General features: G+C 48.3%; 3 protein-coding genes across 9 annotated transcripts; 1 reads left to right on the top strand and 2 right to left on the bottom strand.

Moving 5' to 3' along the window:
- The first annotated feature begins 1532 nt into the window (after positions 1-1532).
- DUSP14 (dual specificity phosphatase 14) lies at positions 1533-12387 on the top strand. Of its 2 annotated transcripts, XM_079325330.1 has the most exons (3): positions 1534-1704; positions 10064-10158; positions 11458-12387. In XM_079325330.1, exon 3 carries the CDS (start codon positions 11576-11578, stop codon positions 12170-12172), a length of 597 nt encoding a protein of 198 aa, XP_079181456.1. In that variant the 5' UTR covers positions 1534-1704; positions 10064-10158; positions 11458-11575; the 3' UTR covers positions 12173-12387. The 2 variants fall into 2 exon arrangements, with proteins under 2 accessions (XP_079181457.1, XP_079181456.1); XM_079325331.1 differs by lacking the exon at positions 10064-10158 and having other exon boundaries at positions 1533-1704.
- Positions 12388-14333: 1946 nt separating this feature from the next.
- SYNRG (synergin gamma) lies at positions 14334-50150 on the bottom strand. 6 transcript variants are annotated; one of them, XM_079325287.1, is made up of 23 exons: positions 49991-50148; positions 46837-46877; positions 45399-45517; positions 44249-44376; positions 43140-43245; positions 42764-42875; positions 41346-41636; positions 40407-40634; positions 38906-38983; positions 38025-38221; positions 37109-37381; positions 35686-35813; positions 33604-33722; positions 33345-33407; positions 31004-31948; positions 23932-24525; positions 23424-23587; positions 22751-22804; positions 21965-22061; positions 21666-21814; positions 19135-19245; positions 18568-18603; positions 14334-17699 (listed from the first exon to the last, which is right to left on the bottom strand). In XM_079325287.1, exons 1-23 carry the CDS (start codon positions 50059-50061, stop codon positions 17568-17570), a joined length of 4236 nt encoding a protein of 1411 aa, XP_079181413.1. In that variant the 5' UTR covers positions 50062-50148; the 3' UTR covers positions 14334-17567. The 6 variants fall into 6 exon arrangements, with proteins under 6 accessions (XP_079181413.1, XP_079181415.1, XP_079181416.1 ...); XM_079325289.1 differs by lacking the exon at positions 40407-40634 and having other exon boundaries at positions 49991-50149; XM_079325290.1 differs by lacking the exon at positions 41346-41636 and having other exon boundaries at positions 49991-50147.
- A 1371-nt stretch (positions 50151-51521) lies between these two features.
- Positions 51522-57335, bottom strand: DDX52 (DExD-box helicase 52). Its single transcript, XM_079325302.1, has 15 exons — positions 57220-57335; positions 56881-57097; positions 56441-56571; positions 56073-56258; positions 55661-55804; positions 54826-54937; positions 54533-54605; positions 54254-54457; positions 53814-53904; positions 53509-53631; positions 53137-53287; positions 52819-52894; positions 52582-52653; positions 52379-52471; positions 51522-52121 (listed from the first exon to the last, which is right to left on the bottom strand). The coding sequence occupies exons 1-15, from the start codon at positions 57304-57306 to the stop codon at positions 52034-52036; spliced, it is 1848 nt and encodes a 615-aa protein (XP_079181428.1). The 5' UTR covers positions 57307-57335; the 3' UTR covers positions 51522-52033.
- Positions 57336-60948: the final 3613 nt, after the last annotated feature.

Genomic DNA, 60948 nt, shown 5'->3' with positions numbered 1-60948 from the left:
CGAGGGCTCAGCTGTCTCTCAGCTTCTCACAGACTTGTGATCACCCGGGGATTGTCTCTGCCCCTGAGATGGTGCAGCTCCAAGGGAGGCAGCAGAACTGATGCAACACGGAGGCAAAGCAAACCTTGAGCTCAGAGAGCCAAAACCCTCACATTTTCATTTTTTTGGCCTTTTGAGGTTTTCTTAATTTGTCTATTTTTGTTCCTCGCCCACCTCCGTGCTGAGTGTGACGCGAGCCCTCGCTGGAGAGGCAGGGTTTTAAGGGAGAGCTCTGGCTGTTATAAAGCAGCGAGGTTCTTGGAAAAACAGCCTCTGGAGCAATAAACAGATTTGGAGCTGAGGGCTGTGAGGGACGGCTCCATCTGGGCTGCTGAGTCATGAAACCTGCCCGAGCGAGATATCAGCCGAGGGCTCGGGCTGGGGGAAGCTTCCTATGAGGGATTTGGGCTATTTCAGTCGGAGCGTGCGACAACAAAACCAGAAAGCGAACAAAAGCGGGCTGGGGCGGCTCCAGCAGCCGCGGGGTTAAGGCAGAGGCTGCCCTCCTCCTCCTCCTCCTCCTCCTCCTCCTCTGCCACTGCCAGCCTTGTCCCGTCCCTGCCATGATGGTGAGGTGGTGGGAGCAGAGCCTTCACTTTAATCCCACAGTTTGCCAAAAATCTCTCTTCCCTTTTCTTTGTGGATACCCTAACCCCCGGCATCCCTCCTTGTGCATCCCCAACCCATGGCATCCCTCACAGGGACCTGAGCCCACCCTGCTCCGGGTGAGGGTCCAGCCCGGCCCCCAGGATGCTGCCACAAGAAGCCCTGGGCGCCTCGGGATGAAGGAGAGCTGTGTTTTGGGATGTCCTGAGTCACAAAAACCAGGTTCCTCTCTGTCTCAGGGCTGGCCCCCTCCCCAATGAGCACCCACCGAGCTGAGGGACTCTGGCACGGCCCCATCCCCAGAGGAACCCCATCTTGTCCCCTCACACACTGGCAGGGATCACAGCATGTCCCAATCCTCACAAGGGATGTCCTGGGCCCTGCCACATCCCCACACACTGTCCCATCCTCACCGGGACCCTGCCACATCCCTGTGCCCTCTGCCTGCCACGTCCCTTCCACACATCCCATCCCACAGACCCGTCATGTCCCCACTGCAATCCCACTGTCTTCCATCCCACAGGGCCCCCATCATGTCCCCACCAAAACCCTCACTTGTTTCCATCCCCACAGGGACCCCCGCACAGAGTCACACCCACCAGAGCTGATGTGCCCCACACGACTCCCCACTTTTCCCTTTCCTTGTGTTTTCCCCACAGGGACGCTCAGTTGTCCTCATCCCCTCAGGGATCCCGCCATGTTCCCACACACGGTCCCGTCCCCTCAGCGACCCCGCCATGTCCCCACCGGCAGCTCTCTTTTCCCCATCCCACAGGGCCTCTCGTTATCCCCTCAGAGGGTCCCGTCCCCACAGGCACGGCGGGCCCGGCGGCGGCGGCTCCTTTAAGCGGGGCCGGTCTCCCGGAGCCCCCGCCCGGGGGCCGGGCCGGGCCGGGCCGCCCCCCGTAGCCTGGTAACGGCGGCTCTGCGGGCGGGGGCGGCCCCGGCAGCCGCGGTCAGGTGGCACCGCCGAGACGGAGCCGGCCGAGCACGATAAAAGTCCCGGCCCGCCGCCGCCACGGCCGCGAGGGAGCGCGGAGCCGCCGTCCGGGAGCTATGGTAGGGACGGGCCGGGGGAACCGGGGCGCTCGGGTGCGGGGCCCCGCCGTTCCCCGCTGTGCTCGCTGGCTCCGGTCGCGTACGGTGCCCTGCGGAGGGGCCCCGGCGGGCGGGACGGGGCGCGGGGAGGGTCGGATCCCAGCCGGGCTCGGGGCAGCGGGGCCGTGCCGTGGGACAGGGCAGCGGGACGGGGCAGCGGCGGCGCTGCCGGGAGGAGCGGGACGCGGTGGCCGCGGCTCAAAGCCCGGCTGAGCCCGGCGGGAGAGCGGGGGGCACCTCCGAGCTGCACCGGAGCAGCCACGGGCGCAGCGCCGGGGGTTCCTCGACGTGGAACCAGCCGCGCCACGGGGGCTGTGTTATAACAGGGCTCCATCCCCGAATCCTGCCGTCGGTACCTATCCCTGAATCCTGCCCTTACACCCCCAGCTCAGCATCTATCCCTGGATCCTGTCCTGGCACCCTCAGCTCAGCATCTATCCCTCGATCCTGCCCTGGCACCCCCAGCTCAGCATCTATCCCTGGATCCTGCCCTTACACCCCCAGCTCAGCATCTATCCCTGGATCCTGCCCTTACACCCCCAGCTCAGCATCTATCCCTGGATCCTGCCCTTACACCCCCAGCTCAGCATCTATCCCTGGATCCTGCCCTGGCACCCTCAGCTCAGCATCTATCCCTCGATCCTGCCCTGGCACCCTCAGCTCAGCATCTATCCCTCGATCCTGCCCTGGCACCCTCAGCTCAGCATCTATCCCTGGATCCTGCCCTGGCACCCCCAGTTTAGCACCCATCCCTGGCTCCTGCCCTGGCACCCATCCCTGGCTCCTGCCCTCCACGCCCCCAGCTCAGCTCACCCATCCCTGGCTCCTGCCCTGGCACCCCCAGCTCCCAGGGCACCCCTGGTGTGTCTGGGTGTCCCCAAGCCCCGGCGGGTTCCTGCAGCTGCCCGGCCTCACATCCATCCCAGCGGCGTGCACAGCCCTTGACTCAGCTCCGGAGCAGCTGCTTTGGGCAACACCGGTAATCAATGAGTGGCATTTGGCTGTAGGGAGATGGGGCAGGATTATAACCTGTTTGACTGGGCAGCAAATGAGCCTTTTATTCTGGAGGTTCGAGTGTTGGCAGATGCCCTAATATCATGTTGCAAGTTCAGTTTATCCCTAATGCCCCTGCCTCAGGAATGGTGGAGGATTAGCAGTGACAAAACACTGTTTTCCCTTATGATACACGGGATCAGCTGCCCCTGCTCTGGCAGGGAGTGCATTCCTCCCCCAGGCCTCCCTGTAAACCTTGGTGTTTGCTGTGTTCCCTGTGGCTGGGACAGGCTCTGTGGCACTGTGCTTCCCAAGGAATGAGAAGGAAGGATCCCTAATTTTGAGGACACGTGCCATTCCCCGCTGGCAGAGAGATCTGCTGCCACGACTTGGCTGACGTGACCCTGGTGAACGTCAGGGGAGCAGTAATGCAGCAGGTTTTAATCAATTTATGCCTGGAAGGTGTGAACGTGCAGCTCTGCCTGTCCTTCCTGCCCCCGAGGTCCTGGACAGGGACACAGACATCCTGGTTTTCTGCAGGAACAAAGGTGAAATCCCGGGGATTTCATCCCAGCCCTCGCTGTGCTGCGGGGTCTGCTCTGGGCTCTGGCACTGCTTCCTCGTTGGTCAGGGCAAGATGGAAATTTGCATGGCTTAATTCAATACCTGATCCCAGCTGGAATCTCAGAGCTGGAAAACCAGAGAGCTCACGCTGCTCTAGAGCTAGAAACGTGCAGGGAGTGAGGGGAAATCTTCTGTCTGAGCCAGGCTCCATGGGAGGGAGGAAAGGGATGCAGAGCCACCACAAAAATGTCTCAGGTCTCTGCTCAGGGAGCCAGAACCAGCTGTGTCCCAGGGAACCAGCCACCTGCACGCCTGGGCATGCAGGAAGAGCCTGGGAATGAGGAGTGGGGAAGAGGCACCTGGGCAGGGCAGCAGGGCCTGGGAGCAGCACACAGACCCCACCAGAGCTGTCTGCTAAAGGCTCTTCACCAGAGAAAAGCCTTCCAGGCTTCCTGCCACCACTGCAGGACTTTCCTTCCAGGGAGGGATAACACCTTAAACCAGGCATGGGAGCTTCTCCCAGCCCCTCCTGTTCAGGTACACACACTCAGCACACACACACACATTTATCACTTCCAAAAGGACCCTCTGAGCAACCATGAAGCAAAGGGAAACATCTAGCAGAGAGGGCTCTGGCATTTGGAAATTGCTGAGGAATCTCTGAGCAGGAGCCCCAGCTCCCTGGATGCTTGGGAATTAAGCCAGGAACTGGGAGGCAAAGGCACTGCCCACCCTTCCTGGGGCACCTGTAGTGCAGGCAGTGTGTGGGCTCAGCTCAAACAGCTTTAAAAATAGTATAAAACAATAATAATCAGGCAGGTTTGGGGTTCCCAGCAGGAAGGATCAACAGGTGCTGCCACAGTCACCCCAAGGCCAGGTAGGTCAGGGTTCCCAGGCTAATGAGAATGAATTCTCATTTATTTTCACCATCCCACCCTGCAGTGTGGAGGGGTCTGCAGGTCCCTCCCTTTGGGTGCAGGAGTCTTTCATGGAGGAAATGTGAATTTGCACAGCATCCCTGAAAAAGAGAATTCCCCCCAGGCTGGAGCAGGCAGTGACCTCCTGGGAGCTGAGGGGTGCTGGCCCCACACTGCTCCATATGTAAACTCCATTTACCCCTAATTGATTAAATTGGCCTCTTGCTGTTACCTGACACAGCCCCATGGATGTGCTCAGAGCTGACCTCATTCCTCCCAGCTGCTGTGGGCACATCCTGCTGCTCCCACCCTTGTCCAGCCAGCCCCTGCTCCCCTTGGGAAGCGTGGGCAGCCCCTGCCTGCTGGCAGTTCCTGCAGAGGGGAATGTGGCACCACCAGGGTGCCAGTTTGGGTCCCCCTGAGAAGCCAGGCAGCTGAGAGCATGCAGCAGTTGGCATTGCCCCTGGAAAAGGCCTGGCTGAGGCCAGCATGGAGGTGCTGTTTATTTCCAGGACACGTTGCAGCGAATTTGCAGCTGCCTTCAATTTTATGGGCTGTGGGGTGGGCTGGGGCAGAGCCCCAGGAGCAGCAGGCACAGCCCTGGGCCCAGCAGGGTCACACACGAGCAAACACACCAGGTCCCTGTGTTTTGTTCTGCTAACAGGGAAGAGATTGTGTCCCTCCTGTCAGCTGTGACTGCGCAGGGCACGGCTCCGGGAAAAACAAGGCTCCATCTTGCAGCACCCCGGGAGCCAGAGCCAGGCATGGGGCTGCTCCCTGAATGTGCCCCCCTGCTCTCCACCCATGTCCTCTGGTCACACTTGGACCCAGGGAGCAGGGGATGGAGCTTTCCTAAACTCCACCTGCAATCCAGATGCCAGCAGCTGGAACAATCTGTAGTGCTCCAGAAGAGGCAGTGTCTGCACTCGGGGCTGGAAAACAGCCCTCAGTGCTCAGCCGAGTGGGGAACTGATGCTGCACACAACTGTCAGACCCTGTTTGTGCCTCCTCAGGCCTTATTTCTGGTTTTTAAAGCATCTCCTGCTCCTCCCGGGAGTTTTTGAGCAGGGTGCAGGTGGCCACGCCGCGAGAGCCCCGTGTCCCTGCTGTGCTCTCCCAGGGAGCAGCACACACAGCCCGTGCCTCTGAAAGCACAGACGTGGCCTTTGAAAGAAGGATGGTTTGTTTTTCCTGCCTCAAATCCTCTTGCTGCTTTGCTGAGGGAGGCTTGTCCTCAGAGCAGAGGAAGGTTTATAAATACCAGTGTGCTCCAGGTTGTGCCCATCTCGCGCCGTCCCTGCGGCCGGGAGCTCTCCCTGTGCCAGAGCTTTGGCTGGCAGGGTCCTGCTGCAGCTGGACAGGGAGCAGGGCCTGCTCCCACTGTGGAGGGGGTGGCAGGGATCACAGCATGGCCATGGACAGCTCAGCTGTCACAGGAGTTGGTGACAGTGGGAATGAAAAGGCAGCAGAGCTGCTGCCCTGCCTGGCAGCCTGGGACCCTGCCCACAGGGCCAAGTGGCATCTTCAGATGGCAAAAACCTCACTGCCCATTTTTCCTGCTGGGAGAATGGCAATCAGGGAGTGAGCCTTTGGCTGGCAGAGCACTCAGACACTGCTCAGCTGGGCACCTGGGCTGGCTTAGAGTCACCATCCCTAAGCCTGGTGCCAGCCCGAGGCTCGGTGCTGCCCTGTGGGAGCAGAGCCTGGCTGTGGAGCAAGGGTGGCTCATCCTCAGCAGAGGCAGGAGGCAGCAGGTGAGCCTTGCCAAGCCCTGGCCTCACCCAGGGCACCCCAGTGGTGCCAGCAGGAGGGACAGGCTGTGCCACAGCAGTGCCAGCTGTCACCCCTCTGAAGGCAGCAGGCTGGGACAGGCTCCTGGGGGATCGCCAGCCCTGCAGCCCGGGGAGCTGCCTGGATTCCAGGCACACTCACTCTGTGTTTGTGGACTAAAACTGCTTGTTTTGGGGTCGTTGAGCTTCCCAAGAGAGGCCAGGATTGTTTGTAGGGTGTCTTGTTGTGCGTTTTGGGCACGATTCCCCTTTTTGTGGCTCCTCTGGGAAGTTGCTGGTGTGTTCTGGCAAGCGTGGGGACCCGGCTGTGCTGGGAGCTGCACAAGCAGCCAGGCCTGCTCTGAGCTCCGGGCAGACAGATTATTATCTTGATTTAACATCTGACAGCTCCCATCCTGCTGGAGAGGCCAGCACAGGCTGCCAGCAGAATCAATCAGGGGTTGGTCACAGCATCCTCTGTCTCAGCCCAGATCACCCTGCCTGCTGCCCTTCCTTCTTTCCCATTCCAAACCCAAAGCACTCGACCTTTCCATCTGAGGATGTGCTGATGGCTCTGACCTGTGCCAGAGGAGCCTGTAATGGCTCCAGGAGCACAACCAGAGGCAGGAGAGCAGAGCAAAGGGCTGCAGGAGGGCTGGGAAGAGGAGCCAGCAGCTCCCACACATCCTCTCCCCTCCCTGCTCTGCCTTGGGCTCCCTTGGACTCAGCACAAGCAAGCCCTGACCCGAGAATGGCTGCAGTTTGTGCTCTCTGCTGAAATTTATTTGAAATGCCACTCTCCAGGACCATTTCTGAAGCAATTTGCTGTTCAGCCTGGCTGGGAAGAGCCCTGAGCAGGCTCGTTCATTCAGTGCCTGTGATATTGACTCTTCTCTTTACTGCAGGATTAGAGAGCATTTGTCATCTCCAAAATGAATAACTTTTCCTCTCCTGGGAGGGGGGAGAAGCCTTGCCTCACTACTGACATTTTGCACACCCAGCCCACAAACCTGCTTGAAATCCCAGATGATGGTCTGGGAATTAAAGCAGGGGCTTCTGCAGAGCAGGGCCCACCCTGCACTAAACCCACACTCCAGAGGGAGAGGGGCCTGGGGGAGCTCCCACCTGTCCAGGTGCCAGCCCCATGGCTGTGTTACTGCCACACAACCAAGCAGAAACTCAAGTCCCTCAGGGACAAGCTACAGCCTCTGCTCTCAAGACAGAGAGCAGAGTTAAAAAGCAAACAAACAAACAAAAAAAAACTCTCCCAAATCAGAGCAAACCACCCAACAGCACCAGAATAAGAAGGCAGAAGCTCAGACTTGCCAGCTCATTGTCTAGAGCCCGACCAGTTCTCCCTCCTGTCCTGGAGATCACAGTATTTAACTCACAAACTCACCCTGTTTGTCATTTGAGCTTCCAGAGGTGTTTTCAAGTCTCTCTCAGGAGGTCCAGGAGCCAGCAATGCTTTCCCGTGGGAATTTCAGCCTTTGTTAACAGGACTATGTTCCCAGGAATGAAAGCAAGAGAAACAAACTCCAGCTGCTGCAAGATTTGGAAGAGCAGAGCCACAAGCATTGCCAGCAGCAACCTCTCCAAGGGGCTGCACCACCAAAACACCAACCAGGGCATCGGGATTGCTGCACTGCTTTGGAAATCCTCTTACCTGGAGAGGAGCTGCTCTGAGGCCAGGAGATCCTGCCCAGGTGGGGCAGAGGCAGCAGCTCCTCCTGGGACTGGAAGCACAAAGCTCAGCCTGGAGTACAGCAGAAGGACCCACCTGAGAGCTGTGGAGAGCTGCTGGCTGCAGGATGAGATCCAGGCTGGATGGGGGCTGGAGAAGTGTCCCCTCACCATAAACCTGAGCATGGTGCTGGCCAGGAGCACTGGGAAAAGACCTGGAGGCTTTGCAGAGCAGAGTGTTCTCCAGGCTGTAATTAGCCACTGGCTTCCCCCACCCCTGATTATGCAGAGGAGGGAAATGGCAGAACCCACCAGTCTGTCAGGGAGGGAGGAGGCTGCTCCAGTCCTGCCCCTGCTGCACCAGGGACCCCCTGGCACCCCAGGGCCCCCATGGGGCACTGTCTGGGCTCTGCACATGGGCAGGACCAAGGCACAGTCTGGAAAGGGATTTGCTGTGGGTCAGGGCTGATACAAGATTAATTCATTCATTGACTGCAGTCAGAAGAAGGAGGATGTGATGGCAGGAACACCTGGTTGCTACCAGCCCCACTGCCAGCCAGTCTCCTGAAGGACCAGCTGCACCCTCTGGGAATGGCAGCCCTTTGCAGGAAACCCCATCCAGTGACATCCTTTGGAAGGGATTTCCAGTGCTGCTTTAGGGACAGTTCTGAGTCCAGCCTCTCTGCAGGACAGTCAGGACAGGCTCCAGCACCCGGGGGCTTTGGGCTGCTGTGACTCCCCAGCCTCTCCATCGCTCAGAACCCCCAACCAAGGAGCAGTGGGAGCAGAGGTGGGGTTTTATTTCAGGTGAGGTGGTCACTCTGGCAGTGAAGGGGCAGCCAGTGCCCCTCCCTGTGCCCTGCCAGGAGCCTCTCCTGCCTTCCCAGCCCAGCCACGCCAGGCTGTGTGTGCTTTGTTCCATCTTCAGCGATTTTCTTCTTCTTTTTTTTTTTTTTTTCCTGCACTCAGCAACGGCTGGGAAGAGGCTTTTCATTCCTGTTCTCTCTCTGTGCCCCAGCACAATGAGGGGAATGGCTGCGTGAGGAGCAGCAGTGTTGGATTGCAGCGGGGTGTGCCGGGATAACGCGGGTGTGCTGGGGAGGCAGGGGGACTTTCAGGGGAGCCCACAGGGCACTTTGGGCTGGGAGCAGCCCTGGGGACAGCTGAAGGCTCCTGGGGAAGCTCCTGAGGTGCTGGAGCTGCTGCCAGCCCAGGCAGACGAGGCCCCTTCCATTCCAGCTCCCTGACGGCAGCAGCTGCTCAGCCTGCTGTGTGTGGGCAGCAGCGTGGCTCTGTCACATGCCTGAGACAGCACGGGTGGCATCCCAGCCAGCTCCTGCTGTGAGGGCAGGGCACAGGCAGGGGACAGGCAGGGGACACCAGACACAGGAGGGGATGTGGAACCCACCCCGCTGCCATGGTGGCTGTCCCCCAGTGCTTGGCCATCAGCAGCCCCCAGGCACTGCTCTGTGGGCACAGCAGCCTTATCTCACACTTCAGTAATGAGCTTCTCTCCAAAATATTCCGTCCCTCTGGCTGGGAGCTGCTCTGGGTTGGGCAGGAGCTGTGCAGCCATTCTGGGGATGTTGTGTGTGCCTGGGATGGAACAAGCTGGGCAGAGCAGCTGTGGCTGCCCCTGGATCTCTGGAAGTGTCCAAGGCCAGGCTGGACGTTGGGGTTTGGAGCAGCCTGGGACAGTGGGAGGTGTCGATGGGATGGGATGGGATGGGATGGGATGGGATGGGATGGGATGGGATGGGATGGGATGGGATGGGATGGGATGGGATGGGATGGGATGGGATGGGATGGATCAGCAGGTGTTTGCCCTGGAGTTTGCAGAGCAAGCCCAGCCTGTCACATGCAAATCCCTGGATAAGTTCCTGCCTGCAAACAGGAACCACTTTATGGAAAGCAGCAGAGCCCTTCCCACTCTGCCTCAGGGGCTCTCTGGCTGCCCCAGGAGCAGCTGCAGGCTCTGCCTTGCTCAGAGCTGCTTTGCAGCTGCTCTGGCTCTGCCAGGGTCCTCAGGTGCTTCACCTTCACTCTGGGAGCTTGTGAGAAAAGAAGGGGATGTTGGCCCAGCCTCAGTTTTTGGGAGCAGGGTGCTGTGAATGGGGAACAGGGGACCCCAGTGGGACCCCAGTGCTGGATGCTAAAGGAGACATTACAGCAAATTCATTACTTTATGACTTAATTTTTTTTTTTTAGCCATGACTTCCGTGCCAGGCTCAGATTCTTCTGTGGTTTTGAGTGCTGTGTTGGCAGGAATTGGTGACGTTGCAGCAAGTGCCACCCTGAGTCCTCAGCCGTGCTCCTCCCTCCCAGTTCTTGGACACCCACCTAAAGAGATCCCAGCCAGATCCCAGTAAAATCCCTGCTGTTTTCTCTCCCCAGCTCAGTGTTGGACACACTCCATGAGCCCTCCCAGCCTCAGCAGCCCAGAGCTCCGGTGTCGCTCCGTGATTTAGAGCAGGACTTTGTTACCAAGCGTAAGTGCCCAAATCCTTGGCATTGTCAGTAAAAGCTGTTTGAGAGCAGGGATTTCCCCTGCTCAAAGAACTTTATTCCTTTGATAAAAACACACCTTTCCTTGCTGCTCCAGCTGGGTGACTGCTGTGGGGGGAAGCTGAGCATTTGTAGCTGCAGCAAAAACCTTGTTGGGGCAGGAACTTTTGCAGCTTTGGGTCCCCAGCTTCAGGAGCTGCTCAAGTAGCTGCCAGCAGGGCAGAGCCACGGAGGAGGTCACGTTGTGCTCATTAAGTTTCTGTACCACAGAGCCAAAAATCCACTGGCAGCACCACCAGCCACTGCTGGGACCTGCTGGTGCTTCCCAGAGCATGGGATGAGGGCAGACAGCTGAGGGCTGGGGAGCCACAGCCCTTTAAGGACCCTCTTAACATAATGAAGAATTCCTGGAGGGACAGATCCCTCTCCCCAAGGCCCTGAGCATCCCCCAAGTCCCCTCAGCTCTGCCAGTGCCACCAGGGTGGGCTCAGAGGTACCTGGGCAGGGACTCCCCAGGCTGCACATCCATGGCCCTTCTCCAAACAGAGAACACACAGACTGGCAAAGGGCTCATCCCTTGCCTGCAGCTTCTGCCCTGGCTGTGGAGGTGCCCCAAAGGAGCAGGGCAGTCAGAGCAGGGACCCTCCCAGCCCGTGTGGCTCCTGCAGGCAACCCAGGACTCTGCCAAGCATTAGTCAGGCAGTAAAGCAGGACAGGAGCCTCCCCTGTCCCAGCCTCTGCTCTTGGGTTTTACTCTCAGCTTCTGACAGAACCAGGTCACTCTTTCCACACTTCCCCTGCCTCCATGAGAGCCAATGCCTGATGGGGATGGACGTGACTCACCGCCTTTCCTAACGAGTGACTTTCCTCTGTTTATGTGCTTTGGTGGGGCCTTTCCCACACCTGAAAAGGGAGAAGGGTGGCACTGGGGAGAGGGCAGCGTGCTGGAAATTGCTGGCATCTGCTGTTCCTCACCATCCCTTTGAACTGTGGCCAGCTGTGTTTCAGCATGGGGAAGGTGTAGCTCATCCTCCACGTGCTGGTCCGGGTGAGATGCTATCCAGGCCCACAGGTAAACCCTTGGCGAGTAATTGGAGCTAATTAAGCTGGAAGTGTTTTTTTTTTTGTTTTGTTCCTATCTGTCCAGGCAGCGCCTGGGGGACAGTGGTAATGAGCACTGTGAAAGCAGCCCCACATTGCCCAGGGAGCTGTGCCAGGCCACAGCAGGGCGAGCTGGGCCGGCTGTTCCCGGCTCAGCGCTGACGCTCGCTCCTGTTTTGCAGTGACTCAGCAGCAGGAGCCGTGGCTGTCCTGCCACCACCGGGCCACACAATCCCTCCCTTGGCCGAAGATCCCCTTGGCTCTCTTCCCATAATGGAAGCCTGAGCGCCAAGATCCTCCATGACCTCCAGAAGCCACAACTCCCTGCCGAGAACTCTGATGGCTCCGCGCGTGCTGCCCGAAGGCGCCCTGGGGGGCATCGCCCAGATCACGCCCTCGCTCTACCTGAGCCGGGGCAGCGTCGCCTCCAACCGCCACCTGCTGCTGTCCCGCGGCGTCACCTGCGTCATCAACGCCACCATCGAGATCCCCAACTTCAACTGGCCGCAGTTCGAGTACGTCAAAGTGCCTTTGGCCGACATGCCCAACGCGCCCATCTCGCTGTACTTCGACAGCGTGGCCGACAAGATCCAGAGCGTGGCGCGCAAGCACGGCGCCACGCTGGTGCACTGCGCCGCCGGCGTCAGCAGGTCGGCCACGCTCTGCATCGCCTTCCTCATGAAGCACCACAAGGTGTCCCTGCTGGAGGCCTACAGCTGGGTGAAGGCGCGGCGCCCCGTCATCCGGCCCAACGTGGGCTTCTGGCGGCAGCTGATAGACTACGAGAGGAAGCTCTTTGGCAAGAGCACGGTTAAAATGGTACAGACGCCCTACGGCATCGTCCCGGACGTTTACGAGAGAGAGAGGAGACCCCTGATGCCTTACTGGGGGATTTGATGGGGCTGCAGACGGGACGGGAGCGGGCTGGAGACCTTCCCTCCTCCTTCTCCAGCCAACTTTGGTTCTTCACCACTCAGCAGAACCTCAGTTCTCACCTCACCAACCTGCAAGGCCAACGATTCCCTTCAAAGCATTTTTCTCTATGGGGATTTCCCATCTGCATCTCTGATTTAGCAAAACCAGGTCTCATTATAAGTTTATTCCTTCCATAAGCCTCCGTCTTTTTTTTTCTTTTTTTTTTTTTTTAGTCAGTTTATTAGGATTCTCTGAGGAAGGGCCTAAGAGGCATGGGGCAGAGTTGATGACCCAAGTGTGCTTTGTGCTGCAGCAGTAGCCTGGATATTTTGTTAGAGCTTGTTTGCTTCCTTGCAGAGCCCTGCAGTGGCTGAGGAGCAGCACTGGTGAGGATCTGCTCCACAGCAGCAGGTTCCCCAGGCACCAGGGGAGGAACACAGGGGCTGTGGTGCTGGTGCTGGTGTTTTCTTTAACATCCATAGTGACTCTCAGTATGTAGTGTTTGAGACCTTTAGTCAGCTCTTAATCATATTGAAAGTTAGGGGGAAAAAAAGGGAAAAAACCAACCAAACAAACAAAAAAATTGAATCAGTCCATGTCGGCCACAAGGAAAATAAATATGGAGCAACTCAATTAAATAATACAAGATCCTTTTTCACTCATTCCATGCCAGGGCAATAATCCTGGAATAACTTCAACTGCTGGAAAATGCTGGTGTGTTTTGTGGGTGGAAAGTTGGCAGATCTTGTCCAGATGTGGCTCAAGACAGAAGCAAGGGGGCAGCCAGGGGGGCTCAGGAGTGTGAGCGTGGCCCCTGAGCTGAGCTGGGCTGTGTGTGCAGCATTCCAGCAGCCAGCCCAGCCCCTGGGGAGAGGCTGCCTCTCTTCCTCAGCTCCACACCTGCCTTAGCCCATCCCTGCCTCTCCATCCCCTCCTCGAGGTTATGCTGCATTCCAGGGCTGCTCCTCTGTGTCCCCAGGGTGGGGACAGAGCCTGGCCCCAGAGCCATCCCTGCCCTGGGAGAAGCCTCCAGGCTCCCTGGAGTGTGGCTGGAGCCTGGAGCTCTGCTCCTGAGCAGGCACCAGAGTTTCTGTTGCCTCTGGAGGAGGAGCAGGCAGGTTGCTGTGATTGCTGATTTCAATGAGATTCTATACTTGTAAAAAAAAAAAAAAAAAAATCAATAAAGATTAAACCAGAACATGTGTTGGTTTCCTGTTCCAAACAGAGCTCCAGCTGCAGCCTGAGGCCCAGCAGTGCCTTTAAACAATTCTGGCTGAAGGATGTTTTCTGCTTCTCCAGATGAGATTTGCCCCACTGAAATCAAGGTGAGGTTTGCTCCCAGCTCAGGTTCCAGTGGCAGGCAGACACTGCAGACTCATCTCCCCAATTTATCAGGAGTTAAACTAAAGCCAGGGAGATGGTAAGTGAGGAACTAGAGAGTGAAAAATCAAGCTTAATCACTGGTCTGGACACGTTCCAACACATGACATTTTAAAGGGGAAAAAATGCTAAAAACTGAAATCTGCTCACAAAATTAAACTTTACCTAAAAATGGGCAAAGCAGGGTCTAACAGCATTTTTGGCATAAAAAATGGAAGGTTGAAAATTCTGCATTTTGAATTATTCTATAGACTTTACACACACTGCTGGAGGACTGAGGGGAGAGGGAGGTGCTGATGTTCAGCCAAGAAGGGCTGACTTTAAACACAAGGCAAAGTTACACCCATAAAAGGTGAAATTGCCTAATAAAGCCCATGAGGAAACAAAGAATTCACCTGAAATCCCCATTCCAGGTTATGGGACAGTGTTAGTGCTTGTGGGGATTTCACTGCAAAGGCTCCTCTTGTATTCACTACAGCAAAAGACTTTACACAATTGTAAAAATCCAGCTTTTATTCCATTCTCAAATCTACAGGAGGCAAAGAAGAGAGAGCCCTGGTGCAGCTTGGATTGCTCTGAGCACACCCACTGGCTTTGAGGGGAACACACCTTCTCCTGCTCCCCACAGGCTCTTCCAAATGGCATCTTAATTGTCTGAAAAACATTTTATATCTTCCAATATTTGGCAAGACACCTTCCCCATGCCAGCCACAGAGCAGGTTTCACTACATTATGATATAAATATTTCAGCTTCCCAGGCTGGTCAGATATGAAACGAGCTTTTTATTGAACACCAGGTTGGAATCTCAACACAGGATTTATAAATCATTGCAGGAATTAAGGGAGTAAACAAGGTACTAAAGTCAATTAATAACACTTACTCTCATTGGATTTAAAAATATCAGCAGCAACTCCAGCACAGCACAAACCCAAACAGCTCCAAATAATAATCACAAAACCACTTCTGGAAGAAAAACAACATTTGCCCAGAAGGCAGGAGAAGAATCACAATAGAAAGAGAAGTTTTCTGATTGCTCTTCTTCATAAAATGATGACATTCCTATTTTAACACAGAGAGCTGGAATTAAATACAGGTGCAGAATTAAAAGTAAATCCAAAGCAGCAGTTTGTACAATAGCAGCTTTTATTGGAAAGGCAGGTTTTGTTTCAAGTTTGTGATTCCCAGTGTAGCTGACAGGACTGAGAACATTCCATGGGGTTTCCATGAGCTCCTGCCCAGCCTGGGCTGAATTTCACCCTCACTCCCACACCCTGCAGGATTCCAGAGCTGCTCCCACCAAACCCAGGCAGGAGAAGCTGCCAGGGAGGAAAAGTCCCCGGGGTGGGAGTGCAGGAGGTGACAATTGCCAGGGCAGAGGTGGCTGTGCAGGGACTCAGAGCCCCACAGGAGGAGGGAGGGGCAGGAAGAGGCTGCAGCAGCCCCAGCACCAGGGAGAAGCTGCCACGACATGGAAGCACCAGGAACACAAGGGGGTTAAGCCATAAATACATTAAATAACTGAGCAAATAATTCCTCAGAACTCCAAATATACACAAAGAGACAGAAACCCCACCTCTCACACCAAGGCAGCCCCTTTTACCTATCTACACACAGATTAAAAAAGCAAAGAAAATCTCATTTCTCTTTTCCAGTGAGAGAATCCATGCAGGAAAAGGTCTGACACTGTCCAGGGGCCTGCAGCAGGGGAAGGTGGGCTGTGACAATCCTGTCACCTTGGATACAGCTTGGAAGGACACTGGGCTCTGGCTGGCAACAACTGAGAGATGCTGAATGCTCCAGTGAGTCACTGGAATGACTGGGACCTGCAGCTGATCCTCCTTTCTGGAGGGATCTCCATGCAAACCCTGCCTGTGCCCCCATGGCTGCTGGAGCAGAGCCAGGGATGGTCCCTGCAGCTCTCCCTGCTGTGCCACCCTTCAGCCAGCTCTGCTGCACTTGGAATTGTAAATGTCCAAAAATGGCCAAAAGCCTCGTGGGCTGCAGCTCAGAGAGGGGCTGAGCTGGTAACAGCTACAGAAAAACCAGCCCTGCAAGATGCTCCTGTGACAATACAGCTGCTGCTTTAAATTTCACACCATGACCTCTTAATTGTGGCATTTTCTTTTGATTAGGGGGGAAAAAATTCCTCTCCAGCAAAGTGTTGGGGAGCTGTGGTGGAAAGGCAGGCTGCCAGCAAAGCCCCTTTTCCCAGCACAGCATTCCCAGCCACTGGAGAGGAGCTGCAGGGGCTCCCTGGCCCCAAACTCCTGTGGCAGCTGGAGAGGGGCTGGAAAACAGGGCTCAGCCTGGAAAACAAGGGCTGTGGGCACAGGCTGTGCTGCTGGGGCTCTTTCCCACCTAATAAATGAATGGCAGAGAAGCAAGGAGTTGCTTCCCTGGTTTTTTTGGTAATTCCTGGGCAGGATGTGGGAAGCACAGCAGAGGAAATCTGCCTCTGGATCAGCTGGAGGCACAGGGTGCTTTATTTCATGAATGAGCTAATTTGAGGGAGCAAGGAGATTTATTGTAATTGGTGTGAGGAAGGAGCCAGACACCTCTGAGCCAAGATTCTTTCATTTGGGCTAATTAATAGCTCTGTCTAACTAAGCCTGTTTGTTTTTTAAATACAAAGCATCATTTTCCTCATTGTCATTTCTGTTTCAGCAAATAACCACAGGTCAGTGTCAGGCACTTGTAATGGGGGCAGGATTAACTTGGAGAAGCTTTGAGATCTCTGGAGGAAAGGGACAGATCTGAGCCACAGAATTAAGGAGGAAGTTGTGCCCTGTGGATTTACACCTCACCTAATTCCCTGCAGACCTAGACAGGATTGTGGGATGTCTCTTGTAACACCATGAAGCTCCCACAGGTTTAAAATCCACTGACTGCTCTGTCCCCTGGATATTGGATCTGAAGGAGGAACCAGGTACTTGAGATGCACAGGTAACATTTAGTGACACAAACCTGTCCAGAGAGGCACCTGCAAAAGCCAGGGACCAGCAGGGACACCATGCTCTAAACAGCTTGCTGAGACCACCAAATTCCAGGGTTAAATCCCTTTGGGTGTTAAATCCCACTCCCTGCTGCAGGAGGCACCTCGTGCTGCCAGCTCTGAGTCACAGGAACACGTTGCTACAGGTAGCAGCAGAGTCACACCAGCCATCCCATCCCATCAGGAGCAGCATCTCCACAGCCAAAAAAGGGAAAGAATCTACAGAGCAGCAGATGTGCTGCATCAGCAGAGTGCAGCTCTCAGCAGTGCTGCAGCCACACAGCTCCCAAAAGGTCAGGAGAGACAAAACCCTACCTGGAGCTCAGCACAGATCCAGGGAAGTTTAGCTGTACTTACAACAGTGAGGTTTAAACTCCAGCTGCCTGCACTACAGAATCCACACAGCACAGGGAAAATTACAACAGTTTTCCAGTCCTCACCTTCCAGCAGTAACCAGCTCTGCATCCAGCACAACTTCCAGCACAGAGCAGTGGAAGCACAAACACCCAGCAGCTCCTTCTGAGTCAGGAATTCATTCTGCCTGGATGCTGCTGTGACTCATGTGCTGTGATATCACAGCAGCAAATACTCAAAGAACATCAAGGTCCATGTCCCAGAAACGTTAAGGAAAAGATTTGCTTGCAAATACAGACTTCAAGTATTTAAGTGGGTTTTTTTTCTATGCAAATCAGCCCAGCATTCCAGGTTCTCTGGGAAGCTCCATGCTGGCCTCTCCCAGGTTTGTGCACATGGTTACCAAGCTGCTTTTCCACAGGATAACGTTTTCATCTTCAGAAAGACTAAAATGCCACTTTTTTTTCCCATATTTTCCAGTTACTTCTGAAACCTTGGCCATTACAAGTGAATTCTTCACCGTCTGCAACAGTGAAATCCTTGGACTTTTTGTCCAAAAATCAACCCCAGCCATTTCCAGCCCTGAGCTGCAGCCTGTGCAGCACAGCAGCCACCCCAGGCCCTGCAGGGAGCCCCAGCTGCAGCTGCTCTCAGAGCAGGTCAGGCAGGATCAGCCCTGGGGGTTTGGGCTCCACGCAGTTGATCCAGAAGTTGGCACAGCTGGCGTGGTACTGGTGCCCCCCGTAGGCCAGCTTGAAGTTATCTGTCTCTGAGTTAAAGGCCTGCAAGGAGAATGGAAACAAGTGTGACAATCTGATCCCTTCCAGGGCCTGAACACAGAGTGGAAACAGCACAGGGCACTGCACCCCACCAGCTCTGACTGCTGAAGGTGCACAAAACCTCCAGCACCACACCTGAGCCAAGCTGCACCTGCAGGGAGGGAGGAGCCCTGGCCTGACCCTGCACTAACTCACCTTGTTCCTGCCTCTTCTGCTTCCCTACCCAAGGAAAAGCTTGTGCTGCTTGCCAGCAGACAGCTCCTGCATTTATTCCCCTGGCTCCAGCCTGGCTGTGGGTTAGGCAGGTGCAATTCTTGCTATCAGTGTTATTTCAGGTTGAATTTGAGCCACTTCCTCCAGTTAATTGAAGCTGCTTTACAATAGGAGCCTGTGAGTGTGTGAAGCCATGAACAGGCTGAAAGCACCTCAGTTTGTTGCTAGGAGATACTTTCCAATGCCTCACAGCTCCCTCTTTAAAAAAATATCCCAGCCCTGCTCTCCACACCCTGGATTTCCTGCAGAGATTTCTAAAAATGCCACTGCCTGCTACACAAAGCCAAAAGTCAATATTTCTAGCACAAAGCCCCTGAAATCCCCCCCTCTCCTGCTACAAATCCAGGAACTCAGGGATTTTCTAGCACACAACAGAAGGAGCACAAAAGCAGAGAGCTGGGCACGAGGGACAGGCATGCAGACAGACAGGGAGGCTCTGGAGCATGTTAGTTGGTCAGATCAAGGGTTAACTGCCACAAAACACCACTGGAGAAGAGGATTAATGATTGAGAATGACAGCTGAGAGCCCATCAGCAGCTCAGCCTTCCACACTCAAGAAGAATGAGTCTAGAAAGAATGTTTTTTTACAGGTTCATACTTTCTTGGGAAGTTCTTCCACAGGTTTCTCTTCTTTCTGAAATAATGTTGAAACCAGAGAGTCAGGAAAAGTGCCTCTGTTTTTAACTGGTTGGCACAGCTCTGCACATGTCCTGGGAGCCCCTCCCAGCTCTGCTAATGGCAGCAGTCCCCTCTGCTGAGCCATTTTGTGAAGAAAAACCATTAAAAGATTTTTATTTGTTAAAAAATATGTATACTTTTGAAAATCTTAGTACCCCAGTTTCTTGCTCATTACCAACAATTAAACTCAGCCCTTTCTCCACAGCTGTGTCACACCAAAGCCCAAGCAACACTGGGCACTCCATTATAAGATTTTACTGAGACCCATCTACAGGTGAGAGTTTCTAAATGATAACCATGAAGGTTTTTTCAGTACACCCATCCCTGGAAGTGCCCAGGGCCAGACTGGACAGCCTGGGGCAGTAGAGGAGTCCCTGCCCATGGCACTGGATGAACTCTGAGCTCCCTCCCAGCCCAGGCCAGGCTGGGGCTCTGTGAATGGAAGGCCAGACTGGAAATTGCAAAGGAGTTGAAGCAGCACACTTACTTTGCTCCTGGAATCCACATTTAGGAGACACACCCCACAGGCAAGGTCCTGGGCATTTTTAATGCCTGGGCGTAGCATGCAGGAAGAGAAATCCAGGGAGTTCTCATCTGGCTGAAGAAAGGACACAGGGACATTTGGACATGTGCAGTGCCTGACAGAATTTCAGACACCAAGATAAAAATGACTGAGCAGCAAGAGGCAGGGGTGGCAATCATCAAAGCTGTCAGGATGGACCTGCCACCTCCATCAGCACTAATTTAAAACACTCCAGTTCTTAAAAAAAGGCCTCGACTACAAAGGAAGGAATTCTTGAGTTGCACATTCCCACTGCCAAAGGGGAAGGAGCACTGGGGGAAGGCAAACAGAGGATCTGCAGCTGTTTGTGCAGCTGTGGGGAGGTGGCTGCAGCAGAGCTCCTTGTCCTGGCCTCCAAAACAGCAAAAAAATGCAGCTGGTTTTCTCTTTTGGGTTTCTTTTTGAACCTACAGTATGGCAGAGCAGTACAAAATGGGATATTAAGGTTTACCAAACCATGGGATTCAGGCCACCAAACAGAAGCTCAGATTAAAGAGAGGCAAAGGGTGGGAGAAGAAACCTGTAAATAATAAATTAATGTGGTCACTTTTCCAGTACTTAACCTCACATTTCAGCCACAGGATAAATGGTCAATTAAAACACTGCAAAAGGGTGATACAAAACTGTTCAGATTTTACATGAAAATAGTAATGCAGATAAAAGCAAAGATTAGAAATGCAGGAAGCTTAAAAAACAGTGTGATGCCAGGCCATGTGTGTCTTAATCCACACTCTGGGTATGCTGCTCACACTGCCCTGCTGAATGGCTGGAGAATAATTGGAACCCTGAAAAAAAAACAACACCCTTTAATCTCTAAACAGATCAATCAAATTAATAAAGGCACTCTAATATTTGTTTACCAACTGCATGAGTGAAGCAAATGAGAAGGTCATCCTGCAATTTGCTGTGAAAAACCACAAGGCTGTGCATAAAATTACCTTGCAACAAAATCCTTTAAAAGATAAAATTAACCTTTCCAAGCACAAGCCTGGGAGCTGGAATCCTTCCCTGCAGTTAATTGGCACTTCTGCATCATTTAGGATCCCTGAGTGTAACAGCAGAGGTGTGGGCTCCACCCTGGGGAAGAGCAGCAAGAAAATGGGAGATGTGGGGAATTGAGTCCCTGGTTTTGGGAAGTTCAGCTGGTGAGAAGTCACTGTTTGCAGCTCCTGGTGTGCTGAAACTTCAGCTGGAGCCACCAGCCAGGAGCTGCTGTGGCTTTGGACTTTCAGGTAATCCCTGTAATCTTCCAAGGAAAAGCCCTTTAGCAACTGTGTTTTAATCCACCTGTTTAAATTAGGAAAAGATCCTGGTAGCTCTTGGGATTGTTCCTGCCAACAATGCCAGGGCTCAGCCAGGTGATTCCAGGTCTGTCACCTCCCTCTGCCAGGCAGGAAAATGCTGAGGATACAAATTTCCCAGGGTGGCAGGCTCTGTGCAGCACAGGACATCACCAAAACACCTGGGGAGGTTTAAAATGTGCAAAAGGTGTGTAAAAAAGGGACAGATCATTTCTACTACCTGCCCTGCAGGGAATGACTGTGAGCTGGAAATGGGTGTTTCAAGCAGAAACCAAGAATTCCAAGCCTTGCTCATAAATGAGTGTTTGTTGGGAAGGAAAAGCCTTTTGTGGGCACAGCTGCAGTGCAGGGAGGAAGCCACAAATGAAAGAGCTCAGTGGAAACTCCCCAAGGTAATGCTGGGCTGATCCTGGAGGCTCCCTGGATGTGCAGAGCCAAAGGGACCCACTGTGCCAGCCAACACAGAGCACCCCAGATGGGGGATCCCCCACAGGCAGGAGTTCTGCCCTGGCTAAAAAGTCATTTTGCACATGGGATCTCCTGCAACACAATCCCCACAGGGTATTTAATGGCAGGGTGGTTTTGCTGCCTTCTATTTGTGTGCTCCTCTCCCTCCCAGCTCCTCTGCAGACCCTTCCCAAGGGATGCAGGGCCATCCCTGCCTGTCCCCCTCTCTCCAGCTCCTACCAGGCTGGGAGCTGGTCCTGGCAGTGCAGAGCAGGAAAAGCTGTTTAGTCTGTGGCAGGAACCAAAACAAACTCAGGCATTTCCAAGTGCAGAACAGTTTAGTTGTTCCTGTACTGTGTGTTATGGAATTGTGAGATTTAAAGCCAAGGGCTTTTTAAAAAACAAGCCATGTCCATGTCATTCTGGCTTGGTAAAATGGCTTATTTGGACTTTATTAAATTTGCCTTACTGGAGGTGTCCACAGACACCCAGGATATCACCTAAATAGTCAAGGTACTAAGACAACATCATGTTTGTCCATAAATAACAGTTTTCTTAGAGGGTTTTAAACTGGCTTTCACAAATAAGTTCATTTCCATTTTCCAAGAGAATAAACACAAACTGTTGAGTCAGCAGACCCTGCAAAGCCTCTTTAAATAAAATGATGACATTTGTTTTAGTAACCAGGCAGATTTTTCTGGGTCCTACCGTGAGAGCAGCCAGGGACATGAAGCTGATCAGGTTGTTCCACACTTTATCAATATCCTTCAGCAGCTGCTGCAGCTTCTCACTGCAAACTGCAGTTGCTTTGATGCCCAGCTCCACCCTCTTTGTTACTCTGTAGACTTCAACAACCCCTGTGGATGGAAAACAGGAGAGGATTGAGTTGAATTTCTTTGGCAGAAGAGTTCTTCATTATCCACATGCAGGCAAAGATTAAAAATAATGCCAATGTGGGGAAGAGTGATTCTATATTCCTGTTTTTAGGATGGAAAATTCAAACTTACCCTGTAAATATTCCATGCCTTGAGCAGACTGGATAACTTCAGTGCAAACAGATGAACTGCTGATTCCATTTAAGGTGTCATTTGCTTTCTTTATGACCTGGTGGAAATGAATTTCATAAAATGATGAGGTTTCTATCTTTAAATAATCACTACAAACAAGACTGCCCCCAGCAGAAACTGTTATTCAGCAAAGGAGGCAAATTAAACAAGAAATGATTGCCACACTCCATTAGATGTTTTTATACACTCCTGTTTAAGTAGATCAAGGGAAAGTATGAACATTTAAAACCTTAATGTATTCCCCCCAATATTTTCATTGCCAAAATAAGAGTTTTAAGAGCAGGCATGCCTTGCTGTCTAATTCAGAGCATTCACAATTTGGGCTCTCTAATTCACCAATGCAAAGAAGAAATGTTAAAGGAGCACAGATCTGGTGTGAAATATCTGACAGCAGCACATGAATGGTCCCTGGGCACAGCACATCAGCAGCTCTGGCCCTGAGGAAGCCCTGAGGAGCCAGGCACTGGTACCAGTGCCCTGAACACACAGCACTGGGCACCCAAACACAGCACCACCCCACTAAGCAGAGAGCTGGAATATTTAGGGAAAAGCCAAACTAATCCCCAGAGACAGGGAGATTAGTGTAGGGTGCTTAGCTGAGGAGGTGGCAGCTTTTGGTTTAAAAGCTGTAATTCCCAGGGCTGATTCCCACACTTTCTCTGCCTGTTGGTGTCAAAGCCTGAGTGAGGCAGGTGCTGCAGGAGGAGGAGGAGGTGTCACACTCACCTGCAGGGCACTCTCCAGGCACCTCTGCCACTCATAGGCATATCTCTCACTCTCCTAGAGCAAAGCAAGGACAGGCTCAGTCTTGTTCCCACACACATTTCCCTCCCTCTCTCCTACACAGCAGACACACAGCAGGCAGGTGCTTTAAAAGACTATTTGCAGATCAGATCTGTTCCTAACTTCTCATTTTTTCCAGACTCTCTATGCACCTGAACTCTAGAATTTGATTTCTGGGAGTGAGAATCAGTTTCAAAAGGAGAACATATAGGAGTGGGTAAAAGGTTTCATTGCACACATCTCCTCCTGACACATTTGTTACAGTCTGCTGTTCTAGCAATGGGGATTAGCAGAATTTAATCTGAGTCCTTTTCCCATCTCTCCTCAGGATGAACAAGAGAAATAACTACCACAAAGCCAAAAAGTGATTCCATTTCCCAAAAGCAAACAGTCTCTGCCAAAGCAGGGATTAGATTTAAACTGTAACTAATTTCCAGTCATAAACTAAAGCTGCAAGGTCAAGCGATTCTGAGTTTCAGACAACATTCTTTAAAGATGTGAGAGAGCAACTCCCAGGTTCCACTCACAACACCCAATGCACTCCCACAGTCACAGCCATACCCCAAAGGCTGGGTACAGCAGCCCTTGCTGGCTCAGGTGTGCTGCAGCTCCTTACCTCCACCTCCCCAGTCAGGTCCCTGTACCTGTCCCTGATCACGGGCAGCGCTGGCTTCTCGCTCAGGGTGTTGGAGCGGTCCCTGAAGGGCTGCTCCAGGGCTGGCACAGGGGAGCAGTGACTGATCTCTCTGTCCCCCAGGCTCAGGCTCCTCTTATGAGACCCTAAAAAGTCAGGTTGGAAAAAGTGATTTCTTTACTGCAAAGATCCAGGCTGTTTAAAATGAATGAAGTGGCGGCAAGGGTTGTCCCGTTCTGCCAGAAGAATAAATATTTCTCTTTACTCAATGACTGCTGCAGCTTTCCCCAGTCCCTCAGTTCTTACAGGCTTTTAGCACAACAAATATTTTCCTTGTAGAAAAAGACCTGCTCCAAATGCCACAGAAATCAATGAGAAGATTCGGGTCGTTTCCAGCAGCTTTTGGAATAATCCCCATTAGCTAATTTATAATTCAATTAGGAAAATCAGCAGATGCATCATGAGGTGTCTGCACTGCGGGCAGGCTTACCTTGCACAGACAGGTCAAAGGTGGCCAGCTCACTCTTGATCATCTCCTCACTGGATTTCACCTTGCCTTGGGAAGTTGCCACCAAGAAGTCGAACTTGCTGATTTTCGGTTTTTCACTCTGGAACTCTCCGAAGTCATCCGTGGCCTCTCTGTGCAGCTCAGAGGAGACTCCAGGGAGGAAATCAGCCCCCAGGGCTGTGTCAGCTGCTGCTGCATCCTGAGCATCCGAGGCAAGTCTGGCAAAGTCCCCGAAATCGCCGACGTCGTCGTCGCTCGGAGCGCTGGACACCGGCCCCGACTCCTTGAAGTTTGCAAAGGCTGGGAAAGGAACATCCTGCAAAGCATCCTCGCTGGAGAAGGTTGTCACTTTGGAAACTGTTGTCATGGTGATGTTTTCTGAGCTGCCAAACAAGGTCTCCTTCTTCTGGAGGAGCGAGGTGGCCGCGGAGGAGCCGCTCCCCGAGAGGCAGGAGAGTCTCTTGGCCGGCTGGACGTCGTCCCTGTCGGAGCCAGAGCAGTCGTAGCTCGCCAGGCTGCTGACTGCAGAGCCACTGTGGCAGCTTCCACACGGGCCTCCCTTTAAGTCATCCACATCTGAAACAAACCCCCACAATTAGCAGCTGAACTTCAAACCCCAAACTCTCCACGCCGCCTAAGAGCAGCTCGCCGAGAGCCTGGAGGAGCTGCAGGAACAAACACAGTGAATTGCTGGCTCACTGAGGCTTGGACTGCAGTTTGCACCAAAATAATCTGGAAAATAACCCAGCATTTCATACAAAAATTTCTCTGTTCAGTGAATGCAAGCCTTGACCTTTGAATGCTGTCTTACACCAAACCACTATGGCAGTGAAGGAACACAGTCACCATGCTATGGTAGTGAGGGGAACACTAAAATAAAAAAGTTTCTGGCCAGTCCAGGCTACACAGATCTCCAGTTGAGTTTTCTGGCTGCAGAATCTACAATCAAAATATAAATGTTACAACTCAAACACTTTTAATGCATCATTTCATCTTATCAAATCCAACCACACAGAAGACTGGGCTGACTTTTCCATTCCTCTGATAAAGCATTAATACACTTTAATTTTATATTCATGCTTTGATACAAATAATGTATAAAAATGTGCTGTGAGGATCTAAAAAAGCCTAGAAATCCTGTTGGAGCTTATCAGGGCTCCTGCAGCGCCGACTCGTCAGACTTCAGGTGCCAGCACTGACAGGGATATTGCAGAGATCATGTTTTAACTGAATAAATAGTTTGTAACAGCTAAGTCTAGAGAAAATCCAATTATTTTGCAGAAAGCTCCAAACATTTTTACCCACCTGGTGATTACATGGCCCAATAGGTTCTTCTCCCTGCCAGGGGCAGGTGTGGGATCAGGGCCTGCAGTGCCTGGAGCTGCTCCCACCCCACTGATCTTTCACCTGCAGGCTGAGACTGAGCCCAGCCAAGGCACACAGAGCCAGGGGCTGGCCATGGACCCCCTCCCCAGCAAACCAGCCCTATCCTACATCTGGGGTTGTTTTCCAGCAGGAACAATTGTCAGTTTGCATTAATTTGCTGCTCAATGCCTGGGGTCCAGCAGCTGCAGGGACAGCAAACCCAGAGCACAAAATTTTGTTTTTCCTGAGCCTCACTGGGGCTGAGATGCTGGTGCTGGGCTGGCACACTGGGCTTTGACCCAGCCACAGTGGGAACAGGCTGATTTCCCAGCTGTCCTCTTTATTCACTGCATTCACACCAGCCTGAGGATTAAATCATTCTAACAAAGCATTGCTGCCTTGGTTTATCCATCTCACTGGAAGGGGAGAGCAGGCCAGGCTGCAGGCATGACCCACATCCCTGGCTGATGAAAACCCAACACACACAGCACAGTGGTGCATTCCATGGCCACAGCCATGTGTCCATCAGCTCCTCCCCAGGGCCCTCCTGCAGCTGCCCCTTTTCCATGGGGGCACCCCAAAGCCTGCACACAGCCAAGAGCTGTGGATGTGCAGAGGGCAAACAGAGGAAATCCCGGCACAGAAAGGCTCTGAGGTGAAAGGAGCCAGAGGGGTCGGTGATTTATCACCTCAGACCACACCCTGTGCTCTCAGGTTTTTGTTTAAAGGAGGGAAAGGAAAGCTTGGCATGAGAGAGAGAGCCAGAAGCAGCTCCCACACTGAGGCAGCTGTAACCAGAGCTGGGATCCTGCACACAGCACCAGCTACCAGCCAACCTCTGCCTTCTGCTCCGTGTCCACTCCAGAACCCAGCAAAGATCTGAGCCTCCATTGTTTGGTGCTCCCTGGGGCAGAAAGGGAGCAGTGAGGATCCCACCCGGGATCTGCACACTCACATCCTCTTGGGAATGATTCCTTTGGTAGCTGCTAAGATTCTGAGCTGCAAACACATCCCAAAGGGCTGGGTCAGGGCACTGCTGATCCAGTCCTGGCTCAGGCTCCAGGAGAATCCTGAACTGACCTGCAATCAATAGGTCAGAACAATAGTTGAATTATTCACAAACTATGAGTCAAGATTCTCTGTGTGTGAATTCAGGCAGACACAAAACCTCTGAGAGGTGCAAGGGCTCAGGTGAAATGTAATGGTTCCATTCTGCACACTCGATTTTTTTTTTTTTTTTGCACAATTCCAGATCACTCCAGTGAATTAACTTTTTCCTAGGAATATTATATTCCAGGAAAAACACTGCATTCAGAGTCAGTGTTAACAGCTCATGCAGTCCTAAAACAATTTAGAGAGATGTAGGAAAAATAAAAATGTGGAACCCAAAGTCCAAGCTGCCTGATCATCACCTGGGACCTGCAGGAGCCAGCCAAGGCAGAGCCTGGCAAGGAACCCACAGCAGGATGAAATACAGTTCAAATACTGTTTCCCAGTCTTATCTCATCTACAAAAAAACTTGCCACCCCTGATTTGAGCCAACTCTAATAATTTATTTCAACTACCAAGGATTAAGTTCTGGCTGGAGGCAAATTACAAGCTGGAGCCTTCAGTGTCAACAGTTTAATCATTTAAGGAAAACCCTTGACAGCATTAGTGACTGTCTGAAGAAAACTGAGAAAGACAATTCAGGGACATTGGAATAAATTTAGGGATTTCAGCCAGCAGAGGAGACTTTCAGGTTTTTGTATTTCAGTGGATATTAAAGGCTGCTGAATAAATGTGGCTCTGGTGTCACGTTGTGGTTGTTAGGGTGACACAGAGCAGCATCAGTGCTGTTACCCTGGGAACATCCCTGCAGGCTGAGCAGGAACCCAGAGCCACCTGCCCATGGCTTTTACCTGCTGCTGAAAGGAGATGAGGCTGCAGGAACAGTTTCATTGCTGCTGTCAGTGTCATACCTGTCAGCTGGGCCAGCCTGGAACTGCTAACAATAAGGGAATTATTCCCATGGCTGTAGCTAAGGTGGGAACCATCAAGAATGCTGACTGGAAGATAAATGAAAATGAAAGAAATAGAAAAGGCTCCAAACCTTGTGGAATCACAGGATATTTTGAAATGATCAGGGTGAACAATGTTTCACAGCACAATAAAAGCCCTGAGCTGCCCCTGGGAGCTCAGTCCCACAGAGGCCCTTGGGAAGGCCATGGCAAACACATCCACACCCTCCCTGTCAGCCTTCCCAGCAAAAACCAGGCTGGATGAGCTCTCTGTGTGCAGAATTAACCCAAAAGAGAGCAAGGGAGTCAATCTGTCAGGCCTGGACAAAAACATGATAAATACAGTCATGAACGTTCCTCTCCTCCTCCAGGAATGGCTGGCTGAACAAACACAAACTGCAGAATTAGGTCTCAGTTTTATGTTCAGAGCTTTGCTTTAAAAATCTTTAGGGCTGGGCACAACCTACTGATCTCCAGAACCAAGGAGAGCTGGTGTGGTTTTCTCCCTTTTTTTTCCCTTTTAAAGTCTCTCCAGCTCAGAGTAAAGAAAAGCTGAATTCTGCTTCCTGGGCTGGTTTCTCCTCTTGTGGCAATTCCAGAAGCCCACAACATTTTAACTATTCCACATCTCAATTATTTTTAGCTTTTTACCTTGTCTGCTACTTTGATGCTGATCCCAAGCTGTCAGTGACATAATTGCAGGTCACAATTTGCAGCTGTCATTCATGTTTGAAAGTTTCAATACTTAGAAGGCAGAACTTCCCAAATGGAAAATTTCCTTTGGGATTCTGGTTAAGTCACACTGGATTAATTAAATAAATATCAGAATATTACACAGTGTGGTTCTGCTTATAAAAGTCTAGATAGCAACACAGTTTTTCAGTGCCAACTCCCAGAAACAACCTTGCCACCACACATTTCCTCCACTCCATCCCTCTCAAACACAGATCTTTGGAAAAAATATTATTTAGGCTGATATGTAAAGATTCAGAAGGTCACAGGGAGCAAGGTCAAAGTGCTGGAAGAGGAGAAAGAAGCTCACCCACACCCTGCTTGCAAGAGAAAGGCACTTAAGGGGATATAGAACCTCAAACTCTGTGTTTTTGAGGAAAAGGAGATACATTGCTGGTTTGCAACAAATCACACACATCCCCACGTTTTCAAAATATGCCAAGATAATATTTATTAACACAGCAGGACTTACAGATCACAAAAGATAGTGATACAGAGGAGCTGGGAGGGCTGTATCAGAGTAAAGCATGCAGGTCAATACTTGCAGAAGAGAGATATCAAAGCAGATCTGAAAAGGCACATTCACACAGGAAATGTTTAGTTGAAATCAGACATTAGAAAAAGCAGCAAAAAAACCTGAAGTTAGATTAAAATATACAGAGAATCTCCAGTAATGCCAAAGAAAAAGGTACTTTACAGGTGTGTCAGTGCAGCAGATAACCCTTTGAGGGCAGGGCTCCTCTTGCTGCAACCTTTGGCAGGAAGAACAAACCAGGTTCACCCAACAGGAGCAGGTGCTCATTCAGATGCTCTCAACTCAGAGTGAAAAGTAAATTTGGTGTCAAAGAAGCAGCCTGGTTAAAACTAACAGCATGCAGCCAGTGCTCAAAGGGTTATATGGAATAAATGCAAGAGAAATCAACATTAGTATCATTTACCTTCCACACAGAGAGTTCAGAGTTTAGAGACTGTGTATCCCCTTGGGAGAGAGAAAAACTGGAAACCTTGAACCCCCCCCAAGAGACCACATGGCATGGGAAGCAAGGCAAGGATTTCTCCCTAATTCCCAGCAAAAGCACCTACCTGCCCATACCTGGAGGCTACAAATGTCAAACTCAGAGCCAAGGGACAAACACCTCTGTCCTGCTGCTGCTCCCCTGGAGATGTGACACCATCTCCCATTTCCCAGCAGTGAGGTGACAGAGGGATACTGTCCCTTTTGTAACATTAGATTTTACAGCTCGAAGGAAACGATGAGGAAAAAAGAAAAAAAAAAATGTAAATCTGCTTTTTAACTTGGTGTAAACTGAAAAAAAAAAAGGAAAAAAAAACAACACTTGACTATCAGCAGTTCACAGCTTGGAATGCATCAAACACACAGAAAGGAACACATGAGCACAGGAGTGTTTGTAGCAGAGTGTCCACAGCACATCCTGCTACCAAATCCAAACAGTTAAATGGAGCAAAACTCTCCCTCTTGGAGTAACAACTAACTTGGCACCATAGGAGAATACAGACTTAAGTTTAATAAAAATAGCTTCTAATTAATACTTCAGAGTTCAAAAGTTTAGCAACAAGCACATGAAGGGCTAACCCCTTCAAACAAACCAAAAAAAAAAGAGACTTTCCTGCCACAAACTGCAATTATTCATCAGGGGCTGCTGTGGCAAAAGCACATGTCCTGGAAAGAGCTACAGGAGTCAAACTACCACCAAAAGAGGCTAGAAAAATATTAGGAAAAAGTGCTTTCAACCCAAAGTAAACATTCAAGAATACACTGTTGGTGCTACTTTTTGACAGCTCACTCAACTTGAAGTTTTCCCAAGCAGTAATATGAAAATTAAATGTCTTTGCTAATAAATTATTCCTGATATTTTGTACCCTGTTAGAGAGTATCTTCCACACCAAAGTTGCCGACTTAATTCTCTCCCCTACTTAAAAATATCATATAATGCAAAATTACAGTACTGTATATTTTTTTCTCTACCCATATCTGCAAAAAATGGAAGAAATATTTCATGTGGAAAGAACCAATTCTTGCAGTAAGAGGTTTTACATTTACAGTTTGTATGTTCCCCCTGTTCAGAAAAGCCTTTGACTGCATAAAACTTGTCCTAGAACACAGTAATGGTTCCCATGTTGTTGAAGGCCACAGAACATTTAACTACAGCTTATCTCCTGTGTATATATGAAAAGAAAAAGCAGGACACTTGGGAAATTTGTTTTATGATATGTGATCAGGTCAGAGATGGTCAGTTCACTCCCTCAGGAATGTTGTCATAAAGGGAAATTAAAGAAGGTGGAAACCTGATAAAGTGAAAGTCTCATGGTTTAAATTTAGATCCAAGAGCTCCCAATCATGAGACCAGCACTTGCAGCCCCTTGGCACAATGCTTCCCACGAGGGATTTAACACTGGAAGGTGTGTGAAACACTCTACAGCTGCAGTCCTGCAAAATCCTGCCTACCCACACTGAGCCCCACTGTAAGGGGAGAACAGTGCTGTTGGTGATTAGTCAGCTTCTCATTAACAGCCCCAATTAGTGACCCTTGGGAAGTGCCAGCAGGGGGAAGCCCCCATGCCAAATGCTTTGTGGAGAAGAAGAGATTAAAGTGAGGTTCTGCCATCATCTTGCAGATATAAATGGAATGACATTGTTAGCACTGGGATATTTTCCACTCCAGTCCCTTAAGTGCCAATAGCAAACAGGTACCAGTATGATGATGTTAAATCTCAAAAATAAACTGGCCTGGAGTTCAAACTGTCCCAGCTATTTCTATTTCTAGTCTTCTAAGACAAAAACTAAGGAGTGCCCTGCTGAGGGGCCGTGGCTGGCAGGGACACACACTGAGGAGTCTCCCACTACTGAAAGACGAGTGCATAATACTGTAATTGAGCACAGAGAACACAGAATCTGCACCACCTACGTTACCAGAGCAATCTAACCAGTTCCTCACCTGCTGCTGGTGGATGCTGGCCACTAACTGTTGGCAAATCCAAAGAGCTATCAGACATGACATGCTTAAGATCTCCTCCCACATCAGCCAGTTTCATGTCAAACTGAACAGACAGCGCGTCTTCGGAGTCCTCCTTGCCCACGCTGCTGCCGCCGATGGAAGGCAGATCCAGGGATTTCACTGAAGCTGAATCTTCTTTGGCCTGCTTGAAAGCTGCCACTTTGTCCACCAGTGACTTCTCAGCGCTGCTGGAAGAAAACTTGTTGGAGTGGAAGTCAGCAAAGTCATCCTCGCTCTTGGCGGAGGAGAGCGCGCTGTCCTTGGCCTCCTCGAACCCCGCTCCCGAGCCCTCCAGGGACAGCTGCTTGAAGATGTCATATTTGGTGGGAGTAGCAGTGGGGGCAGAGCTCTGCCCACCCTTCACTGTGCTGCCTGAGGAGCCAGCCTGAGCAGCAGGGCTGGCCTCCAGCTTGAGTGCATTGTATTTGTCATCGGGTTTTTGTTCCGAGAACCCGCCGCTGTTGTTGAAAGCCATAAAATCTGCAAAGTCATCTTGTCCACTGGCTGATGCTCCGTTAGAAAATTCCCCAAAAAGGTTGAACTCTCCAAAGTCATCAGCTAAGCTTGAAGTTTTGCTGGGTGCTGGCTGGGCAGAGGTGGATGGAAGGGGTGGGGGGGGGAAGGAGCCCGGTTTGGAGGTGTTGAAGGCAGGTGGGAAGGATGGCTGCTTGTTTTCTCCAGGAGAGGAAAAGAGCTCCAAGTCTGCCAGATTCAAAGGGGGCTTGGCTTGTGTTGGCTGTTTGGGCTGAGCAGGCAGAGGAGGGAAGGGTGCAGGGAAGGTTTTGTCTTTTGAGGGTGGCTCTAATGGGGAGATGCTGTCAGCGGTTTTGAAATCTGTGAAACCATCGTCGGCTCCTGAGGGCTTGAACTCTGCAAGGTTCTCTCCTGGGAATGAGAACAGGCAGAAAACAACAGTTAAACCCTGCACAACAAACACAGCACACTCACACCATGCAAGCCAGCAAATTATTTCATGCAGTGTCAGAAGGTTTTACACAAACTGTTTAAATGAAAGGCCTCGGGATGCACACGGAACTGCAAACTCAACTTCCAAGAGCCACACAAGTGTCAAGGTCAGTGATTCTACTTTTCACTCCAGCAAACACTTAATTCTCTCAAATAGCCTCCCAGTCATATTAAACTGAGTTAATATCAAAACACACCATGACAAACAGGTTCTAAAGGAGATCAATACTGCCTCATTTGGCCTCCATGCAAGCTCTTCTCCCCACCTCATCCTCTTCGTGTTTGCCAAACAATGAATGTAATTTTGAATTTCACTTATACCAATTCAGTATCTGCTTTTTAAGGAAGCAATTCCTCCCTTCCTCCCCCTGAAATATTGCAGCTTTTTCAGGGGAGATCACCAGATGGCTGAGACAAAACCAACATGAGGTAACAATGTTTTCACTGAATTTACATTAAATATTTTGGTGTGCTAATCTTCTAACTTTCTTCTCTTGAACATGAAAACATTGTTTAACCCATTCACCAGCATGTACATACTTTGACTACTTGTAATTTTGAAGTATTGATGCTTACTTTAAGACAAGTGTCTAATAAATAGATTTTTTTTCTGTTTGAGAAACACACCACTAGCATTTAATTCTTAAGCTACCACAGTGTCACACTTTAAATTAGTTAAGCAAGATTTAAAATAATACTCTTAATAATGGCAGTAAAGAATCACAACTACACCTGACCTTTTATTCCATTCTCCCTCCTCTCCAAACCAATTCATTTGGCTCAGCAACAATATAAATATTCCTGAAATTGCTACTCATTGATCAAAACTGCAACAGCACAGCAAACTAAACTTACTGAAGAACTGCAAACTTTTCCATTAGAAATGCAAGCTGGTGAAAGGGTTAAGAGTGGTCAGACCTTGACAGCAGGCAAATACAGCAACTTTCTATATTTTAGAACATGTACAGAAAGAGATCAAATGTTATTTCATTTTACTGCAAGCATTTAATCCTGAAGAGGTTCCAAGCATGAGAAGCTCACAAAACACCACAGGGGTTTCATAAATGAATGATTCCTTATTTAAAACAAATTCCAACCACATCATTACTTTAAAATAAAACTCAGGAGCACCCAGAAGAGATGCCAACCTTACAAAACACCACATTCTGCCCTGACTTTTTTCAAGATACTTCCTACCAAGTTTTTCAGAGAAGCAGCACCACCATTATTTTAGAATTGCAGAGATGGAAATTCTGCAGCTTGAAGGGAAATGCTGAAAATGATAATGAAAATAGAATGAAGCCCCAGTGCTTACCCAAGTATTTGTTTTCTGCTGGCTGCTCTAATTCTCGGAAAGCACTGTACTTGTCCCCTCCATCTAGAGAAGAGGAAAAAAGAAATACATTTACACAGAGAAATTATGAATTTATACAGCAAAATTATGATTTCATACAACAAACGTTGTATTAATCGCTGGAGTTTTTAATATTAATGTCTTATCAATGCCAAAAAGAAGATCTGTGAAATTGTACAATCAATTAATTGCTCATAGTGTTGTGTGTTTGTCCTTTTACCTCCAAAAGCAGCTGCACTCTCAGAAGGCTTCTCAGCTGCCATTCCTTTAAACACAGCATATTTATCAGCTGGTGACAGTGGCTTGGTACCTGGGAGTGGCATTAGTAAAGAAGGAACACTAAAAACAAAAGAGATAAAAGCAAAGTTTCTTAATTTATCCATAAGAAATCTGCATTTGCAGGGTTTATTTAAAGGAGCCTCTTATTATGCCTACATAATTTGGTTTCTAAGCTTATGCCTTAATGAGTGTTTAATCCAGCCCCTGATGGAAGGGACCTCAGCTGGGTAAATTCCCACTTCATCTCACTTCATCATATTTCTTTAGTTCAAACCCAATTTGCACTGTTCTTGATTTTAATTTTTATCAAAACTATGAACAAAACACTCCAGAATTTTACACAGAGGAATTCATAGCCCAGGAAAGAACAAGCACACAGACACACCCCAGGAATCACTCCTGCTTAATTTATCCCTCTGAAAATTCCCACTGACAGAACTGGATACAGTAAAGAGTTAAAACTGCATGAGATTTTGACAGCTCTGTGCTTTCAGCTTATGTAACTCTGATTACATCTCATTACACATTGTAAAATTAAGATAATAAAGTGGGATCATTGTTCAAAGGAAGGAAAATCATAACTTGGAATTTCTGTCAGTGCCAATCAGTGAGTTCAGGCAGGTATCTAGTCAGCAAAAATAAGGATTAGTGCACAGTTACACAAGCAAGTCTTTTTACATAGACACACTTTTATTTTATCCAGTAAAACTGCCAGGACAACCTAACACCTTGTTAGCAAATGCTGGGAGATTTAGGAGAGGGCTCTGCTTGCCCAGTTATCAGACCTTGGCAGCTCCACACAACAACATCCTTTACATATGAATGATGCATTCTACCTCCAGTTTATGTCATTCACATTGAAAACCTGAATGAATTTCTATTGCATTCTTCAGCCTGGAGCAAGAATCTTTCCAGAGCCATTTAAATCTCCTTATCAGCAGCCTACAAGCAACACACAAATGAAGCACTTGCACACATGTGCTGATGCTGGGCTGTGATGCTTGCAGGCAGGCAGGCAGTGCAAAGGCAAAAAAATAGAGCTTATGGTAATATAATTAAATTTCCCATCCCTGCAAAGCAGGCTATTAGATATGCAATCTTGGCAAATGGAATGGTTAATCAGCTGTACTCCACAGATGGCTTTTTTTTTAAATAAAGCTCCATAAGCAATTAGATTATAGCTCATTGTAACATTTTGTTCAAAACTGAACCCTTTCACAACTGAATAAAGAGAACTGCTGCAGTGAAAAAGAAACACCATTTTTTGAAATATTTTTTTTTATGATCCTCTACTTCTCATTGTGCAATCTACAAACAGTTTTCTGTCAAAACTTCCAGTAACAATTAGCTTCAGCTGCAAAATGACATCTAACATAAGATATAGTTAAATCAGCATCTCCAGATCCATGTGGCATTGACTGACATCCCTGGGAGTGTCCAAACCCCAGGCTGGACAGGGCTTGGAGGAATTTGGTCTAATGGAAGGTGTCTCTGTCCACGGTAAGGTGTGGAACTGATAACCTTTAATGTCCTTTCCAAACTAAAACTATCTGGATTTCTATGCCATCAGCAAAATTATATTTCTTGCAGAGAAGCCATTTGCTGTAGTGTCAGAGAACAATTGGGTTGAGCACCCCCATCTGATGTCAGTGCTGAGGAAGCACCTGGTAATCAGGGCTCACATGGAACTCAGAGCTCTGTTTGCCACAAAGAACAGCCAGCTCTACCCAGAAAATGTGTCTGCCTACAATCAGACACCTGTGAGGTGCACAAAGAGGAAAGAAGGCTGAAATTTTCTAGTCTTTGTAGACCTTGAAAGATTGATTGTAACCTATCAAAGGGAGGAAACACGTTTATTTATTTTGTTATACAAAACCTGCCTGATCAGGAATTACATCTTGTCTCCCAAAGGAAAAGCCAGGATTGATGGAGTCTGAATGATGTTTCAATTGAGATTTATAGTCAGGTATCAACAGTTTAGGCAGTGGCCAGAGAAATGACAGAATCAGCAAGGAGCTGGTACCTGCTGTGGTGCTGGGAACTGGCTGCTTTGGCTGCCTCCCCCTGGAAATCAGTGAAGGAGTCATCCAGGGAGCCAGACTTGGAGGCATCCTGAAACTCCTGGAAGTCATCATCTTCTGGTTTTACTACCTGAGTTAAAACAACACACCAATTGCTATGCTGTTGGCTCTTCAAATTGTCATACAGCATGAAAGCAGCTTGGAGCAGTGTGATTAAGAGGGGAAAAAAAAGAAGGAAAATAATCTTTCAACACCAGCATCATCAGCATTTCCACTTTGTCTGCACCTCACCCTACTCAAATACACACAGGATTACAGGGAACAAGAATGAACAACAGAGGAACTCTACTCCTTTCACAATAAATGTAATTGATGACAGCCATGTCACCTTTTAATACAGGACAAATATTAATAATTAAAATCAATTAATAATTTAAAATTAATGGCACTGCAAAAATATTTTCTGAAGGATGAACCATGTCTGCAAACAGCAAAATTTATCCCCCCACAAGATTTACCTTTCTGAACTGAAGGTTTTCAGTGCTCTCAGCTGCTCCTGAAACTCCTTATTTTACCAGCTATTAGGGTCTGTTGGGCAGTTTAACCTAAAATTCCATTTTATGTTACAAAATCCTAACTACAACTAAAATCCTCTTTGCAATACAGAACACTTTTGTACCTCTTCTAATGCCACCAGAAACAACTGAAGAAAAAAATAAAAGAACACCCTTAGTGGCACTTCACATTTTCAGACGTCACAGGCTGGATTTCAACTCTGGTTTTTTGCCATTTACTTAAAACCTGTTGTCACCATGTCATTTTGGAAGTGCCAGGTTAGTTTCCCCTCCAGGGAAGGGGTTTTGCAGGCATGTGTATAACCAATTCTCACCATGTCAGTTGGGATTGCCAGGCTAGTTTCCTTTACATGGAAGGGGGTTTTGCAGGCAGATTTATAACCTGTTGTCACCATGTTAGTTTGGAAGTGGCAGGCTGGTTTCCCCTGCAGGGAGGGGGTTTGCAGGCAGATTTATAACCAATTCTCACCATTACAGTTAGGAAGTGCCAGGTTAGTTTCCCTTGCAGGGAAGGGGGTTTGCAGGCAGATTTATAAGCAATTCTCACCATGTTAGTTTGGAAGTGCCAGGTTAGTTTCCCTTACATGGAAGGGGGTTTGCAGGCAGATTTATAACCAATTCTCACCATTACAGCCAGGAAGTGCCAGGTTAGTTTCCCTTGCAGGGAAGGGGGTTTGCAGGCAGATTTATAACCAATTCTCACCATGTTAGTTTGGAAGTGCCAGGTTAGTTTCCCTTGCAGGGAGGGGGTTTGCAGGCAGATTTATAACCAATTCTCACCATTACAGTTAGGAAGTGTCAGGCTGATGTCCCCTGCAGGGAGGGGCTGGCAGGCAGGGCCTGAGCTCACCTGGCCGGGCGGGTAGGAGGGCAGGAAGGCTCCGGGGGGCTGTGCTGCTGCTGGAGCCGCCGGAGCCGCGGCAGGGGCAGGGCCGGGGCCGGGAATGGCCATGCCCATCACGGGGGCCCCCATGGGCAGCCCCACCGAGGCCGGGGCAGCCGCGGGCAGCAGCGGGGGCTGGCTGACCCCGCCCGGCAGCGGCACCGGGAAGCCGGACAGGGTGGGGACGGGCGCGGCCGGGAACTGGTTCAGCACGTCAGGGCTCACGGCAGGGATCCCTCTCTGCAGAGACAACCGGCAAACACACGGTTAGTTACACGTGCAGGGCTCATCAAAGGCTTCAGTGGGTTCTCAGTTCCAGTCTGCAGCTTGTGGTACTGAAGCCAACAACTGGTGAAGCTCCTACATCCAAACGTGCCATTAAGGTCCATGTGAATGAATTCTATTCAACACAGAATTACTGAGGTAGGAAAAGGCCTCCGAGGCCATTGAGTCCAACTCTGAGCCACCCTGTCACCCAGCCCAGAGCACTGAGTGCCATGTCCAGTCCTTCCTTGGACACCTCCAGGGATGGGGACTCCACCAGCCCCTCCCAGTGGATAAATTCTTCCTCATGTTCCAGCTGAAACTCCCCTGGCACAGCTTGAGGCCACATATCCTTGTCCTGTCACCTGTTGCATTTGACATTAAAAATTAATATATATGTGTTTTGTAACTATATCTAAGAACTTCAACTGACACTACAGAAAGCAACTGCAATGTAAGTGATGCAGTTGATAAAATCACAATCCCACTGAAGTTACAAGGGCGGTTTCTCCTCTGCAGCCCATCAGGAGCAGTATTTCATGGCAGGAGTGCAGTCCCAGGCTGGTGCTGACACACAGCCCAGGGCAGGCTGCCCAGGGCTGCCAGGTGAGAGCCATACCTGAGCCACAGCTATCATGGCCAGCACGGAGTAGAGCTCCTCCTTGGTGAGCTTGCCGGGCGTGGTGCGGTTGGCCAAGGCCCAGATCTGCCCCAGGGTCTCCCTGGGCAGCCCCGAGGACATCAGGATGGGGTACAGCTTGGCTGTGTCAATCCCAGCAGGAGTCAAAGTGGTCTCTAAGATTTTCTTATACAGCTCTGTTGTGAGGGAGGCAGTGTTAGACAGTGACTGCTGCTCTTTTCAAATATTATTGCTTTTTTATCTTGTCTCAAACTCAACATATCAAATCAGGAGCACTCAGTGTAAGGCAAGGTAAGAGCATTCTGGCACTGTATTGTATCATCATGTTTCATCTAAATGTGTTATTGGATGGTCTTTACAGACAAGTTTAACTCAAGCAGAGAAATATTTTATATAAAATACACTTAGTGCTGCATTTCAAACTACATTTCTTTAATGAAATTGCAGAATAACCCACATAAAAAGATAGTTCTAAGAACCTTATGTATTTAAACCTCAGTGTAATCAATATTTACTACAGCAATTCCATTTTCTATTCACTGTGTTATTTACACATAGAAGACAAATAGCCTTCAGAAATGAGCCTGTCTAATTACAAGACATGCCAAAAACCAGAATACCCATGAAAGCAGCATTATCAGCAATACATCCTCTGCTGGGATAAGCTGCTGCCATAAATGTTTAATCTAGAATTTGTTAACATGCTTGAATAACACCTCTATTTCTACAAATGCAGATAAGACACCATAAATATGTAACACAGCAAAGATCCAGGATTCCTCTGATGAGGGAATAACAAAGCACAGGTACATTCACACCTTGCACTGCCCACCTGGCCAAATGCCCCCTGGTTGGTTTACCTGGGACCAAGCTGTCATTGTAGATCCAGGGAGGCATAATTTGCTGGATGGGGTCCTGGGGAGGGAACACTCCAACTCCTAAAGGTATTCCATTCAGTAAAAAAACAGTTGTGTTAGGATAGAGGATACAAAGATCTTAAGAGCTACACCTCAGCTGGTCAGCATCATTCAGCATTTCAGGCAAAGATTTCAGATAGGAATCACTGTGCTCAGAGGAAAAACAGATACTGCAGGAATATGAAATAACAACTAGAATGATTTGGCAGTAATAGATTATAGTTATATATGTAATGAAATAAGGAGCTCCTCTCGTGCCTCCCTCTGAATGAGCAGATGTAGAGAAATTAAACTCTGTCTTCAAGTTTCACAGCAGTTCTGTGTCATAACAAATTCAGCTTCCCATCAGCTCCCTGCTATTAGGGCTATTTGGGGAATAAAGAAATCCATACCTACCACAAACCCCACAGTGCTTCCTCAGAACCTCCTCCCTGGGAAGGAGCCCAGTGACTGAGCCTCAGCAGGATCATATCCCACATCCACAAACCTGTACCCACTGCTGCCAGTCTTCAGCTCCAGGGGACACCACAGCCACCTCCTACAGGCTTTCACAACATCATCTGCCACACTTCACTCCCTGAAAATCGGTTATTTCCTTCTCCTCTATGTGGACTCTTCCCCTCAGCCTCCCTCAGCAGATTTGATGCTCATCTTGGATGAAGCTCTGACCAAAATCAGCATCATTTCAGGTTTCATTGTTTTTCCCAGCACCCTTGCATCTCCTCATCTTCCACCTGGATTCCCTCCTGACTGCAGTCTAATTTCTGATCATCCCACAACTCCAAGCACATTCTAATATAAGCAATTGCTTCCATTTCACCAACCAAGTAAAATAAATTTGCCACTTCCTCAGATCTCGTTATTCTTCAGTTTTAACCTCCCCTTCCATACTCAGTCAACAGTTTTAACAAAATCCAAATTGGAACAAAACCTTGCTGAAGTTTTCCCCTAGATCATCTTTTGAATATTCACCCCTAAAACACAGATAGTTTTAGACACAATGTGTATGAACAGCAAATACTAGAGAAACAAGTATTAACTAGCTAAGAGTTTTAACCTGGCAAGACTTTATCCCCTCTAGGTTAAAACATTAAAAACCACCATGACATTGGTCATCTTTAGTGGTAAGTTTCCCTAAATAGTTTTTAAAAATATCTTTAGACAGCACAACTTCTTTTTCCCCAGGACAGAATATTTTAAAACAGCGACCCTGATTAAACAAACATATTAAAGGTGATTACAACACTAAACTCACATGGAGAAAGTTCAGAGCAAAATCATGGCAGTTACACTTTGAGCAAGGAGCAGGAGGCACTGACATATTATTCAAGCAGGTGTTCAGAGCAAAATTATGCAGGGTTGGCCTTGGAATTAGTGAACAGAGCGTTAGCACCAAGCAGCATCTCATTAGATTGAAATTCTGTCAAACGTTTTGATTGCTCACCACACTCTTCAACTGCTCTGTTTTGTTCTGAAGCCTTGTGCACCTCTGCAGCAGCACTGGGACCACTTTCATGTCCACCTACAACATCCCAGTCACTGCTGGTGAGACTGGGATGGGCTTGGCTTGCAGCTGAGGCTTTGTGCCCAACTTCGGATGTTTTAAGTTTGGTTTGCTCTTGTTCAGATTCATCTGAGCCATTAGCTAAAGCTTTCTCCTCCAAGGAAGAGCCTGAATAAACAGCAGGAGGAATTATTTATACTTTGTTATGAACTGCCCAGACTGCACTTCCACACTTTTCAAAGGAAAAGTACTTTTGGTAGTGAGGATGAGTTAGAGATGATCAGCCCCAGCTCAGACCAACCCTCTCTGGACACTTTCAGAGCCTGGTTCTGCCCTTTACTTACCACAAACACAACAAACTCAACAGGCACAAAACAAGTAAGAGGAGGAAGACAAAACTATTTCCTGCATTAAGATTATTGTTGCATCATCATCCAGGCATCAGGAGCAGAGGTGCCCAGTATCTACTTACATCTCCAAAATTCTTCATGTTCATCTCACCAACATCCCTTCAGCCTCCAAGGGAGGGAGCACACAAATGCCCCACAGCAGCATCACCATTTCATACATTACCATCTCAACTGTGTCTTTTTCTACCCCACACACTTAGGATGATGCTAAAACATAAGATTTAATTCACCTAGGATCAGGCATGTGTATATTTAGCAGTATTTGGATCCACACGACTTGCTTTTACAGGCAGTTCTAAGGAAAGGGAGAAGGGGACTTAAATCATCTTTTCCCATGGATCAGCAGATTTCTGCTTAATTGCCTAATTTTTTTTTTTTTCCAGCCAGACTGAAAAAAAACCCAACAAATTAAGTAAAGACTCTGTGTAGCTCAGAGGGTGACATGTAAAAGAAGATACTTTAGAGTTACCTGTTTTATGGGTATTGGATGGAGATGCAGAGGTAGGAAAATAAGGAACCTGCCCAGTTGTACCATGCAGGGTGGATAACACTGGAGCCTGGGCTGGAGGGACAGGTTGGAGCACAGCCCTCTCTGAAAGCAGCTGCCCAGCCTCAGTGGCAGGATGGAAAGGCTGAGAGGTGGATTGAGGCACCAGTTTGGGGGTTTCAACAGGCCCTTGCATAAAGTCACTAAATTCTTCATCATCGAGAAAAGCAGAATGGGAAACAGATACAGCACAATGGGATGGTGTGGGATGATCTGCAAATGGAATGAACACACAAGGCAGAGTGAGGAGGAATCAGGGTCATGGGTGGGGATGTGGGAAAGTGGCAAACACTGGGAATACACAGCCAATGGGTGAGGAGGAGCAGTGTGGATATTGTGGTGGAGGTGAAGGGTGCCATGGTCAGCATAGCAAACACAAGGTGAAACTGAGCAGCCACTTCCAACCACACACCTCCTCTCCCAGGTTCTTGGGATGTAATCACTGAAAGCTGGTTCTTAACACTGGCTGAGAAAGGATTTCTGTTTGTTTTAAACAGACAGGGTCAAAACAAATCCAGAGGTAATATTTCAAACTGGACATAATGGGGTCTGTCAGGGGGACATTTTCCCTCAAAGGGATGTTTTATCCACAGAAATTCAGCAATATATCATAAGATACAAAAGAAATGTCTGCTCATGTAGATGATTTTCTGCTTGATCCCTTCCAGTGTTATCCATTTTAACAGAACTGGTGAAGGACAGGCAGATCTACAGACAAAGGAAGTTGGCAGAGACCACCTGTAACTGCAAACTTACCAAGGAGTGAATCCACAGCAGAGACACAAATTTTATATAGGAAAAAGCTCACCCAGATAAGCTTTGTTCCAGTCTAGACACTAAAAAAAAAAACTACACTACAGACCATAAGAAATCTGAAGTGGCAATTGTTGCCAGTGTAATTACTGAGAACACAGAGGCTTGGTTTGACCATGCTCTACAGCACATCAGCCAGCTGTGACACTCCACTCAAATCTTTATATGTGGTTTTGATCATTCTTAGCACTTAAATAGCACTTCTCATCTTCAAAAGCACTCTGTAAAACATTAATTAATGCTTTGACTAGAAAAGAGCAAATGCTTTATCAATTTCCTTGATGTTTCATATTTAGCACAGCACATGAAGCTTTCTTTTAAAGAATTCAAGTCTTTTAATAAATGCTGGTATCTAATATTTCACTCTCATATCCTGACCAAGCAAACAGTTGCCAGAATGACATTTGATTTTACAAAACTGTTTTGTACCACCAAATAAAAATACTTATTGGAATTAGTTCCCCCTGCTGAGGATTTAATACAGTGGAGTTTTATTTGCAGTTTGGAAAATGAGGAAAATTACAAACCTGGCTTTTTAGGGTGTGTTGCTGGTGTTGGGTGCATTTTAGCATCTCTAGAAAAGCCATCTAAGTTCCCTTTAATGGCTTCCAAAGCATCATCTCTGCTTTTTTCACCTGTCTGAAACAGCACAGAAAACATTTTGAAAAATTCACAGAACAGCTTAGTTTTCTTTCAATACTCACACTTCTCCAGTACCAGATTTAGCAATGCCTGCTGCAGTGTGGAAAGGACTGACTCTTCCAGAGGTTTTTCAAGCCATAATCTGGCATCTCATGCAATTCTCCACTGATTTGCTTGTTGAAAGAGACCCTCCCATTAAAAGCTATTAAAAAAAAAAAAAGAACTGAAGAAAGGAACACCCCACTCATTTCCAGGCCATACCTTGGGTTTCACACTGCTCAGGAGTCTCAGCTTTTGTTTCTGCTCTTCAAACTGTCGCCGTTTCCTTTCTTCCTCTAAGAACTTCTGCTGGTGCTCAAACCTCTTCCTGGAGGGAAATGATTATAATGTGTATATAGAAAAATCATTTTTATGAGACTTTTCACAGCAGGTTTGTGCTTGGTTTCTCCATTTGTACTGCCTCAAATTCAGGTGGTTTGGTGCACACACTCCTGCTTTTTCTCAGACCTGGACAAACACTACAAACTTTAGAGGCAATGGAATATCCAGCAATATTCCACAGCCCTAAACTATGCTGCTCCAGAGAAACCACATCTCCCCTGTTGGGAAGGATAAGGATTTGACAAGAAAGTCTCACAGACATGCATGTATAACAGAAAGATTTTTGAATGTAGAATCTGAAGAAGGAATAAAAATGAAAGTAAGTTTTGATACAGAACAAAAGAATTGCTGAGCCAGTCTTACTGGGTAACTAAGAAGGCAAAGAGCAAGTGGGTTGGAAGGGGTTTTTACTTGAAACAAAAAATGTTTTTACTGAAAAAGTTTTGCAAACAAACAAAAATACTATGTTGCAAGTAAAGAAAAAAATCTCAGAATTTTCCACTGCAAAAAAACTGAAAAATAACTTCTAGCTTAAACTGTAACACGCTAAGAATTAGTAACATGAATATAGGAATGTTAGTAGTTAAGCTAAAAGTAATAGTCAAGGTATTAATTAGTTGTAATGGAGTAAGGTGCACAGCAAAAACAATAAAAAAAGCAATGCTTTGTAAGATATATAGAACCTTGTCTGAATAAACTGGATCAGAAGCATTTGCTGAGAAAAATATTCTGGGACCTTTAGAGCAGCAAAACTGCCTAATATAGAGAGAGCCAGAAAATCATTTACTTTTCTTATTTGGTCTCAGAATACATAGGAAGAGACCAAAAGCTGTTCATTATTTTAAGACCAGCTCTTAGAAAAACAAAGCTTCAAGACACACAGTTTACCCATATCCACCCCCCCACAACTGCAGCAAGCTCATCCATGCAATGAGAGCATTGAGAGCAGTCTGAATTCTCTGTCCCAAAGGCAGAGGAGTGTCACTCACTGCTGCTCCTCTGCAAACTGTTTCTGCATGTCGGGGCCGTAGGGGGCGGCGGGGCGCATTCCCAGGAAGGAGCTTTGTCCCATGTACGGCATCCCAGCGGCTGCCATCGGTGCCAGGGCCATGCCCCCCTGCAAGGACACACACACACAGCTCCAGGACACTCCTTTCCCAACAAACAAATCAAACATTGTATCTTTTTTTTTTTTTCTTTCCCGCGTTAGGAGCAGCCCTCGGTAGATGGCACTCTTCCTCTCCGCAAGGATTCACCCTGCTCACAGTATCTGGGGAAATCAGCAAAAATCAGCCCTTCAAACCCAACTGCCCCGAGAGCAGCAAGGTGCAGCCATCCTGCACTGCTTGGGATTTTTGTTCTAAGTCATCATATAGATATATATATTCATAAGTCATATATAATAAGTCGTTATGTTTTTGTATTCCCTCCTGCTAACCACAGATGCTGGAAAATGTGGCCCAGGGATTTCCCAGACATATCCAGGGAACCAACAGCCAAGAAGAACTTTGTCTGAATAAACTGGATCAGAAGCATTTGCTGAGAAAAATACTCTGGGATATTTAGAGCAGCAAAGGTGCCTAATATAAAGAGAGCCAGAAAATAATTTACTTTTCTTACCATTCATTTTGCATTTGGTCTCAGAACACGTAGGAAGAGAACAAAAGTTGTTTATTATTTTTAGACCAGCTCTCATAAAAACATCTTCCTACTATAAATTTTGCCAAAATAACATAATAAATTCGAGGTGGGGGAGGGAAGGGAGTGCAAGGAGATGGCAAAACACAATAAATCCCATTTGTGACACAGCAATTTGGTTAGAAAGTCATGCAAAAACATTAAATTTCAGCAAAGTGCATATTTGTACACAAGCACTGAACAGAAAACAATAGATTAAAAGAGAGAAAACATAATATTAGCTGCTCATATTTCATTCTTATTCCTCAATTAGCAACAGCAGCACTAAAGACAAAGTTACTTTAAGGGAAAAGAAAAATGACAGTGATAGCCTGGAGCAACCTGGGACAGTGGAAGGTGTCCCTGACCATGGCAGGGGTGCCACTGGATGATCTTTAATGTCCCTTCCAACCCACACCACTGGGGCTCTGCAGTTTCAGCCCATATTTCACAGCCACACACCTGCATGGTCATGGGTCCAGGAGGCATCTGGGAGCCATAATTCATTCCCATCATCCCTGGCATGTTGGCCTGCATGACAGGAACCATTGGAAATCCTTGTTGCTGCATAGGAATCATCCCTGCAATAAAGCATTAAACAAGTTAAGTGGCCAGTTAATTGTAAAAGGTTTTTTTTTATCTCCTTTCCCTAACCCTGCTTCCCCCATTTAATTGTTCTGTTTTGTTTACTAAACCAGCAAAGGAAAGTAAAAAAACTCTAAGCTGTGCTGGACTGATTAAAAATAAAAATAATAAAATTTGCTACACTGCAGGCAGCCACAGCATTTCCTTAGTTTAGACACTGGTCAGTCTACAGGGAAAAATGTTACAGGGCTTTTCAGTAACTAAGTTGATGAATTCTCCCACCATCCTAAAGAATCTCTGTGGGTTTCTTCCCACATGATTTTTTTGAAGGGTCATTTCCAATTAAAAAGATTTAATTAAAAAGGGTGACTGCTGCTGGTAATTCCCATTTCTCTTGAAACCAGCAGCTTCTGAAAATAAATCTTGGGAAATAAAGTCAACTTTTCACAAAGCAACTTCACACTCTGACCTGGCTGGGTAAACTGTCTGTAGGTTAATTAGCACACTTCAGGTTAATTAGCCCAGTACATGTGTTAGAATGGTAACAGCCTTGTCAGGAAAAGCTAAACTTGCACAAAATTGGACAAATTAAGCTGGAATGTATTAATTCACTGAATAAAGCAAGTGTGTTATGTTTCAGGAACTTCCTGTCTCACATTTTGCTGTCTTGGGAGACAAACACCAACATGCACTTGTTACCAGCACACCATGAGATAATTATGCAAAAACACTCCAGGAGGGCATGACACAGGCAGGAATAATCCATGAATCAGTGCTTGAGATTTTTAAAAAAAACTCTCCCTTTTCCCTGTAAGTTCTCTGCATATTTTCCCCTAATTAAACAACCAGCAGTGCATCAGGAATGAGGACAAAGGCAATTTAAGGCTGAGGCTCCCCTATTGTATTAATACTTTCCACACAGGTTGTGACTCTTGTCCCAGGGTCTTGATGTGCTTTGTAAATATTTACCAGGTCTTGCAACACCCACACAATATGGGTATACACAGCTGGGAGATGAAGCAGAGAGAGGTGAAATACCACACTCAAAATAACATCAGAATCTAAAAGGCAAATTCAGGTTAAAAAGGGAGATGCAGAGTTCCTGGGCCTTTAATCCACATTCTGGTGATGCTGCTTCAACAACACACAGGAGAGGGTGAGGGTCAATTGAGCAGAGCTGAATTCAAGAGCAAAAACCAGCTATGGAATTCAATTAATAATCACACCTCTGAACATCACTGCAGACCTGGTTTAGGTCTAATTTATCTAAACAAAGTAAAGAAGTTTGAGTTCAAAATCTGAAGGTGATACATACCTTGAGGGGGACCCAAACCACCTGCAACAGGAAACATGAAGCTGCAGGAGGAAAAGAGGAGTGTGTGAAATTCTGTCACTTTAGTGCAAATGTCCAGAACTGAAAACCCTCCTTGACTTCCACACCATCACCAGGAGCCTGAACCTTCTGGGCAGCACTTGCAGCTGCTCCTGCAGGTCCCACAGAACCCAAGCCCATGCCAAATGTTATCCCTCAGCAGGACCCCTCAGCAGATCTGGAAACACAGATCTGATCCTCCCAGCAGCCCTGACACAGCTTTGACTCATCCACATCACCCACAGGAGACTGTGGGCACCCACACAGCTCGGGAACAGGTCAGTTTGTTGTGTAGGCTAAGCACAGGATGAATAAACATCTCCTCTTGGATGTATCTGACTCAGCAGGACCATTAACTGCACCACAGAACACTTTTCAGCTGCTTAGGAACAGCTCTTCTGCAGGAAAATGCACTATCCACAAAACACTTTCTGCCCCTTTTAGAAAAATTAAGTATCACAAAATAATGGAGTTTCTATTTTTCTCAGTTATCTAATTACAACAAAAAAAAGCACCTTGGAGAAAACATTCATTCACATATAGAGGGTCAAGTGCACCTGGAGGAAGAACCATTAAAATTTCAACTAAAATCCTAATGGAAATTGCTAGCCCTCACTCTCAAACAGCTGCCAAACAGCAAAAAAGGACCTAGTTTAAAATTCTTATTTGCAAGCAACTTGCAGAAACCCACGTCAGCAGCAATTTCCCAAACAAGAACCTCACTCAGTGTCCCAGGCAGTTATTACATCAAAGTGCTGTGGAAGAGAAACACACTTATAGATATTCAATGTTCAATCCCAAGGCTGGATGTAAAAGAAACTGCCTAGGAGTACAAGAGAAAATGCCATCAGAAATGGCTGCAGGAAGTGCTGAAAGGCAACCTGGTTTATAAATATAAAAGAGCTGTGTAATATGAGCACCAAGATAAAATAAGGAATTTAAATTATGCATTTATCCAGGAGCAAATTGCACCTCCCCACTGTACAGGCAGGAGGTCACACTGTCACCAAGACAACCCATTTGTTCTTCATCCTCTAGCAGGATCTTCATCATCCTGAGGCTTCTTCAGCCCTGACCACTGTGTGCTGATTTCTCCTTCACAATATCACACACCTGTGCTTTCCAAAGGTCCAGTCTTGCCATCCTCCACCCCAACATCTGGGGTTCATCCTCACCATCTGGGGTTCACCCTCTGAAGAACTCTGCAGACTCACACACCTCAGCCCCAAACATGTGCAGGGTCTGATCCTCACCTCAGCCAAGCTCTGTTTAACTCCATTCAGTCATTTTAATCCCTCCTTGGCATACAACATCAACATGAAAACAAACAGGCTTACTTCAGTCAGAGTGATGAAATATTCAATATAATTTCCTGAAGATCTCCTAAGTATGTAGAAATGTTCTAAGCTTCATGCTTCCCTTCTTGTTGGGAAACCTGGTCAACAAGAATTCTCCCAACCAGCAAATGCAATGTAAACTGAACAAGCATCAGGTACCACTGCTCGTTGGAAGCAAGTAAAGGCCAAACTATTAAATATTTATCCCTTTCTATAGAGCTCTTGGTTTATTTATAAGTCTCTGCTGAAAAAAAAAAAAAAAAGAAATAATCAACAGAAAAACCCCTCAGCTAATTAGAGGGCAGGGGAAGAGGAGCTAGTCCAAAGAAAGAGAGGGAGCAAAGTGATCACTCCACAACAGACCTCTTAAAGCAGTCCTATAAATCTGTAAATTCTTACTAAATGAGTATTTTAAATATGGAGCTTAAAAAAAAAAAAAAAAACAAACACCAAGAAGCCCCAAACCAGCCAAGCAACAGCTTCAGCCAAAACGCAGGAGCGTGGGGAGAAGCAGCTCCTTTTCTGAATTAAAACTTCACTGTAACAGCTCCAAACCACACAGAACATTCTCCCATCTACAAGTGGATTTTTAAACTCCTAATTCCCAAGCAGTACAACTCTTACTGATGCAACAGACTGTCAAGAATATTTCTGAATGGCAGAAATGCACAAAAATTGAAGTGAAATCAGGCAAAGAACAGAACAGAGCAGAACTCTTCCTCTACCTCCAGACTTTGTCCTCGAAAAAAACCAAAATACTATTAATGGGAAATGGTGATTTGTAAATCCTTTTATTTTTCAGAACCTTTATTTCACTCAGATATTCCCAATAACCCTGACAAAACCATGGGTTTGGATACCCAAGACAACTCAATGAACTTAACTGCTAAAGGCAAAATTTCCCCAGCCTCCCTAGAAGTAGGACAAGAGATAAATAGCAGACAAGAGCCTACACTGAAAAAAAAAAAATTTATAAAGTCTTCAAAGGTGGTGAAATCCAGTTTTTCAACCTTTCTAGAAACACAACAACATCTCTTTTAACATTGGTGCTTTCTCCTGACAGGATTCCTCAGTCACCTGGCCAAGGTGCCCTTTGTGAGAAGGAGGGGGAAAGGGAAGTCCCCAGGGAGGCTCAGACTGACCTGTCCACACTGACAGGAACATTTACTGCTGCCCACACCCGAACCCCCAAATCCTCCCCACCCCAAAATCCGAGACTGCAGCTGCAGAGCCTGATGGCAAGAGAGGTGCCAAGTGCCCAAGCCTGGACACAGCGGGGGAGATCAGCCGGGCCTCCAAAAATGTGAATAAATCTCCTCCAAAGGCAGAGCTAGGGTGGCTGAGCTACCGTCACCCCATCTAGGACTCCACCCAGAGCCCCCGCACATCCTGCCTGGGACACTGATGTTCCATCCAGGGTCACACCTGAGACCCCACAAAGCTCACCTGTGGGATCCCTACACAACACACCTGAGACCCCACGAACCACACCTGCGACCCCCCCATCGCACCCAGGGCCCCACGTACCACACCTGGGACCATCTGCGAGCCTGCACCCCCAGCCTGGGACCCCCACACCCCGGCCAGACCCCCCGCACACCGCACCTGGGCCCCGAGCCCTCCGCCCTCACATCCCACCCGCACTCCTCTCCCCCCACCGCCCGCCGGCTCTGCCCCTCCCCGCCTCCCTTTAATTCCCCATCACGGCTCCCCCATCCCTGCCCGCAGCCCCTCGCCCGCCGTCCCCCGTCACCACCGACCTGGCGGCCCCGGCCGCTCCGCCGCCCGCCCCGCCGGCGCCCCCCGCGCCGGGCCCGGGCCGCAGCGCCATCTTCGCGCTCGGCCCCGCCGTCTGTCAGCGAGCGGGGCGGCTTCCGGGGCCGGCCCGGCCAGGCACCGCCTTCGGCCGGCGCTCCCCGCTCTGCAGCGCTCGGTTCCTCCGTTCCACGGTCCCGCAGAGTCCCGCTTCCTCCGTTCCACAGTGTCAGGGAGCCACGGCCCCACAGAACCACGGGCACTCGGTTCCTCCGTTCCACGGCCCCACAGAGCCCCAGTTCCTCCGTTCCACAGCCCCACGGAGACACGGCCCCGCCGTTCCCCCGTTCTACACCCCTCGGTTCCTCCGTTCCACAGCCCCACAGAGCCACAGCCCCTCGATTCCTCCACTCCAAAGTCCCAAAGTTCTGTGGGTTATCAGTTTCACAGTTCCACAATCCCCCGATTCTTTGGTTCCTCAGACCCACAGAGCCCCGGCCCCTCGGTTTCTCCATTCCACGGCCCCACAGAGCCCCGGCCCCTCGGTTTCTCCATTCCACGGCCCCACAGAGCCCCGGCCCCTCGGTTCCTCCATTCCACAGCCCCACAGAGCCCCGGCCCCTCGGTTCCTCCATTCCACGGCCCCACAGAGCCCCGGCCCCTCGGTTCCTCCATTCCACAGCCCCACAGAGCCCCGGCCCCTCGGTTCCTCCATTCCACGGCCCCACAGAGCCCCGGCCCCTCGGTTTCTCCGTTCCACGGCCCCACAGAGCCCCGGCCCCTCGGTTTCTCCGTTCCACGGCCCCACAGAGCCCCGGCCCCTCGGTTTCTCCGTTCCACGGCCCCACAGAGCCCCGGCCCCTCGGTTTCTCCGTTCCACGGCCCCACAGCCCCTCGATTCCTCCACTCCACTGTCCCAAAGTTCTGTGGGTTCTCAGTTTCACAGCTCCACAATCCCCCGATTCTTTGATTCCCCAGCCCCTCGGTTACCAGGAGCAGCCTGGATGGGAATCGGCAGCTCTGGCTTCCCCTCAGGATCGGCGGTTTCCAGCATCCAAACCACCGATTTTCCATAAAACGGAAAAGAAAGTGCTGCCTTTCCACCCACCTTTCCTCAGGATCACCTGGGGATATGTGACGGGACAAGGGGCAATGGATCCACACTCAGATCCACAGGAGGAGGGATATTTGGAATAAATTCCTCCCTGTGAGGATGCTGAGGAGCTGGCACAGGTTACTGTGGCTGCCCCATCCAAACTAGATTAAAAACCAAGACAATCCTGTCCAGAAAATCTTCCTTAAAGGATTGTAGTTGCAAAGAAACCATTCCTGCCTGACTGGAATTCTCATGACAAAACCAGGGTGGGCTGAGAACACACTGGGCAGATGAAGACAGGGAAAACACACAGAGCTGGGCCTTTTTTTTTACCTGCAGAATTATTCCACCAAGGCTTCAGACACACAAGTCTGAATTAGCATCCCATGATCTTGTTTATTCTTGTTTCAGACTCAATTATAAAACAGTACAAAATTACAGGATGTGTAAAGTATTAGTTATTTCAAAATAATTTCAGGAAGAAAAACAGTAGGAAGAGCAAGGCTTTACTTTCACACACAAGTAGGTTTGTTTTGGCTTTTTTGAAGTGTCCAGGGAAGTCTCTGATAGTTTATCAAACCTGATGGTAAACACTGTGTGTTTTTTGTCTCCGGATCTCCTGAAAGTGTTTAAAAAATGTCTTGGGGGCAATCTGAACACAGACCATATATTCAAGGAGCAATACAAAACTGTGTGAAAGTAACACAAACTGATGCTGGCTTTGAACTCTTCTCAGAAATACACAGCATTCACTGCACCAGCACATGCTCCAGCTTCTATAAGAAGCATCCAGGAATTCTCTCCTGGCTTTGCAGTAGAGACTTTGTAGCATGTAAACCTCCACCCTCACCCCAAAGGAAACATGAGAAATGTTTTTCTCCCTTCATCATCGCTGCCATCTTCCTTCTTCTGTTCCAGCACAGAGGGGTCAGCCCAGCTCACCAGTCTGAATTCAGCTTTCTGAAACAGTCTGTAGTTTGCTGCCCTTTTTGTCCTCTTTATCTTTCTTCTTTCCCTTAGTATTTTCCTTTGTAGTTTTCCTGTAAGAAACACTGGAGATCAGGACACCTGAACATAACCAGTGGCTAAAACTCAGGCTGCTGTTACCTGACACAAAGCAAAATATTTTCATTAATCCAGGCTCCAAAAGACAGAGATTGACACTAAAACTCCATCACTAAAATAATTAAGACTGGGTGGTTCATCCAAGCAGGTTATCTATTACTTTGCTTAAATTTTCTGGGCTGTTTCTGAATAAGCATCACATCTTACCTCCTCTTCAGCAAAACCTACTTACATTTTTCTTTTGCCTTTTTTCAAGAAGCACTTTGGAGTGGTACAAATGGATTCTCTTGTCAAAGGTTTCTTAATGAATTTCTTCTTTTGTTTGCTGAGAACAAAGTATAGTGAAGAAAGATGAAATTACTAGGATTTCTAGTTCTAGAAGCTACCATAATTTATTTTAAAAAAGCACTGATTAAAAGACTCAGATGAACATACCTCTGCAGTTTGGGCAAATGTTTTATGTATTCTGGCACAGGACACCCAGCTCGCTGGATAACGTTGGCAATACTGGAAAGGACAGGAGGGAAGAGATCAACTCCAGTGCTTGGACAAGTGATAAATATTTTTTTTTTTGTGGAAAACAGCAAACCAAACAAACTAGGTGGTTTGTTGTTGGTCTTTTGTTTTGTGGTGATTTTTATTTTTTTAAAGCAAGAAATAAAGACACATTACCTCCGTAATAAAGGTTTATCATCCTCTGTAAAGAAAGTGACTGCCTTTCCTCTGTGTCCTGCTCTTCCAGTACGACCTGCCAAGCACACATTTTGCAGTTATTTCAGACCTCTCCCTTTATTCCTCCTCACAGCCCCAGCCTCCTGCTGCACATTCACACACTAAGGATACCCCAAGCAGCCAATCCCCAAACACTGTCCCAGTGAATGAAAGCACAGCTGTGTCTGACACATCTCAGTAAGGTTCACAGAGTGACAAAAATGACAGCATCTACATCAAACAGAAATGGGGAAAGGTGATTTGTGAGCCATGCCTCACCTATCCTGTGGATGTATTCCACTGCACTTGTTGGCAAATCATAATTGATGACCATATTCACACCTTTGAAGTCCATCCCTCGAGCCAGTAATGCTGAGCAGATGAGCACCCAGATCTTCCCAGCTCTGAAACTCTGCACTACTTTGTCTCTCTAGGAAAAGAACAGAAAAGATATTTGGAAACAGTTCAAATAGCAATTTGAGAAAGGAGGTGAACTTCTTTTCCTTAAAGTTGTCATAATGTTAAGGAATAAAACTAAAGCTCTGAACAAAAACCTGCAGGAATTTGCTGCCATGGTTACCTGGATTTACATTCCAACACTCTTACTTTTCTTTCTAAAGCTTTTCTTGAAAAGAAATAAAATCCTCCTACCTGTTGCTGAGTCTTGTCTGCATGGATGACATCCACATTGATGCCTTCATAAATAAGCTCATGGAAAAGCTCTTTAGCCCTCTCAATAGACTGTACAAAAACCAGGACTGGAGGAGCAAAACCCTGCAAAAGAGTAAGTTTATCTCAGGTTCCAAGATCCTTTTTCTTGTAGAAACTGAGACACAGCAGATTTGGGCAATGGTTTAACATGTGTCACAGAGAAGTGTTTGACCTGGGAAATTGGGAGTTTCTGGCAGAACAGTCTCAGTTGAACAGGATGAACATGCTCAGTCTCTCCAAAATACCTTTTTAACAAGCTCTCTCATTGCTGTTAATTTTCCTGTCTCAGATCCAACAAACAGCAGCTCTTGTTCTACTGTCTCTGCTGCAGAGTTTCTGAAACCAGAAATCCAACAGATTTATATAATATGTAGTATAAATATATATATATATATGTAAATACATGTAGTATATATAACCCCCATAAAAATATTACCTGGTGGATAAGAAATACTGCACAACAAAACCTATTTAACCAGTGCAAGCTCCTAAGATTGATGTTTATTTTATGACTGGCAAAGTAAAAGAACACTTTATTTAAAACACACAAAAAGAAAGATCTACATGCCTACACAATATTTTTCTGGAGACAAACAACCTGCAGTGCTGACTAACAACAGCCACAAAACCTGATGATGCAAAGAAAACAATTCCCCAGGAAATAAAAAAACAAGAAAACACCTACCTTGCTCCAACAGACACCAGCACAACGTTGTCCAGGTTGAGCTTACACCACTCCTCCACATCATGGGCAAAGGTAGCACTGAACAGAGCCCTCCTGACCAGGGGGGAGGTGCATGCCAGGAAGATGGAACCCAGCTGCTCCCTGAATCCTGTCTTGCCATCCTCAAACAGCTTGTCTGACTCGTCCACCACCAGCCACTCCACACTAAAAACAGGGAGCTTTGGTTTTCAGCAGTGCCACTTCTGGGTGGCAAAGCACATTCCAAACAGACTCTCATACCTGCTCAAGTCTATTGCTGGAGGATCTTCTTTCAGCAAATAAATGAGTCTGTTGGGAGTGGTAACCAGTATATCTATGAAAAGAAAAGCAGCAAAATGTCAAGAAAGACACAAACTAAACCCAACAAAGAGAGCCCTGAGAAACACCAGTTCCAACCCAATCTGCCAGAGGCACAGTTCAGCAGAGTCCCTGTCAGACTCACTTCCCATCTCTTGAAAACCACACAGCCCAAAGAGAAAGGTCAGTGACACTTTTTAATTTTTTAGAAGCACTTCAGTCATTAGATCAGTTACCAAATTTCTTGGAGGATTTGGGCCCAAACTTCTTGGCTGCCTCAGCTGCCTTGTGGATCATGTGGATTCTGAAGCCTGTGCCCTCTGCCAGCTTCACCAGCTCCCGGTGGGTCTGGAAGGCACCAGAGATTGGATTTTCAAACTGAGCTGAGGAGATTTCTCACCTAAAAACTGCTGCAAATCATGAATGGTTTGGCTTGGAAGGGACATTAAAGCCCATCCAGTTCCCCCTGCCATGGGCAGGACAGTTTCCACTATCCCAGGGTGCTGTCCAGCCTGGCCTTGGGCACTTCCAGAGATCCAGGGGCAGCCACAGCTTCTCTGAGCAACCTAATCCTGATTTCAGTGCTCAGAGAAAACTCTCTGGTTTCTTTAGCATAACAAAATGCAGCTCTCCAACAGGCACTATTCACATCACCACCATAAATAGCTCCCTCTCTCAAATATAAACTGCCCAAAGGTGCCATTTTTATTACATTTTAGTAACACAGCTTTGTTATGAAGTTATTCCTTGAATTTCCAAGTTTGGGACAAAGAGATAAACCTCTCATAGCAATCTCAAGTAGGAAAGGAGGTTTTAAGAGCACATGAGCATTGGGCAGTTTAAAATATAATCAAAGAATCTTGAGCCTCTAATCTAATCCTTTAGATTAGACTCAGATAATAAATATGTACTTACTTCACAGAAGTCAAAACACTTGAAAGAAACATTGAAATTAGCTGTCTCTGATTTGTGAGGGTAATAAAGGAAAAAAAATATTTACTAAGCTGCTCTTTTACTGCTGCAGAGTGACAACACTGAAGCCCATCAGTGTGAGATTCCCTCAACACACACCTGGCTGGCAAGTTCTCGGGTGGGTGATATGATCAGAGCCCTGAATCCTTTGTTCCTGGGTTGCTTCAGATGTGTTAAAAGAGGGATACAAAATGCCAGTGTTTTTCCAGACCCTGTAGGAGCTGAAGCCAGAACCTCCCGACCCTGTAAGGAAAAAAAAAACCAAAAGAGTTTATATTTCAGTAAGAGGGAAAAAAGAAACAACCTAGCAAAAATTTCATTCTCATAAATATGAATGCTGCAAACTGACCCAAAACACCTTAGGAAAAGCATAGATGATGAAAAGTGTGGAAGCCAAGCTTCCAATTTTGAAGAAGTTGATCCAGCTTTAAAACTGTCAGAAACACAGCCATGGCTCCAAACTTTGCCAGAATCCCTGAAAGCCCAGAGACTGAAAGCCCAGAGAACTCACATGCAGCATGACAGGAATTGCCTGCATCTGGATGGGTGTTGGGACATGGAAGCCTGCAGCCTGGATATTCTCCATGATTTTAGGGTGCACTTTGTACTCCTTCTGGAGCTGATCAAAGGTGCCAATGGGGTCAGGGAGATCTGTTCCCTGAATGTTGATCCTGTGCTGGTTCCTGAAGCGATTTATCTACAAGGCAAAAACTCCTTAATTTTACACCAGAAAACTCACCATGTATGGGTTCATCTCCTGGTTCTTTTCCCCCACACTCAGTCACACTCCTCCAATAAGGAACCACCATAAATAAACTTGAATTTTAGACCAAACACCCACAGAACACCAGGATCCTGTTGTTGCATCAGAATTCCCACCTTTTCTCTCCTCAAGCGTTCAAGTTTCTCTGCTGTAGGTTTTTTGTCTATGGCATCTTCAAACTTTGTTTCCAGAGAAGACATCCACTTTATTTCAGTGTTTTCTGACAGCTCTGGCATTGGCACTGCTCCTGCAAGTTACAAACAAATTGAAATTTCCTTTAGAATAATACAGAGGGAATTATTTGGACACAAAAAAAATCTCAGAATCTTTTTTTTTTCCTCATTCCATATAAAACTAGTGAAGACTCCAGAAGGATGGCAACCACATCCCCAGCTCTCAGCACTGAATCTTGGGGTGGTTATTAGATCAGCTCTGAGCCAGGCCAGCCAAGGAACCCAGAACTGGATGGGCTTAATTTAAAGTCTCTTCCAACCCAAACCATTCTGGGATTCTTTGGTGATTCTGCCACTGATATATGCGTGTGTGCACAAAATACCTCGTGTCTTTTTCTTTTTTCTTTTCCCTTCAGTGCTTTCTGTCGTTCTTTTCCTCTTTCCATCGTTTTTTCCTTCTCCACCTTCCAGCTGCTTCACCTCCCCTTCATCCCCTGCGAGCTCCCAGCTTTCCTGGGCAGATCCCCGCGGGGCTCCCTCCTTATTCCCGAAGAAGTCGAGGCTCTCCAGCGAGACGCTGCCGCGGTTCCCTTTAACCACCTGCGGGGCACAGGGAAAAGGGTGAGGGCGGCGGGCGGGGAGGGCGCGGCGCTGCGGGGGCTGCGCCGATCCCCGAGCCCTCCCCGCGGTGTCCCCGCGGTGTCCCCGCGGTGCCCCCGCACCCCGAAGCGCCGCGCGTCCAGCCCGAAGCGCCGCACGTCAAAGCGAGCGCCGCTGCCCAAGCGCCGGAACAGCTCGTGGGTCTCCATGCCGCGCGCTCCCAGCGGCCCCCGCGCGCCGCCGGAAACCGGAGCACTTCCGGTGGAGCGCGCGGGAACCGTGGCAACCGGCATGGCGGCTCGTTGCCACGGCAACGGCGCGGCCGCGCTCGGCTAGGCCGCAGCGAGGCGGGAGCGGCTGTCGCGACAGCGCGAGGCTGGCGAGCCACGGGTCCTGCCCCTTGTGTCCCCTTCCCGCCCCGCTGCGGCCCTGGAGTCTGGCAGGGAGCACGCGGGATGCTCTAAGCTGCGCCGAGGGTTGGATATCAGGAAAAAGTTTATTGAAGAGTGATCAAGTACTGGAATCATTTGCCTGGGGAGGTGGTGGAGTCACCATCCCTGGGTGTGCTTAAAAATATACAGGATGTGGCTCTCAGTGCCATGGTTTAGCTGAGGTGTTAGGGCGTGGGTTGGACTCATTGAACATCTTGTCCAACCCTGTGATTCTGATTCTGGGATTCTGTGAATTTGTGATTCTGGGATTCTGATTCTGTGAATTTGTGATTCTGGGATTCTGATTCTGTGAATTTGTGATTCTGTGATTATGGGATTCTGATTCTGGAATTCTGATTCTGTGTTTCTGTGATTCTAATTCTGTGATTCTCTGATTCTGTGATTCTAATTCTGTGATTCTGATTCTGTGTTTCTGTGATTCTAATTCTGTGATTCTGATTCTGTGATTCTGTGATTCTAATTCTGTGATTCTGTGATTCTGATTCTGTGATTCTGATTCTGTGATTCTGTGATTCTAATTCTGTGATTCTGTGATTCTGATTCTGTGGTTCTAATTCTGTGATTCTGTGTTTCTGTGCTGTTGCTGCCCTGTGCACAACCTTTGCTTATTCCTTGATTTATACTAATCTATACTAATACTTCATACTATACTAATAATTAGTATTAATACTAATATAGTCCAGCCTCACAAATGTACCTGAAGAAATAAATGCTTAAGGCCATGGCAGGATCAACCTGGCACCACCTGAGCTCCTCAGGGCATTCAAGAAAGTTTGCCCAGATTAAGATCAGAATTTATTTAATTAATTTATTTATTCATTATGATAGTGCAGGTAAATCTAGTACTCTCTATCAGATCAAACAATACAGATTTTTCCTGCTTGTTCATGAAGGAAAACAAACAGAAATTTAATTAGCTGCAACAAAAAATATTTAATTTAATAAAACTCTTAAGGGCTAAAGGTTTATGTTGCTGAAATCCGAGAGCTGTAAGACATATAGGCCATGGCTAACATTCCCTACTTTAATAACAAACTTTGAGATGAAAAATTGGGCAAACCTGATCCTCCCCTCCACCCTTCTCTGCCTGATTGATGGTGCTTTTTCTTTGCCAGGCTTTTAACTCCCCAGGAAATGGAAGCAGACCCAGGGCTGTGGGTGCAGAGCAGCACAGTGGTGACAATTCCCCTTCTTGTGTCCCCAGAGTGAATTCCCAGTGGATGAAGACTCAGCCCTGCATCCTTGGTGCAGTTCCCAGGCTGAGGCTCCTGCTTGCTGCTGGCAGCAGTGACTGATGGTTGCTGTGAGAGGGTGGGGAAGAATGTGGAGGCATTTGTGTAACAAAGAACTATAAATCATCTCCAATATCCATCACTCACCAAGGGATGCTGCTGGCAGATTCAAGGGTGAGGAAACAGGGAATAATCTTTCATTGGTCAGCTGGGGAATCCCTTTGTGTCAGGGGTGAGGAGCTCTGCTTCTGGGGGCAGAAATCCCTGTGCCAGCAGTGAGGGATCAGGAATATCCTGGGCTGGGGTCTGCAAGGATCATCCAGTCCCACCCCTGGCCCTGCACAGACACCCCAACAATCCCACCCAGTGCCTGAGAGCATTGTCCAAAAGCTCCTGGAGCTCTGGCAGCTCCATACCCATTCCCTGGGGAGCCTGTTCTGACCCTGGCCACGCTCTGGGGCTCCCATCACTCTGTTGCTGCTGTTCTGAATAAAGTTTTGCAGAGCAGGAACTCCCTCAGGTGCCTTGTGAAACCCCACAAGGCAAAGGATGCTGCATTCCCTGCCACTGACCCAACCTCCCAGGGGAAGCACAGAGTCTCCTCACAGGGAGGCAAAGAGAAAACATCCACCTGTGCCAGGCTAAGGGGGCATCAACCCCCCACCTTGAAAAGGTAACAGCCTTCATGGCCCAGCTTGTCTTTCCTTGAAGCCCCTGCCCCTCTGCCTGGAGCTGGCAGGATGCTCACAGGCTGCACAGGGCTGTGGGCAGAGCCCTGGCTGCTGCTTGCACTGCTTATCCTTGCAGAGACCCCCCTGCAGAATTCCCTGGGTGGGGAACAGCCAGGTGCCCCCCTGACCCTGACACAGCCCATCCCTGCAGGGATCTCTGGGGAGGAGCAGCCAGCTCAGCTGAGATGTGCCACTGTGCAGCTCACTGGGCTGAGCCCAGGCATGGAGCTGAAATAAACCCCCCCAAAATGGCAAAGCTAATCAGGTGAGTGCATTTATTCCATCACATGCACAGCCAGGCCCAGCTGCTGCAGCCTTGTGCTCCTGGAGAAACAGCCAAGCCAACACCTCAGTGAGTCCATCAGTTGCACAGGTGCAGGGCAGGAGTTGAGGACAGGGGGGCTCCTGCAGGTGTGCCCCTCACTCCCTGCCCTCCTGCCTCATCATCACTGATATGCACATCAGAGTCAATTAGCCCGGCTGAGCACACTGTGACCTCTGACCCCTGCTGTGTGCCCCGATCCATTAACAGCCCTCAGCCTCAGCTCTCAGTATGAATTGATGTCGCCTCCATTCTCTTGCAGCAAGGAAACATGCGTCCCTATTCAGCTGTCCATTTCCACTTTCTGTTCCTTTGTGCTCCCCTTCTGTTCCCTGTGTTGCTAACCTGGTCACCACTTCTTGACCCCACGGCCTCGTCCCTCCCAAGGGTGTTGTAATCCCAACCACTACCAAAAAACTTTTACTTTTTTCCCCTTTACTCACATCTTATTTAGCAAAAAATGGTTTCCAGCAGTGTGGGAGCTTTGATCCCCTATTCAAGAAATCCTTGCAATGTTTTTTTAAAGACTTTCTTTCTAAGGCAAATGAATTCTTCATAAAGGGGGAAATGGTGTGCTGGTTGGGCTCTGTTCATCTGAGGAAGACAAATGATCTGTTTTATTACTTGAAAAGCATATCAGTTGAGTGTGTAGATTTGTGATTTATCTGTAATTAAGAATCCGTTTGAGCAGCATATTAATTACAGAGAGGAGGATCCGTTTTGCTGAGTGGAAAAGTAAAAATCAAAGTTCCTTGAATTAGAAGACGGCACAAAATGCCTGAGGCTTTGGTTTTCCACAGCTCTGCATTACGCCTACACTGGGACAGGATAACTCTGGGGCACATTTGAATTTTTTTACTTTTAAGTTTTCTCTGTGGGTCAGAGAAATAAATTCTGGGGGTTCAGAGATTCTCCCTGCGGGTGCTGGTGGCTCCCCCAGCGCTCCCGTTCTGCTCGGGCTGTGCCGCACCCACCCCTCCTTTGCCTGGGGCTGCAGCAGGGAAGGATCATCCGGATTCAGCGGTGCTCAGGGAGGACAGGGAGGACAGGGAAGGCAAGGCAAGGCAGGGCAGGGCAGGGAGGGGAGGGCAGGGCAGAGAAGGCAGGGCTGAGC

Source organism: Erithacus rubecula (assembly GCF_903797595.1).
Source record: "Erithacus rubecula genome assembly, chromosome: 22".
Taxonomy (NCBI): Eukaryota; Metazoa; Chordata; class Aves; order Passeriformes; family Muscicapidae; genus Erithacus; species Erithacus rubecula.
This window is presented reverse-complemented; position numbering and strand designations above follow the sequence as displayed.

Excerpts from the sequence above, each read along its gene's own strand:
- DUSP14 (XM_079325331.1), top strand. The coding sequence starts at position 11,576 with ATGACCTCCAGAAGCCACAACTCCCTGCCGAGAACTCTGATGGCTCCG.
- SYNRG (XM_079325287.1), bottom strand. The coding sequence starts at position 50,061 with ATGGCGCTGCGGCCCGGGCCCGGCGCGGGGGGCGCCGGCGGGGCGGGC. Across the intron at positions 38,222-38,905 it reads CAATGACAGCTTGGTCCCAG|AGCTGTATAAGAAAATCTTA; the intron begins GTAAACCAACCA and ends CCCTCACAACAG. Across the intron at positions 33,723-35,685 it reads AGTTCCCAGCACCACAGCAG|TGTTCCTTCTTTACTAATGC; the intron begins GTACCAGCTCCT and ends TTTTGTTTTTAG.
- DDX52 (XM_079325302.1), bottom strand. The coding sequence starts at position 57,306 with ATGGAGACCCACGAGCTGTTCCGGCGCTTGGGCAGCGGCGCTCGCTTT. Across the intron at positions 54,458-54,532 it reads CCAGCAATAGACTTGAGCAG|TGTGGAGTGGCTGGTGGTGG; the intron begins GTATGAGAGTCT and ends CCCTGTTTTTAG. Across the intron at positions 52,122-52,378 it reads AAAAAAGGCAAAAGAAAAAT|GAAAACTACAAAGGAAAATA; the intron begins GTAAGTAGGTTT and ends TGTTTCTTACAG.